Raw genomic sequence first — 53,233 nt, forward strand, 5'->3', positions numbered from 1 at the left:
AAAGCAGTTATATTAATTTAAAGGGTGTTTAGCGGCATCGTAAAATATTTTCTAGATCTGACTTGTTTTGTTGCTTTTGCTCAGTTCACCCACTACATTTCATCCATATTTGTGTTGTCTATTTCCTTCAAGTATAATTTTAGGTAGCAGAGCCATCAGTGTAAAAAGTAGGATTTTTAGTATGTTTTTATTGGGTGTCAATGGGGGTTCACTACTGTTAAGTAGCACTACTGTTAATGCAGCATGTTAAACCAATTTATATTTTTAGGTTGTTTAGAGCCCTTGAGATCCGTTTTGAAAATATTTAAAAATTTGGCACTTGGAAACAGTCCTTAATGTAATCAGGGAAGGAACTGAATGTTTTACAGCCTTGGGGATTTATTCATTTCAACTTCTACTTTTGTCAGTACTTGGCACGAAGACCTAGGATGTGAATGCTGAATGAGAAGTATTTCATTAATTGGTGGTAATATCCTTTGCTACTGCTCTCCCTTCCAGTCTCTAAGGAACAATGAATTCTAATTAAAGTATGCATGGGGCTAATCTTGATCAAGCACATACACAATCACTTTTCTGCAGTGCCAAGTGTGTGTGAGTGCACTAGCTGGGAAAGGGAGAGCAAGCCATCTTAACATAATCTATCCAGTGTGGGAAAATGTAATTACAGTGCAACTTAGGAACATGGGTTCAGCACTCCAATTTTTAGCATTTAAGACACAACATTTATTTTTCACTGTTTCCATGAAGAGCTCCAAAATGTGCACTGGTGTGTTGTTTATATAATTGGGGCCAGTATAATATTAGGGCATCACTCAGTTGACTTTCGACACAGGGGTCTCCGACTGGATTGACCACCCCTGGTGTCTGTAGTAGCCCCTGCATCTCGCCACTGCTGCATGTCTCAACCCTAGAGGGAAGTAACTACTTTTCTACTATACTGTAGTCAGTACAGTGTGTGCACAGTGGATTCCTATAGAGGTATACAACCCTTGAATCAGTGGTAATGTAATTTAATTGTGTGTACTTACATCTAAATGGCTAGGATACAGCAACTAAAAGATTCAAAGTTCAATACTGACCCACAGATATTTTGTAGATCTACTTTTGAGGGCCATTCCCAATTATATTATAACCATATCTTAAATGGTTCAGTCTATTTATATATCAAAACTACTGACCTATGCCATTCTAAAGCTCTTTTCTTTTTCTCAAATTTAATATTAGGTTTTTATTCAGTTCAGTATTTGGCCAAATTATTGGTAGAGGATTTGGTATTCACACAAACTAGTGTAATTATACCAGTAATTTATGTTGGAGCTATTTAAACCTTAGGTGACTTACGTTAGAAAGCCTTACTTTATTTGTGTATTTACTTGTGCAACTGCTCTAATGACTTTTGCTTTTGTAGGGTTTATCACTATGACCCCACAGCTGTTTATTAACTACAAGATGAAGTCTGTGGCGCACCTCCCATGGAGGATGTTGACTTACAAAGCCCTGAATACCTTCATAGATGACCTGTTTGCTTTTGTAATCAAAATGCCCATGATGTACAGGATTGGCTGTCTGCGAGACGGTAAGACTCTACGTTCACATAGTGAAGTTTGTAAGGGAAAAGTATTGCAAAGTGAGCAAAAATTGACAAGAAAATGTGGGGTGATTATTCACCCCATCACAGGAATGTTAGGGAATGAGTATAAAGGATGAGGAGATATTTCATTTAATTGACATGTAATTAATTCCTATTAACCTGATATCCTTTAGGGTAATGGCTGATGGGGAGATTTTGTTCCCAAAAATGCTTCTCCACTGGCAATAATTGAAATCGCTGGTGGTAAAAGCTACACATCTCAAAGTTACCTGAAGTTTCCTCGCAAGGCAACAGGTTTAGCCACTGAGGATTTTCGATTTATTGCCAGTGGAGAAGTATTTTTGGGAGATTTGTCACTCGCTGTAACGCTAATTCGCCACATGCGACAAAATCTTCCCATCAGCTATTACCCTTAAATCCCGAACCTGACTGTTGCAGAATGAAAAATGTAAATAATAAAGAAAAACAAAATGTAGACAGACTACAAATTGTTCTAGAATTCTGCAGTCTACACTGGGTTTATTTATGGATTTATTTTAAGGAATGTTTCTCTAGGGTGTTATGTTATTTTGCTGTGTTTCTTAAAAAAAATTATCCTTTTTGTTCTTCCTCTTACCGTACTGAAACTGAATATGCCTTCTTGTTGTCAAGCTCACTGACCCTAGCATTCATAACATATACTGATGCAAGACTTTTTTTATTAAAAATGTCATTGCTATTCTTTTTTTTTTTTTAATTCAGACCATAGGGAAACGCAAGATCAATGTCAGGGTAGAGGTATATAACTGTAGGATGGCTTGTGTAGGTTCTGTATTTTTCCTTTAACTTTGCACTTCCTCGGCTTTTGTTCTGGAGTAACTTTTCTCAGCTTATCTGAATGCCTGAGTTTGACCGGAGGGCTACCTAAGTATACCTTTCCCCCATCAGTTCCCATAGTGGGAAATAGTCCATATTTCAAGCAGGCAGGAAGACACTTGTCCCTTCTTCCAATGCATTATTCTGCTGCTGCTGGAGATCATGTAAAGGTAAAGGCCAATTGAGGCTACCTGTCATTTAGCTCCCTTATTGCCATCATTTGGCATATCACTCTTACGGGGACTTTCATGTTCCCTATTTTGGGCCTCCTCAGTTCCAGAGCTGTTGTTGCTGAAGTACATCTGTGGCCGCCGCCATCTTAGTACCCCTTTATGCAGTGTGTTGTCATTTAGTGGCTTTCTTTGTCAAACACGTAGGTACAAGATATGCCAACTGGATTCCCCCCCTATATCTTGCCCTTTAAAGAGGACCAATAATCCTCTCTCAGAGATGCTGCCCTTCAAAGACCCAACCAATGGAAGATTGAAGCATCCTGTCTGCTCCATTTGAAAGAGCTTGCAACCACAATCTTAGTTCCTACCACCGTTTCCCTCTGGGCTTAGGTCAAGTGCCTGAGTTGTATAAGAAATAGTGATTCTGAAAAAATCCAGAGATTGCATGTGTTGGCCCTGAGCTTGGGGGGCTGGGCACACCTACAGGAAATTCTATGAATGTCAACCAAGGTGAAGAGAAAAAAAAAAAAAAGAAATAGTTCTATAAACAAACTGAAACAAATACAATGATGAGTGTGCCAGACGCAATCAGAGACACTATTATTTAATGGTCACTACCTGCTTTGTGTGCATTATTGTCACCTCTAATGAATTTTTTTTTTTTTAATATATACAGATGTGGTATTCTTTATATATTTGTACCAGCGTTGGATTTATAGGGTGGACCCTACACGGTTAAATGAGTTTGGAACCAGTGGAGAAGCACCAACTGATCTTCCTGCCCAGGATGGGCCAGCATCTCTTACAAATGGCCAAGAAGTCAGCGGCCCACCCAAACCAGAAGAAGATAAAAAGAAGGACTGATTTGTTTCCCAAATTCCCATATGAACTGTTCTGCCCCCTTTTGGGGGGTATATTGGCTGCTGTTTTATATATAAAACCCCTCCAGACCCTACTCCTTTGTTGAGATGGCGTATCCCTTTTTTGTTAATATGTATATGAAACTGGTGAAGTTTTGTCTTTTCTCTGCCCCACTCTTTGCCTTCTGTCAACTCAGTCTGTTTCTCTGTCCTCTTCTCTTTCTCCTTTCTGTCTAGCACTCTTCGTTTCCACTTCTCCATGATTCAGCTGTGCCGTGTCTCCATGCTCCTTTTCTTTCCCCCCCCCCACTGCTCTAGTGCAGGATCAAAATGCGCAAATTAGGTTTAATAAATACGGCCTCTCTCTAACCTTTTGCTGCTGCTGTTTGTGCAGCAGTCTCAGTCTTGAGATTTCAAACTTCCTGAACAAATGCCCCAGGTGCTGTCTCACCACCTCCCACTTGATCAGTGTGCCTGGTTGTGCTTCTAGCCCTCATAGGGTTTTACTTAAAATCTGTCAACGTCGAAAGTGGGTTGTGTTCTCTGTATTGTCAGTTTCATCTCTGTAAACAGCACTGCCTTCTGTCTTTGTGTCATGTGTCTCAGGTTTTTCTCATCTATGTGTACAATAATTTATACTGTAACTGCAGAATATTCTGATAGGAATACGTGTTCTAAAACATGTTGCTAGAAGCCAGAGATAATTCAAGGGGGGGGATATTTTTCAGTTTGGACACTTAACCATGCCAATGTCCATTTTAAATTTCCAGCCATAGCATTAACAAACTATATATCTATGTATTGTTAGTCAGTTTTAAACTGACGGGGAAGAAATATAGGCATTGCTGGATTGCTTGTGGGACCATTTATGACCCCCCTACTCTGGCAAGTGTCTTTTTTTTTTTTTTTTTTTTTTTTTTGGTACAAAGGAATCAGGGAATAAGAAATTGCAAATAAAGCTGTTTCTTTCCCTTGAAGGTTCTTTGTGTTTATGAAGGGCGACTCCCATAACTTATCCATGGCAGTTTATATGAAGGCCTTATGGTATTTTATATTCCTACCTTCTATTATTTAAGTGGGAGCCATCATAAATTATGCCTATCAATATGCATAATCCTCCTTGAACCAGTGGTTTTCACACATACTTTATTTGCAGCTGATTTCTGGCCTTTTTGTGCTCTTTCAATTCGGAAGATACCCCCCCCATCTCCTTTTTTCAGGACAACTCATGGTTTCTATATATGCTTGACTTTTTGTGTCATTCCACTTCAACAAAATGTAGGATTCTCCATAAAGTTTGAAGGGGAAAAAATCCAGTTTATAATATAGAGAAATATATCAGAAATCTGTTTTATTATAAAAGCCAAATACAGCTGATGAAATTCCCATGTCTCCTATGTTAACCAAATTCGAATCTATAATTTTATGGTAATAACAATCTTGAATCTTCAAACCTTCACTAGCAGAAAGTGCCCTATATATATAGGACTCAAATGTTTAAGATAAAAACAAATAATTAAGATTGTAATCATTAGTTACAGTAAAATCACAAGCAATAAGGAAAATGGCGTGATGAGATTAGTAAAAATCCGAGTTTCACTAGCCACGCTGTGCAATATGTTGGCGCTTTAAAAATACATTTTAATGATACTCATTTATTTATAGAAAGCAGTCAAGTAACACAATTTTAAAATAATCTATTAAAAAAAAAAGCATCAATGTGGAAGGGAAAAATCAATAAAATGACTAAAAGTACTATAAAATCAGTGCAAATGCAACAAAATTACTGAAATAAATTAATGACGTGATTCGTGCTAATGCAAGTTGCAGTATATAGCATTTTTTAGAGCAAAAAAAAAAAAAAAAAAGTAAAAAGGTCATTGTTGGATGTGTCGTTGTCAACTTGTGTACTGCGAGTCTGCAAAAGCCCTACCTAAACCCTCAAAAAAATTAGTGTTAATGTAAAATGTGCATATTGCCATAAAATGCAGAAAGAGTGGAAGGCCACCGTTGTGGCTTCTTATAGCGGAGAAGTGAGGGAGAACTTAGGAAGCAAGGACAAAAACAGAAATTTCTTCTTGTGTGCTGATGTCCTGGACTGCTGGCTCATTTGTCTCCCAGGGATCATCAAAGTTAGTCCTTTGCTTCAGAGACGTATCCATTGTATGCATGGTAGATGAAACAAAAGGGAATATTAACTTTAATTAATTTTAGCTAAATAACTCAAAACCCACAAATAAAAAATGAAAACCAATTGCAAATTGTCTCAGAATATCACTCTATATCATACTAAAAGTTAATTTAATGGGGTAGTTCACATATGCGATATCTTTTAGTATAATGTAGAGAGGTAGATATTGTAAAACAATTTGCAATTGGTTTTTGTTTTTAATTTAAGGATTTTGAGTTATTTAGCTTTTTATTCAGCAGCTCTTCAATTTGCATTTTAAGCTATCTGGTTGCTAGGGTGTAAATTCTCCTAGCAACCATGCACTGATTTTAATAAGAGACTGAAATATGAATAGGAGAGGGGCTGAATAGGAAGATGAGGAATACCGAGTAGCAATAACTACATTAGTAGCCTTGCAGAGCATTTGCTTTTTAGAAAGGTTAGCTGCAAAGAGTCAGAAAAAAGGGCAAATAACTATAAAATGCTAAAAATAAATAATGAAAACCAATCAAAAAGTTGCTTACAATTTGCCATTCTATAATATACTAAAAGTTACCTTAAGGGTGGTGGCACACACTGCTACTTGGGGAGATTAGTCACCCAGCGAAAAATCGCCTCTTCTTCGGGCGACTAATCTCCTCGAACTGCCTCCCCGCTGGCTAGAATGTAAATCGCTACAGTTTCATGGCAACACATACATTTTACATTAAGACACACGAGGCAACTTCATCCCGCTGGCAATTTACGTTCTTCGAAGGTAGTTCAGGCATTTAATCCTCCAGAAAAAGAGATTTGTTGCTGGGAGACTAATCTTCCCGAGTAGCCATGTGAACCACCCCTTTAAAGGAAAACAAACCATTCTTATTTATCAGCATTCATTGAGGTCTGGCGTGATGCAGAGAGACTGGGGAAATGCTGGTGCGGTGCAGCTATTCAAAAAGTACTGGCTGGGCCTCGATCAGAAAGACCAGGGCCCCTGAGCGCAATGGGGGTGGGGGGTGCGGTTGCCCATACAACACAATTCCCATGCACACCGCTTGAGTGGGGATTATGCTGTGGCCTCTTCCCTATTAACCCGCTATTGGGGTCTCAGTCGAGTGGAGCAGCACAGCAGGCAAGGAAGGCTGGATCACAGACTCCACTTTCACCTGCTGTGCACTGCAGCACCACAAGTGGCCAAGTTCCCCATATGTTTTATACAAGTAGGCCTGGCTTTGCATTGGGCCCATTCTGCCCCCTGGGGAATTCCTGAGAGACTTCACCTGGCTGTGATGGAGAGGCTGGACTGCTGCCTTCTCTCCCCAAGCCTCCTGGGACTATGCCCTGAGCTCATGTTCCCAGTTCTTTCCCCTGGGGGTTTTTGGAGAGGGCATTACCTAGCTGTGATAGGCTATGCTGCCGACTTTTCTCGACAAGCCTTTTGGCAGTTTGCCCTGGGGCTGGTCCCTGGCCCTGGGGTCCCCCGGAGCGTTTCATCTCCTCAGCTGCTGCCCCTTGAATGTGGTTTGTAAGAGCAGACTGCTTTGCTGCTGGACCCAGCCCTAAGGCCTGTGCAGTGAGGCAGGGAGCCTGTGCGATTGTAATGGTTCCTCGGTTCCTCAGGCCCACACATGCCTGAAAGCAGTAGCATGGGAGTACTGTGCAGGGGGGCATAGACCCAGGCTTGTCTCTAATCTCTCCCGAGCTCCTGGGACTGCTTCTGGGGCTGGTTATGCAAATCCGTTCTCTTTGGGACTTCCAGGGAGGGGCATCCCTCACCCTGCCAGCTGAGTTTCCCAAGTGTGAGAATGTAGGAGAGGTGGGATTCCTGTTCCGCAGAGGAGGATAGGTGGACCTGGTGGTGCCGTACAAACTCAGAAGGGCTGAGATTGTTTGACAGTAAAAGGGTTATATTATTTTAAATGTAAATAATCAGACTTCATTCCTGCACCCAAAATGATCTAAGCATGAAGCCAAAGGGCAACTAAGTTTTATACGTTTTAATATGCGCAACATATTAGAATGCTCAAATTATGCAAATTAATTTATATAATATTGCATGTAAAGATTTATTCATTAAAACAATATGAGAATAAAACAAAAACAATGCAGACTTACAACTGATGCAGTGCCACTACAATAAACACTTAAAGGTACTTTGGTTACACTCAGGGCAGCCATCAGGGGGGAGAGTTGTAGGGGGCCCCGAGGGTAAGGGGGGCCCGGCCACGCCAAACTTACTTGATTAGCTGGGCCCCCCATCTTTCTGAGAGCTGCTGACTTCGGGAAAGCATGGACGTTTAAGGGGCCCTGGCCACCAATTTTCTTATAATGTGGGGGGCCTTGGCCACCAATTTTTTTTTCTCGTGTGGGGTCCAAGCCACCAATATTTTTAAATGGGGGGGCCCTGGCCACCAATATCTTTTTATTTTTTATTAACATGTGGGAACCCTAGCCACCAATATTTATTTTATTTTTTTAACTGTGTGGTGGGGAGGATGGACCTGTAGGTGGGGCTTGCGGTGGGCGCAGCCCAGGGGGCCCAGGAAATTTTGCCGTATGGGGCCCTGCGATTTCTGATGGCGGTCCTGGTTACACTGCAGCAGTTATAAGTATGCATCCTTTTTGTTCTAGTGTCTGGAGTCACGTGACTTGAACGGGATTGATTCCGATTCTTTTATCACATTAAAGCCACCTGTCTGACCAATATCATCAGATGAAAACCTAACCAAACAGCAAGTCATCATATTCATAAAGCCTATTGTAGAAATGTGAGGAATTCAATTATTGTATTCTATCTCCTTTTATGGAACTAAAAAAACTCAGTGACTGATCAGTGGAAAAATAAAACCGTTATGACTGTTATTGACATCATAATAGCCGTCATCCAAGATCAGCGAAGCAGATATACCTATAGGCAGGTTTTTGTGGGCTAAGGTGAAAACGGTACAAAGAGTACAAGTATTAGATCAGGGCAGATGAACTGAACTGAAAGAACCTCTAAAATATGTGGTTACTGTAATTAGCTTCTAATAAATCTTCTCTTCTAAAAACTATAATGAGGACTATAAATAGTAACTTGTTTTTTGAAGCAGATGTAATATGAAGGCATAGACTCTTTAGTGTTCTTATAACTCTATATACGCCCGCACATGCAATACTGGAGTAGATCAAATAGTGTGATCATTTTAAAAGGTTCGTTTTAAATCAAAGTATAAAAAAAAAAAGGTTTTATTTATAGTATTTCTCAGAAGTTTCATATGAGATGTGTCTATTTCTCCATTCTAGCAAATATTTCTGTATGATTCAAACAAAATATGGTCCTTGATGATATCTACAGTCTCACCCAGTTATTTTGTTAAAGTCATCTTTTGAAATTGTCTTGAGGTTTGAGAATGAATACACCAGCCTCTCAGATTGCTGCCTGGCCTAAGGGGTAATGTCATGGGCACACGTTTTTCTTTCTAAATGCATTAGTTAACAGCTGTTCTAACTTAGAAGCTTGTGCTGAAATTAACTTTTTAATAATTAAAGGCAGCAGCGATCCTGGGACTGCTGCCGCCTGAGGCATCAACCCAGATGACTCCTCCCCTCTCCAACTCCGTGCATAAAAATCAGCGTTGGAGCGGATCAAAGGGGGGAAGCATCAGTAGTGCTTTGAGCGCAATAGCGATCTCTGCACTAACGGAGCTGAATTTCCGGTTTAAAACCCGGAAGTTCAGCTCTTAAAGTTACAAGAGTCGGCTTCTTGCCGTCCCTAGTAACAGGTCGCTCGCTGCCGCCCTGAGGCAAGTTTCTCACCTTGCCTCATGGCAGGAGCAGCCCTGATTAAAAGGGACCTGTCACTGAAACATATATAATAAGTCTTTTTCAAAATGAGAAAAAAACATAAAATAACACCCTCATTCATAGAGGCAGGGCAGGCAATTCCTTTCACTTTCCATTCTGCGCTTCCTCTATGTCACTGCTCTCCTCACATTCCCCCTCCCTCCTCACCATCTAATTGTGTAGCCAGCCAATCATGGGCATATGCATCAGATTTTGCCATGATGCAAAGCTTTCCTTAACAATGTTAACAAAATGGCTGCTGCCTGCTTGATGTGGTTGTGTAATTCCAAGACGGAAGGGAACAGGGTTTAAAGAATTGATATAGTGTAAGTAAAGTTTATTTTGCTTGACTTACCCAAAATAAAATAATTTGGAATTATGATTAGGATGACAGGTCCCCTGAAATTTGATTATGGGGCAAAACCATTCCCTCACATTTCCATGTTACCCTCATGCATTGTTCTTTGATAAACCACAGCCTCTCTTTATGGCTGCACTGCATGCAGATGTCAAAACTAAAGAGTTGCTGCAAACAGAGCCTTAAAGGGATGACAAGATAGCATCTCTCTTTTACCCCTCCTGGGTTATTTAAGCTGCCTGAACTGATAGGAGCTTCTCTGTACCTGCTGCTTCCAGTACTTTGCATTAGAGCAGCAGAATCTCAGAACTGGTGGGAGCTATAGGACTCATGGTAGTAGTAACACAAGAGCTGTCTGAATACAAACTTGCAATTTTTCATTTACATTAGTGGTCAATTAATCAAAATCAAATATAACACTCTGGATTCAAGCTTACTCAGTGTTTTCAATTGCAAATAAATTTCCAAATACCTTTAAAACAAATGAAAATGATTAGTGAATGTATATCAGAATGTTAAAGTTTTTCATTATGCATTTAACTGTTTTGGGTTGGAAGACCCCTTTAAAGGACCAGTAACACAATTATTTTAAGTATAAAAAGCATTGTAGCCCCTTCAGTAATACCTCCATCCTGCACAATGTCAACTATTTGTTGTTGTTTATTCAAAAAACACCATGATAAATATCTGCTTTCAGTTGTGCAGTGTCTTCTGAAATAGGGCGATATGACGACATGCACTCAGCTACATTCTATGTGCGCACAGCTCCTATCTTATGTCACTGGAACAGAAGTCAATTGCTGCAGTGCTAAAGAGGATTTTTCAGCCTGCCTGTTATTCATCCGTGTGATTTATTTCTGCGAATCCTGCGAGCAGTGAAGGCAGCACCCAGGCCAGCTATAAATATTGTAAGAATCACAGAACACCACTATTGTTATGCAAAATTAGGGCTAAATATGCACAACTTCTTTCTTTTTTGTGATTGCTTCTAACTCCAGAATCTACATGACATAGCCTACATAGCATGCAGGGGGCTGCAGCAGCAAACTACTTCAGGCAGTGGAGGGGTTGGGATCGCTCCCTGCTACTGTCAACGGTAGGACTGATAGCCAGTGGATTTCGGGCCCCATGTGGCCCTAGCCTTAGGCTATGACTTGGAGGCAAGTTTTGGTTGCATAAAAAACAGGTGTACTTCCAAACAGAGCCCCCTGTAGGCTGCCAGTCCACATAGTTTCATTAAGGTTAGTGGCAGAAGGGGAGATTAGTCGCCAAGCGACAAATCTCCCCTTCTTTGGACAACTAATCTCCCCAAATGCCTTCCCGCTGGCAAGAATACGAAGTGCAGGTGGGATGGCATACATTTCCGATGTCAGCGAAGTTGCCTTATGAGGAAACTTCGGGCGACTCGTATGCTATCCTGCAGGCGATTCATATTCTTGCGGGCGGGAAGGCATTTCGGAGAAATTAGTTGCCTGAAGAAGAGAAGATTTGTTTGTTTTCTCCCCATCTGCCACTACCCTAAAGGCAGCTGTTATAATTGATACAATAGTTGCTAAGATTCCACAGATGCTTCTGGTAAAAGTATCAACTAATGTAGCAAATTGTACATTTCAAAATCTCCTCTCTAGTGGGCGATGAAGCTCAATGCAAAGTTTAAACAATAAAAAGGATATTAAAGGTTCCAGTAGTCCACTTCCTCTGCCGGTTAAAAATTGTTCTCCCTCAGACTCGTAGCAAAATCCAAAAACCAGCTTTTACTAGCACGAGGTTAGACAAATAAGGGAACAAAAGAGATAATTCCAATATAGTACAGTATTTTTCAGTATTATTGGTGCTCCACTTACAGGGGCGTAACTACAGAGGAAGAAGACCCTGCGGCTGCAGGGGGGCCCAAGAGGCATAGGGGGCCCCATAATTCTCTAATTAATTAGGAATTTTAATATATATTGTTAATACAGGGCAACCACTGGATATTTTGGGAGCCCTAAAATTATTTTGCTGTGGGGCCCAGTAACATCTCGTTACGCCACTGTCCACTTAGTGAGATTACGATATTATTAGAATAAATGCCCTTTATAATTCTGTTTATTTCTTCTGTGTGACACTTATTACACTACTTCGATCCGTGCAGTGTGGTGAATTATATGGTGGGGTACTCACAAATGTTTAGGAAGGAATGAGCGTTAAGGGAAATGTTTAGCAGTGGCCTCTCCGTGCAGCTCCAAACTCCACAGCTCTATAAAGATGCACTGAAATAGTGTAAAACCGTTATCATTTTAATCACCAGAAAAGTTAAAATTACACTCTCAATGTAACTGTTAAATGTAACAGGTTCTCCAAGCAATATTGCAATTGCCGGCATCTCGACTTAAGTCGAAACGCGTCGGGCAGTGATGTCATCCACAGGCGCCCAGGGTTACACGTGGCAGTCGAGACGCCAGCAATTACATCTGCACCGATTGCTTGGAGAACACGAAAATCGGCGAAGTGGTGACTCTAAGAATTTTAATGTGAATTTTAACAGTTACATTGTGAGTGTAATTTTAACTTTTCTGGTGCAGGTGCACTTCAATACATTTGTAAGAATTTAAGAAAAGCAAAGAAAAAATTATAACAATTTAATATAAGCAGGTCTCTTGGGAAACTGACTTGCAGCTTAAAGGTCAATTCACCTTAATTAGCAAAATGGTAATGACACGTAAAAACCACAGAAATGTGTTCAAAGTTTCATAAACTGCCAAATTTTGTAAAATGAACATGGTAATTAGGGGGTGTGGCCACAAAATGGGCATGGTCAAGAAATTGCCATGCTCCACTTGGCAAATCTTTTTGTCCCTCTTTCTATTTCCAAAATGTTGGGAGGTATGCTGTAAAGGGATTCTGTTATAATTTTTATCATGTTTTTATTTCTTAATTACACAACACTGTTTACCTTCCCATTGTTCTGCTGGGGGGGGATGATATCACGCCAACTTGCAGTGCAGCAGTAAAGAGTGACTGAACAGGCCCTGATTTGTGGCGAAGCCTAGGTCGGCAAATTATTAGGGGGCGGCATGCTGGCCGGCCTCCTGCTGAGGAGCACTGCTCATGTGTTTGCGCTTGTGGGAGGCAGGCGCTAGGACGACGCTGCCTAGGGACACACATGAATCAAATCTGGCCCTGTGACTGAAGTTTATCAGAGTACAAGTCATATTACTAGGGGCAGCTGGGAAACTGAAAATATGTCTAGCCCCATGTCAGATTTCAAAATCAAATATAAAAAAATCTGTTTGCTTTCAGTAAAGAAGTCTGTTGGAGCTTCACTATTAACTGATGTGTTTTGAAAAAAAACCGAAACATTTTCCCCATGACAGTATCCTTTTAAGACTGACGCTATTTTACTGGTTGGGACCCTTTGCCATGGTTTAGGTCCCTTCCCCACGCCTTGACGCTATTAACATAGACGTTTTGCCGAAGTTTCGTGTCGCAGCCCTCCAACATCCATACATAGGAAACAGCTATGAGGTCCTTTCACTGAACTTGATCGCCATAACAACCATCTTTCTGGGCGTGTCGTCACTGTAATGGGGGAAGTCACGTGTGATTACAGGCAGTGACAAGGGGATTTCCTTCGGCCCAGTAGACGTGACGTTGTAGGAGACTTGTAACCAATCGGAAGAGCGGAGCGGGGGAATTCCAGACTGGAAAGCGAGCTCCGGGATAGTGGCTGGCTGGGTAGTTGGAGTACTTTCGTGGTTCAGGGTGTGTGTGTAAGAGCTGCCAAGCCACTCGGATGTTTAGGCTTCACATACAAATGTTACATTTCGCAGCTTTTAATTACGGCTTTGGATATAGCAGACACAATGAGAGAACAGGGGCGGGAAGGTAAGTGCGCGATTGTGCTGCTAAACTTCCTCAAGTTCTGTCCTGGCTGGGAAGAGGCAGTTTGTTGATGGTCCAGATGATGCAGAACTACAACTATCAAATTTCACTTTGCGCTGCTCACTGTCAGATTCCTATCAATCGCCTGCCCGTGCTCTATCTTATGCTTTACCCAAGCTTTATAGAAGTCATTGTTATAAACGTGCCTGGCTGTGGGGTGGCTTTCATGTCAATTGCAGCAGGTTTATTTCAGATGTCTGGAATGCTGGGAGTTGTAGTGCAACACTAGCAGCGGGGCCACACAATGTAAGCTCCATTTCTCTATATATAATAAACTGCTTCCTCCTTTAGTGCAGGCGACTTCTGTAAAAGACCAGTGGAGAGAGTATAGTTCCAGGGCACCCCCCTGATATATGTTCTGCAAATATGTTCTGTATGTTTTCTGCCTCCATGGTGCGAATATCCAAACAGCAGGCTTTCCATGTTTAGAAAAGTGAGGAGCGTGTGAAGCAGTATAGCAGGCTTTCTATGTGCATGTAAAACAAAAAGAATATACTGATACATTTCTATAGACTTGCCAGGGTTGAGTCTTATATTTATTATGATCCTAAACGTCTCAGAGTAGCTGCTGCACCAGTGCTACAGTGTGTCTGCCCCTGGGTCTAGGAGTTACAGAATTTCAGGTAGGGATTTTCACTGACACTTGCAAACACTTATGAAAAAGTGTTCATTTTTGTTAGTATTTTCCCTCAGGCCCAGTGATTTATATCTATTCCACATTTTTCAGTTTCTTTTCTGCTGTCATGGTCAATGGATTTGTATTTCTATTTAAGCATATGAAAATACACAGACAATACATTTAATTTTAGCCACATTGGTGCTGATTAGGGGCACTGGAGCATGGGGATAGGATTGCTAGTGCTGAGATAGCAGTTGCCCTCTGTACCCTAAACAAGCTGAATTTCTGGTTAAAAAAACTACTTTTTGGTAAAGACTTTTGTCTTACTTCTATTCCTGTCCCATATACTATAAAATGGTTGATGATTTTATAGTGAATAATGTACCCCTACTGTAAAATATCAGGATATTATAACAGGGCTTTCAACCTTGGCCATAGGGCCCATGCTGCACCCACTGCCAGAATTTTATACCATGACCCGAAAGTGATGTCACACGCATTCGCTCATAGCTGAAAGTGACATCATGCACAAATGCTGTCCTGAAGCGGCTGATTGCCTCCAGCAGATGCATTATTTTCTATGCATGACATCATTTAATTAAAGGGAAACTTGTAGAAAATCAGGAGAATGCAGTAGGATGGTGGGAGACCCGGGGGGATGCCAAAATCAGGTAACTCCTGACCATGTAAAGCACAAGGCTCTTGTGTACCATGTAATATGTTTTAAAATGTGTATATATAAATAGTGAATAATAATAGTGAATTTACAACAAGGGGTACATTATTTATTATAATACACAAGTTTCACTGAGCCATGTGGCAGAAATGACATCACTGAGCACAGCTTAAAATTAATGACATCACAAGCACTGTTTATAAGGATATCATTTATAAAAATATAAATCATAATTACAAGTGTCTCTTTATTTTAGGGTCTCCTTTTTTGTCTCAGCAACTTGGAACAACAATTGGTGAGTGACCAGTGTTTCTGTATATGTGGCAGTGATTGTGTGCACTTGTTTTATACAACTCTATGTGGTTGCTTGTTTGTAAGTCTTTGTTAATATGTGTTTCAGTAAGGGTATGCTTGCTTCTTATAAAGTGCCATTATACTGAACAAATTGGGACATTCCAACCAGTATATATTGGCAATTATTTCACTGCGAGGGTTTCACTGAATGATCAATAACTCAGGAGACTCTCACAAATGCTGCTGCAGCCAGGGTTGAATGGAGGACAGTAGCATACAGCTATAATGTTTAATACAGCTATGCTTTACTGATTGTCTTGCTTGTTTTTATAGCAGCATTTTAAAGGGTGCATTCACCTTTAAGTTATCTTTTAGAATGGCTAATTCTAAGCTACTTTTCAATTTACCTTCATTTTATATTATTTTTAGTTTTTGAATTATTTGCTTTCTTCTTCTTACTCTTTCCAGCTTTCAAATAGGGGCCACTGTCCCCATCTGAAGAGCAAATGCTCTGTAAGGCTACAGATGTATTATTATTGCTACTTTATATTTAAATCAATGCATGGTTACTAGGGTAATTTGAACCCTAGCAATCAGATTGATGAAATTGCAAACTGAAGAGTTGCTGACTTAAAAGCTAAATAACTCAAAAACAAACCATAAAAAATTACAAACCTATTGCAAATTGTTTCAGAATATCATACTAAAAGTTGCTCTAGATTAATTTAATCAGATTTACCATGACCTGGATGATTGAAAACCTTCATAGACATCATACTAAAAGTTACATTAAAGTTGTAAATTTGGCCCTTACCTTCTAACAACTTTACATATATGTTTATGAAACCATTGTTGTATAAAACACCCTACTAAACAGGCTAATCGGGGAAAAATAAAAACGGTCCTGTCTGTATTCCCTTAGTGCATTGCCCTCTTAAGTCTAGGGCCACAGTGGGGCCAAAATCAGCTAGCTGAAATACGTTGGCTGAATTCAGCCCTACCACGGGCAATAACCTTCTCTCTTTTCCGCATTCAGAAGAAAAGACTGACAGAACTCGTCAAAATCTGCAGAGTCTGTTCACGTCAAAGCAGATTCAACACTTACGAATGTGGAAAAGAGAGGAGGCTGCTGCCCGCAGTAATGTTGAAATCAGCCAGCGTATTTCAGCAAACTGATTTTGGCCCCCATGTAACCCAAGCCTTAACATCAATGACAGCTTACAGTCTTTACTAACAGTTGTGAATAAGCCCCTTTATTTTATTATGCAGTAAAGACTCTCATTCGCCTTGGCAAAAAGCCTCCGGTTCCTGTGAATTCTTTGACTGTCTAGCGTGAAAAGCGTGTCTGAGATCTTCCAAAATTAACTCAATATTTTTAAATCAGAAGACAGTGATGGCCACTCCAGGACCTTTTTTTGCTGCAGAGGAAGGGTTGACTTGGCCGTGTGTTTGAGATTATTTTCATGTTGGAAAGCCCAAGGGGCAAATTTACTAAAGGCTAAAGTGGCTAACGGCGGGGAAAATTCACCAGCGTGACAGAATTTTATCACTTCGCAACCGGCGGCGAAATTTCGCACTTAGTCAATTAGCGTTGCCTGAGTGAAGTTTTGCCTGGCGAAGTGTGGCAATGGCGGCGAAGCCGTCGCTGGCGAATTTTCCCCCGGTTAGTGAATTTGCCCCCAAGTGAGCACCCCATGTACAGCCTCTGAGCTGATGAACGCAAATTTTCTCTGATATTCTGCATTCATCTTGCCATCAATTTTGGCTAAATTCTTTGTGCCACTGTTGCTCACACCCCTTCAAAACACAGAGATTCACCTCCATGCTACATTACATTGATGGCACACTTATCTTCATAGGCTTTGTTGACTTCTCTAAAAATATAGTTTTGTGTTTGTGATCATTAAATTGAATTTTGATCTCATCATTCCAAACTATTTTGTTTCAAAAGTGACGAGGCTTCTCTAGGTGTTATTTGGCATATCACAAGCAGGATTTTTTTGTGGAGTTGATGCAGCAATGGCAATTCTACCCTGCAGCCTAGTTCAAGTATCTCTTTGTTGTACATGCTGAAACAGCCACACCACTTGGTTTCAGAGAAGCCTGTATTTCAATAGAAGTTGCTTGTGAGTTTTACTTTGCACCCCGACAAAGTTTCCTTCCTCTAATGTCATGTCTTTTTTGGTCTACCTGACAGAAGCCCCAATTTTCTAATTCTTGATTTAGAAAATCCAAGAACAGTACTGATTTTTGAACAGTCTTGATTGACATTTTTAAATCTCTATTATGTCCTTTTTCTGTTGTATAAAACTTGAGCCACTTTTCTCTCAGATTGTTTGACATTTGTTTTCTTTCCCCATTCCTTGGTAACCAGCAAAGTTAGTGTAGCCTGACAACCACATTGTTTTTAATTTTGCTGACTGGATATAGGCAGAAAAGGAATGCTAATAAGTGAAAAATAACTTTACAAAATAAACAATGAAAACCAATGGGAACGTTGCGTATAATAGGTCCATCTATAACATGCTAAAAGTGTGAAGTTACCCCACCCCTTTAAGTGTAATTTAGGGTGTGGAAGGGGTCAAAGTCCTCAGATTTCATAATGTGGAAATGCTGCATAGTGCCGTCATTACTTATATAGCCATTGGCACAAGTATATACATGTATGGGATCCTTTGTCCAGAAACCCATTATATAGAAAGTTCTGAATTACGAGAAGGCCATCTCCCGTAGGCTCCATTATAATTTTTAGAAATGATTTCCTTTTTCTCTCTAATAATAAAACAGTTCCTTGTACTTGATCCCAGATAAGATATAATTTATCCTTATTGGAGGCAAAACAATCCTACTGGTTTTAAAGGGGACCTGTCACTCGGACATAAAAAGCTTTATAATAAAAGCAGTTTTCAAATTAAACATGAAATCCATTTTTTTATTAAAACATCCATACCTGTTATACTTGTTTAAAAGTTTCAGCTGTCAATCATTTATTGCCTTAGGCATAGAGGTTGGGCAGGCAATTACTTTCATTTTCCATCCTGCACTTACTAGATATCACTGCTCTCTTTACATTCCCCCTCCCTCCCCACCATGTAATTGTGCAGCCAGTGCATGGGCATCAGGTCCTCATTCTGGCACATAAACAAGATATAGGCATGATGCAAAGCTTGCCTTAAAGGAGAACTAAACCCCCGCAATGTTAAGTCCCCATTGGCCCCCCTCCTCCGTTGGCCCCCTCCCCCGCTCCCCCCTGCACAGTCTTACCCCTGAATTCTGTCCCCTCTTGAAATAGTGACCGCACATGCAGAGTGAGCACGGCGGAGCACAAGGGCACCATCTTCTTCTCTTCGGTAAACTTCGTGTCTTCTTTCTCCGCTTAGGCAATTTCCTTCTCTTTTGGCTCACGAGCAGCTGTTGCGAACCGGAAGATTGCTCCAACGGCACAGGCGCCATTACGCCGATCACTTCACAAAGATTACTGAATCAGCCTTGTAACATTAGCTTATATTACAGGCCAGACTCATTTTCTGCTTAATGATTTGGATGACCCCTAAGCTTAGCTTCTCAACAGCTGTTCAAAGCCCACTGAGCATGTGAGTATCGCAGACACTTTCCAAGATGGTGACCCCCTGTGACAAGATGGTGAAGTCCTGGATCAATGCTGCTATTGAGAAGCTGAAACGTTAGGCTGGTGCAATAAGTTCAGTATATAAATATGGCATTTTTATGGTTTAGTTCTCCTTTAAGGAACTGCATTAATTACTTCCACATTAAAACAATAATATGTTAATTTTTTATGGTTTAGTTCTCCTTTAAGGAACTGCATTAATTACTTCCACATTAAAACAAAAATATGTTCATTTTTGATTCAATATGTGTCCCTTGGGCACATGGGTTTTGATAAGTAATCGTTGTACAATCCTTCATCCTACAAAAACAGACAGTTTTATAGTATTCCATAGCATTCTAAAAAACATAAGGCTAATATATTCAACATAAACCAATCACAATGGTTTGTGGAGCCTTTTCAGACTGAAATATAGGGAAAATTCCATGTCACTGAATTTCTTCGAGTCATCTCCAATATCAGTTCAAATAAAATGTGCATCTGGACACACAAGCAGCAGTTCAAGTGCTCTTAAAGCTTAAAAAAAATTTTTGTAGGTCCTGTAAAACATTGCCTAAAATTTTAAGCAATCAAATAAAAGTTATATTTTAATTGAACAAATGGGTAAAATTATTAACTGGGTGAGACAGTTGAGAAGAGCAAGATGTTCCCATTATGAGGTTTCTTTTATTCTCTGTTAGTACAGTAAATTATTGGCAGATCATTTCACTAATGTGCCCAAATATTACTGCTACGCGATTCCTGTTTTAAATGAGTTAAATGGTGTTAATGGTTCAAAGAATGTCGGGCTGAATGGTCGGCCCCCACACATTTTCACCTCACCAAATCTGGCCCTCGTTGCAAAAAGTTTGGACACCCCTGCAGTAGATTATTAATTCTTATAATACTATATTGATCATGTATAAGTCTCTCCTAAGCCTGCTGCCACCTGAGGCAGCAGATCTAATGGCAATTCATCTATCACCCCCCCCCACACACACACACACACACACACACATACTCTAATGCTCACAATTTGTGTACAAAAAGAGCAAAAGCTCTATTAATAAAAACAATTCAAAATGTATTGGGGGTTAGTAAGATTCCACCTTCTCTATGTCCCTCATGGCAGAAACAGCACTGGACAAGTTACTGGTTCACTTGTTATATTGATTATAAATTGTATTTATAATGATAAGACAAGTGTATGTTGCCTTCCTATGATCTTTTAATCATAGAACAGCGGTCCCCAACCAGTGGCTCACAAGCAACATGTTGCTCACCGACCCCTTGGGTGTTGCTCCCAGTGGCCTTAAAGCAGGTGCTTATTATTTAATTCCTGACCAGGTGTTCTGCCAATCAGAGCCTTCTGTAGGCTGCTAGTCCACATAGGGGCTACCAAATACCCAATCACAGCCCTTATTTGGCACGCCCAATGAATTTTTCATGCTTGTGTTGCTCCCAAACTCTTCTTGTATTTGAATGTAGCTCACGGGTAACAAAAGGTTGGGGATGCCTGATCTAGAACATGAAAAGGAACTTGGGGATAGGACTTTTTTTCTTATATTACTATGCAAAGTTGTAATATAGCAGTGTAATATGTAGCACTCATTTTGAAAACTTACTCAGTTGCATGTTTCAACAAGTTAATTGGGTAAAATTGCACCAGAACAGTATGTGCTCCAAAATGTCCAAGTTATATTCCTCACCAGTATTGTTTCTTTCTAACCTATTGTACCCTTTTTTTAATTAGAAGATGTGATGGATCTTATTAATTCTGACCCGGATGTAAATTCTTCGTCTTCCGTGTTTGTGTGTGAGGAAACCCCTTCTGATATCCTCAGTACTGTAACGGTTTCACATTATGTGCCCCATGAGCAATGCCCATCCACATCCTGGGCCCCTCAGCGAGAAGGTCCAAATCCAGAATTAAAAATCACTGAGCAACCAAAACAGAGAGGTATGCGCTTCCGTTACCAGTGTGAGGGGAGATCTGCTGGAAGTATACTTGGGGAGAAAAGCACAGAGCACAATAAGACCCTTCCTGAGATTGAGGTAAGGACATATTACAGACTTTTCACGCAGTTGATTAAGTTGTTGAATGACAAAAAATAGCGTTGGCAGTACAAGGACATCAGGATGTAGTGAGAGCATGGGATAAAGTATATCAGACAGCAGGGGGAGCAAAGGATAACCAAATGCATATTGCTGTATAGGAAGAAATGGATCAAGGATATCAGGCAACAGGGGATTATTATTATCAACAGGTATTTATAAAGTGCATTGAACATACATATTGACATACAAAGCAACCAATACAAAAAGTGAATAGGGTACAGCCAAGAACATCAGACAACAGGGGATAAAGGTGTATGAAAAGCAGCACTTATGGACCATTTAATTATGGTCACTAGTGTAGCTACAAAACCTGTGGCTTCGCCATGAATACTGTTTTGCCTTCTTTTGGCATTGTTGTATTTATGAGGGGTGGGCAGAGGTAGGTATATAGGCATTGCTTTTCCAGCCCCATATCTTTCACATCTGAACGACATATGCCTGTGAGCACTGTTTGCAGAAAGTAGTCTTGGCCTATGTGGTCTTTCCACAGGCCTCTGGATAATAGTTATTAAAATCATACTTCTTGCTACCTGGGGAAATTCAGATGTGAGTTAAGCTCAGAATCCCTCCTCTGGCGACAGACTAGCAGTGTAAACAAGTTACAAATCTTAATTCACTACTGGTTTTAGCTTAACCACATACAGCCTGCAAGTAGGGATGTAGCGAACGTCGGAAAAAAAGTTCGCGAACATATTCGCGAACTTGCGCAAAAACGCGAGCGGTTCGCGAACGGTTCGCGAACCCCATAGACTTCAATGGGAAGGCGAACTTTAACATCTAGAAAAGACATTTCTGGCCAGAAAAATGATTTTAAAGTTGTTTAAAGGGTGCAACGACCTGGACAGTGGCATGCCAGAGGGGGATCAAGGGCAAAAATGTATCTGAAAAATCTGCCTGTGTGTGCTTGGAAGAGATAGTGTAGGGGGAGAGCTGTTAGTGATTTCAGGGACAGATGATAGTAAGTTTGCTGGCTAGTAATCTGCTTGATACTGCTCTGTATTGGAGGGACAGAAGTCTGCAGGGATTTGAGGGACATTTTAGCTTAGGTAGCTTTGCTGGCTAGTAATCTACTGTTCTCTTTAAACAACTGCCATACGTTGACCTTGTAGGCATTGTTTGCCCAGTTTTTTTGGACGCAGCCACTGAAGCACAGTTGCCACAAAAAATATGCCATATAAATGCTGAAAATAGTCATTTTTCGCCATACGTTGACCTTGTAGACATTGTTTGCCCAGTTTTTTTGGTTGCAGCCACTGAAGCACAGTTGCCAGAAAAAATATGCCATATAAATGCTGAAAATAGTCATTTTTTGCCATATACGTTGAGTCAACGTATGGCAAAAAATGACTATTTTCAGCATTTATATGGCATATTTTTTCTGGCCTCTGTGCTTCAGTGGCTGCGGCCAAAAAAACTGGGCAAACAATGCCTACAAGGTCAACGTATACACTACTACAGCGGTGGATACGGATTACGTAAAATATATTATGGCTGCTTGAAAAAAGTCACTCCGGTGTTTTTTCTGGAGACGGTAATATTATGGATATTTAGACAGAATGTGAACAAGGTCACACAGCTAGATGGCGGGTTGAAGAAAACAGTGTGCAAATAATGCCTACAGGGCAAATAATGCCTAAAAGGTCAACTTATACACTACTACAGCGGTAGTAAAATAAAAAAAAGTAAAATAAAAAAAAAATGAATATTAAAAAAAAAAATTAAAGTTGGTGCTGCTGAACTACTAGGAGCAGCAGATTAGCACACCAGTCCCACTCCCCAACACTGCTAGACTAATAGCACTGGGCTCTTATAGTAGTAGTAGTAGTAGTAGTAGTAGTAAAACAACAAAAAAATAAATAAAAGCAGTCCTTACAAGGACTACTGTTATTGCAGCAGTCAGCAGATGAGATCAGAAGCAGGACAGCTGCCCACTGCAGCTACATACAGAGCACTGCAGTAGAAGGTAGATTACTAGCCAGCAAAGCTACCTAAGCTTAAATGTCCCTCAAACCCCTGCAGACTTCTGTCCCTCCAATAACAGAGCAGTATCAAAACGATTACTAGCCAGCAAACTTTCAACTGTCCCTGAAATCACTAACAGGCAGCAGCTCTCTCCCTACACTATCTCTTCAGCACACACAGGCAGAGTGAAAAAACGCTGCAGGGCTTCGGTTTTTATAGGGAAGGGGAGTGGTCCAGGGGAGAGCTTCCTGATTGGCTGCCATGTACCTGCTGGTCTGGGGTGAGAGGGCAAAAAAAAGCGCCAACAATGGCGAACCCAAAATGGCGAACGTCGCGCGACGTTCGCGAACTTCCGGCGAGCGCGAACACCCGATGTTCGCGCGAACAAGTTCGCCGGCGAACAGTTCGCGACATCTCTACCTGCAAGAAATGAGAAAAAAAATTGGCATGGGATAAAGAACAGCAGCACACTCTCCTCTAGGAGCTGCCTCCCCACGGCCTAGAGGAAAGGTAGGAGAATTAGTCCTGCTTGTTCCATTCAGCACAAAACTTTTATTTATAATTATTTTCCTCATACAGCAGAAAGATTGCACAGTACTTACAAGTTACATTATTTACCAGAATGATTAGTAGCTAGGGTTGCCACCTTTTCTGGAAAAAAATACCGGCCTTCCTATATATTTATCTTTTTTTCCTATTAATAACATTGGGATCAACCATCATTTTTAAAATAAAATACCGGGCAGGTGGCAACCCTAGTAGCACAGACAGTGTAGCAACACAACACACCATTTTCTTTAACCACAACTAAATGGTTTCTACAAGTCTTCGGTGCATGGAGATTTTTCACATGATTTTTTGTCCCCTACAGTGCATCGTTCTGTATGAGGCTTTGTGCAGATGGTGGTGGAGTGCATTTTATTTTATAGTTATAGCAACAAAAAAAGTTGTTTATACATATATAGTTTGAAGTATAGAGGAAGATGTATAATATAGCTATTTTGTTGTCAGGGCCAAATTTATAATATAGCCACATAGGGCGGTCCTTGGTTGCCTATATGGTAAATATAAAATTGTGTGCAAAAACAATCTTCCCTGCCAGATACTTCAGCTAAATCTGGGGTCTGCAATGTGCACATGCACAGTTCAGCAGGACCATCCATGCTAATTGTGGGCTAAAGGGGCAAGCTGAATTCATATTCCTAAAGCAGCACCTGACCTAAATACAACCAGTTTGAACTGATTTGATGCAGTAGCTTTATCAGACTTTCCTATGCCTCTTGTTTTATCAGACACTTATATTTATATTTAGTTGTGATGATTGTAATAATTTGTAGGGAAATAATACCTAATGCTTGAATAATACATTTTAAAAAAGATCTTTTATCCAGGTGTTGCATTAAGGTGTTGCATTAATCCTTAAAAGTTGGCATAAAAGTAACATTGTTTCATCATGTGGATTCTACAGTTACCGGTCTTTCTGCATTCTGTTTTGCCTATAAACTCATGGAAAGTTACATGGTACAATGACAATGTCTATAAGTGTTTGTGGACCACAGATGTTTGGGGAGAGGACATTGCTCCTCTTATTAATTTCTATGTTGGCCTAATTAAGAAAAACACTGCTAGTATCATACACATGCAATGCACTGTGGCTTGGAAGGTAACATTTCTGTTACAAAACTGTGGTGTGCAGGAGTGTGATATAACAAAGGTTGCCACCTGGCCGGTAAAAATGATGGCTGATCCCAATGTTATTATTAGGGAAAAAAGATAAATATATAGGAAGGCCAGTATTTTTTTCCATAAGAGGTGGCAACCCTAGGTGTAACCAAAAAATCTCCTAGCCACCACTCTTAGCAATTCAGTATGGTAGAGTTCCGATTGCCAATGTAGTCAGGTAATAAAAAATTAACTTGTGACATTATAACAAAATCAGTAAGCAAACTCTGCTTTTTCTTATGGGTATTGTTATCCTGTTTGTAGTTTTCTTCTATACCTTTCCAACTCCCATGGGGTAAAACCCCTTTGGAAAGTACCAGATATTCCCAGGCCCCACGCCCTCCTATTACCTGTAAACAAGCATTCCTTCTCAGTGTGTGTTGTCTTGTGCTATTTTCTTTGTTGGTTAGATCATCAACTGTGATGGACTTGAAGAAATCGTTGTCATTGTGTGTCTTGTCTGGAGAGATTCTCCTCATCGCGTGCACCCCCATGGCCTTGTAGGTAAAGACTGTCATAATGGCATCTGTCAGGTCACCCTGAATCCTCAGAATGGAGTAGCAAAGCACAGGTATGTTGTATATATATGGTATATAAGACTGCATAATAGTACAGCCAAACGGTACACAAGACAATCTAAGTAAATTATCATACCTCCCAAATGGCCCTTTTTCTGCCGGACAGTCCCGATTCTGACAGCTCGGCCCACAGTCCTGGCTTCTTACTGAAATGTCCCGGATTTCTGTTTGATCTCCTACCCTGACTCCAGAAAAACATACAACGTTTCTAAAACGTAATTAATAATAAGAGGCTTTTTGGTAGAGAGCCCAGAACACTCAACACATGCAATTAGATACATTTGTAACAATTTAAGAATTGTAACTATTTAAGATAAGCAGGTCTCTTTTGGAGACTTACATTTTAAAGGTCAATTCACCTGCATTAGCAAAACTGAAATAACAAATAAAACATGACCCTAAAACTCCCATAAATGTGTTCAAACTTTCCACAACCTGGCAAATTTTGTAACATGTAACTCACAAAAAGGATTCCTGATTCCCCAGCCTCTCCAGTCAAATAGCGAGGTCGGCACCTCTCCAATATACATAGAGACGAAAAAAATTCACAAGACACTCAACAGCAAGTGAAGCGGGGCGGACCCCTGCGTGTTTATTCAAGTCTTGTGATGTAACGTTTCGGGGGTGGGCCCCTTCGTCAGACATGCAAAGTAGCGTGCACTCACACCATAAATACCCTCATGATTACATATACTTATCACCTGATGGTAAATTCAATTCCCCATACAAAACATAACATATTTGTCAAAAACATTGCTTTACTGGATACCCCTTTATAAATTATGCCATATAAACCCACTTATACCTAAAACTCGTTCATACAAACATTGTAAATAAATACATTTATAAAAAAAAAATTTTAAAAAAAAATTGTGAATAAAAGTTCTGTGATCCGCACAAATGTGAAAAATGTCCAGTGTTATTCTTCTTGTCTTTTAATGCTTAGATAAACCTGTTAATGCAAGATGCATATTTACTAAAAACCAGTGATACTAAAGTTAAAAACATTTGCACATATCAAAACGAGTACAAAATTTACCAGCAGCAAAAACTACTGAAGAAAAAAGACTACTTTACTCTAGGTGAAAGCTTTCCTTGGTCTTAATCACGTTCACTGAAACAATCTAGAGGCGATAAAAGAGACATAGTAACTACAAAGAATTAAGCATAGGAACAAAAATTGATACAAACTGACATTACAAGTTGAACTCCTCATTTAACCCTCGTGGCTGTTTTGTCTGTAGCAGCCATATCCAGAAGCACTCCCTCTGTAATAACCTCTTTTTTACTTCCTTAGTAGTAGTCTTTTTTTCTTCAGTAGTTTTTGCTGCTGGTAAATTTTGTACTCGTTTTGATATGTGCAAATGTTTTTAACTTTAGTATCACTGGTTTTTAGGAAATATGTATCTTGCATTAACAGGTTTATCTAAGCATTAAAAGACAAGAAGAATAACACTGGACACATTTGTGTGGATCACAGAACTTTTATTCACAATTTCTTCAAAAAAAATGTTTTTATAAATGTATTTATTTACAATGTTTGTATCAACGAGTTTTAGGTATAATGTGGGTTTATATGGCATAATTTATAAAGGGGTATTAGTAAAGCAATGTTTTTGAGAAATATGTTATGTTTTGTATGGGGAATTGAATTTACCAGCAGGTGATAAGTATATGCAGGGCCGCCATCAGGGGGGGACAGGGGGGACAAGCGTACCGGGCCCGGGCATGAAGGGGGGCCCGGCAGCGCTGCATTTTTTGAAGATCCGGGCCCCCCTTACGAGCGCCCGAGCCGTACGTCCTCCCTCTAAGTTGCCGAATGCGGAAGTGCCGAAAAGCCGAAGCCGATCCGCCGAAAAGACCCGAAGTCACGGAAAGACCCGAAGTCACGAAGCGCTGAAAAGACCCGAAGTCACGAAGCGCCGAAAAGACCCGAAGTCACGAAAACAGCCGAAGCCGAAGTCCTGAAGCGGCGCAAAGACCCGAAGTCACGAAAGGAGGCGAAGTTGAAGTAGTGAAGCCATGAGTTCAATTCTACTGAACACCAGTTTGTGTATTTTTTTTTTTTTATCCCCTGGCCACCAATGTATTATTTTAATATTCTATAGGCCCCTGCCACCAATCTTTTTGTAAAAAAAATTTTTTGGGGCCCCAATTTTTTTTAACTTGTAAGGGGGCCCCTGACACCAATGTTTTTTTAAAAAAACCTTTTTTTTTTTTTTTTTTTAATTTTTGGGGCCCCAATTTGTTTTTAACTTATAAGGGGACCCCTGCCACCAATGTTTTTTTTAAAAAAAAAAATTTTTTTTAAAAAAAACATTTTTTTTAATTTTTTTTTTAAATTTTTTGGGGCCCCAATTTTTTTCAACTTTAAGGGGGCCCCTGCCACTTTTTTTTTTCAAAAAAATTTTTAAAAAAAAATTTTTTTTTGGGGCCCCAATTTGTTTTTAACTTATAAGGGGGCCCCTGCCACCAATGTTTTTTTTAAAAAAACATTTTTTTTTACATTTTTTTTTTGGGGCCCCAATCTTTTATAAGGGGGCCCTGACCATCAATAGCTTTTTATAACTTGTGTGGGGGGGTTACTTTTTTAGCGATGATGTCTGTGTGGTCTTTTAACTGCGATGTGGAGTGGGCGGCATATGGGGTGGAGCTTGGTCGTTAGTGTGGGCGGGGCCCAGGGGGCCCCAAAAATTTTGTTGTACGGGGCCCCGTGATTTCTAATGGCGGCCCTGAGTATATGTAATCATGAGGGTATTTATGGTGTGAGTGCACGCTACTTTGCATGTCTGACAAAGGGGCCCGTCCCCGAAACGTTACATCACAAGACTTGAATAAACACGCAGGGGTCCGCCCCACTTCACTTGCTGTTGAGTGTCTGGTGAATTTTTCGTCTCTAAATTTTGTAACATGAACACAGCATTTAGGGGGTGGGGCCAAATAGGGGTGGTCCAAAGAATTTTGCCACGCTACATGTGGCAGATTTTCTTCCCCCTCTTTCCATTTTTCTAATGTTGGGAGGTATGAATTATGACAACCCAAATCCCTTCATTATACAGTGTTAATGTTACCTGACACACAAAAATAAAAGAGTCATTTAAAAAGTACAAACTGATGCAATTCACTATGTTTTTGTATACTTGCACTTGCACGTTTCCCTTCACTTTTATAAAGTTTGGCATTGCTGTATTCCTGAGAGTCTGGCATTAGAAAGACATAGGCGTACCCCTTCCTCTGCCTGGCTGTAAGATAAATAGCAGAGTCCCTTAACAGAAAGATAAGTAATACAGAGTAACCATAACAAAAAAATAGTAGCCTCACAGAGAAATAGCGCCTCCTGGGTGAGTGACAATGTGAACTTCCTCTTTAAAGGGGACCTCCACACAAAGACTGATTTTATGCTATTTACTGTAAATGTTATTTGTAAATGTAATTGTTGTTGTGTTGATAGTCCAAACAAGTATGCGAGGAAAAAAGAAAAGAGAATGAAAATAAATGGGCCATAAAGTATACATTTAATGATAGTTTCATTACTTCTTTCCCTCATTTTCTTTCTCTTTAGTTTTTTCTTAAATTAGTGGGATATTTTATACTGAAGCATCATCAGTAATCCTGAGGCTCTGTTCAAGTTATTTGTCTGGGACCCCCACATGAGCACAAGCACATACACAAAAGTGGCCTGCACTTTGCACTACACAAAAACTTAACTAACTAGAACAAAACTTTGTACATGTATGGGACCTGTTATCCAGAATGCTAGGACCTGGTGTTTTCCAGATAATGCATCTTTCCGTAATTTGTATCTTCGTACTTAAATCTACTAGATTATCATGTAAACATTAAATAAACCCAGCAGACTAGTTTTGCCTCCAATAAGCATTCATTGTATCTTAGTTTGGATCAAGTACAAGGTCCTGTTTTTACTGAAATGAAGGCATGAAACTATGAAGCAAACAGTAACTGCAACTGCTGGGGGCCCAGGCCGCCCAGGAACTATAGGAGTCCAGTGGAACTAATAAGATGCTGCAATATATGTTTATGGAAAGAGTCTTCTTCCCCCAATAACTAGTCATTTTGCTGCTGGAAAGTTAATGCTCATATAATTAAGATAAATAGATAAATAGGTAAATATAAGATATGCTCACATAATTCGATAAATAGATCCCAATATAAGCAGCTGATGTTACTCTATAATAAGTAGTTCATATAAATAGTTTACAAGTTTTCACTAGTTCTAATTCATTGGGGTGGGGGGGGGGGTCAATGGAATGTGCTCTAAGTTTAAACCCTACACACATGCCTGCCCCTGTTACATAGATCTGCCTTGTGATTACTTGCTACAAAAGTTCATTGTTATGTAAGTTTTAAAAAAACATTGTTGTGTAAGTTCCGTATCTGTCTACAAGAGCTCCTTAAATTTCTACAAAACATAATATGCGAGATACATAAAAAACATAGTTTATATATTTGTTACATTTTGACGGGGGACCCGATGAAGATTAACTACTGGGACTAAATAGTCTGTTGACCTGACACGTTCATTTTGGAATTGTTTTTATAAAACGTAGATGAACATTGTTGTGTTTGTAAAAATAAAACATAAAAAAATTATATTTTGTTATGCTTTTTAATTAGTTTCAGTAATCTTGGCATTCAGTGTGTGCGAAAAAAGGAAATTGACTCGGCAGTAAATGAACGGCTGAAATTAAATATAGATCCTTTTAAAGGTGAGCACTTTTAGATCTGCATAAAGCACATTACAATGTCGGCATTGTTTGGCAGCTCTTTGGAAACAAAATGCTGATCATTAGCTGATCTAGGAATCTTTCACACAGCTATCTCTATATTGAGAGAGATGGGAGTTGTAGTTTAGCAAAATTAAATAGCTGTTTTTATTTGATAGGCAACATTTGGGACATTCTATTTTGTGGCTCAGAGTAAACAACTCCCTGAGACATTTAGGCTCATTGCATGATTGATATTTAATTGCTGTAGCTTGTTTCTTTGGTAATAAACAGTGATAAACGATTACCTGGGCCAAAAACCTTACATTGTTCAAATTATGTGGCCCCTACTAATTCTCTCAGAACGACCATGGACAGTTTTGACAGACTGTCATGTGGTTACCATCAGTTCCTGTCAGAAGTGATGGGTCCCTCTTCTCCTTTTTCCTGGCTAATGTGATCACCCAGCCACTGACCTATCAGAGAAATATGTTACTAAATAAAATGCAATCAGATTTTTCAGCTCAAGGGGTAAGTAATGAGATCCTGGAGATATTGGCCTGTGCCTGGGGTCAAATTTACAGTGGAATTATCAACAATATTTCTGGATTGCACCTCCTCATTTTTTCAGCTGGCCCAGGCTGAGCTTTATTAAAGGACAAGGAAAGGCAAACAAATAAAATCCCATTTTTACTTTCTTTAATGAAAAAGAACCCTATCTCCAATATACTTTAATTAAAAAATGTGTACCATTTTTATAAAAAACCTGACTGTATGCAGTGAAATTCTCCCTTCATTTACTGCTGTGGATAGGAATTGTCAGATGATCCCTAACTGCTGAATAGGGAAACAATCATACTTATGAACAGCAGGGGGAGCCCCCGCCTTACTTACAAGCCATGCAGAATTCAAACAGCTTTGTTTATGCCGATCCCTAAGCAGCCCAGACCACACTGAGCATGTGCAGGGTCAGGGTCAGACAAAGATGTATAACAAAGTTACAAGATGACAGCCCCCTGTGGCCAACTTTGAAAGCATAAATCATTTGTTTGATTAGGCATGTGGTGCAGTAAGTTCATGTTTATGTTTAGTATACAAAATACAGCATTTCTAGCCTTATTTTATTTTAGACTTTCCTTGTCCTTTAAAACTATGTAAAGTGCATGTGTGCAGCTTCCAGCTCTGGAGATTCTGGAAGGTGTAGGCAACAATAACGCTTGCAATATAACACTTCCAAGCTTACACTACAGATGAAAATGATGTTTATGTTTACCAGTAATGTATTTAAGAGTAATTCTCATGATCAGACTTTGTGTACAAAGCTAAATGCTTTCAGGACATGTCAAGTGTGCATTTCCACAGATACAAAGATGGCTGAAGTTAGTGCAGTTAATTGGCCTGGCAAATTAAACGTTTTCCCATTGTTTTCCATTCAGAACTTTTAGGGTTGAGACACTAACACCTTCTTCATCATTAACAGCTGGGAAATGGCGCCTCCATGAAGAAGTAGATTTAAACGTGGTCAGGCTCTGCTTCCAGGCCTCCTGTACTGGGCCACGGTTTCGCTTTGACATTCCCCCTGTGCTTTCTGAACCAATATATGACAAGAGTATGTATATATTTTGCTTTTATTCTCTCTTGCTGTGACCATGACTCATTGTGATTCACTTCTCAACACTGAGCAATTTTGCACCTAAGAAGTTATCCATGGTGACTTTATATGTCTGTTCACTAAAATGCAGCAGCCTCTACAAAGCGCTTGCTAGTGTATAAATGAGCCTTTCGGCATTTTGTTTCTGATAGTGTTTCTGCATAGAGCACTGCATTCACTGTATTTTTCAATCCTGAATTATTTATTCCACGCTGTCTTTTCCATAATGTGCTGTACTGATTTATGTACATTACCTTGTCTTGCAGTACTTCCTGCATGACTTTTAGCAGTTATGCCAATGCCCCATACAGTGTATTTTCTAATTTCACTGCATGCTGTGATGCATTCCAGCTTTTTCTATGAATTCATTACACACCACATTTCCTATACTCTCAGGATGCTTAGAATCCAGTCAGATATTTGCTTTCAAACAGCAGCCCAGTTAATGCTACCTGCTGGTTGGTTGCTAAGGGTTACAAAAACATGAAGGGATTTTGTGCCTGTTATTATATTGGCCCCATAGTTAATCCTGTGTTTTATTTTACTGACAGCTTTCAAAACAGCAATATTGCTATTCCTTTCTTCACCTAATATTACACTGCATTACTAGTTATTCTGTTATGCAGGACCTCTCCCTTCATCCTCACCTATATTTCCATTTCTAAATCCTAGTATACTTTTTTGTATTATATCCTACAATGGCCTTCCTATTCTCTGCCCAATGTTTCCATGCACTTATCCATGCTTTGTAGTGTTTCCTTACCCTTGTCTCTCATTGTTACTAATATTTGTGTTGTATTATTTGCTAGAATCTACAAATACATCAGAGCTGAAGATTTCTCGCATTAACAAAGAATATGGATGGTGTGAAGGGGGCGAGGAGGTCTATATCCTGTGTGATAAGGTTCAGAAAGGTAAGAACATGGTTACTGAGTGTCAGGGGTGATCCTGGCCCCTCCGCCACCTGAGGCAGCAGCAGTTGCTGCTGCCCCCCCTTCCCTGGAAATTCGCTCTTAAAGGAATTGTTCATTGAAAAATTAAAAACTGGGTAAATAGATAGGCTGTGCAATATAAAAAATGTTTCTAATATAGTCAGTTAGCCAAAAATGTAATGTATAAAGGCTGGAGTGATTTGATGTATAACAAGTCAGTCAGAGCACTACTTCCTGCTTTTCAGCTCTCTTGGTTTAACTGACTGGTTGCCCTGGCTACCAGGCAGTAACCAATCAGAGACTTGAGGGGGGGCCACATGGGTCATTTCTATTGCTTTTAAATCTGAGCTGAATGCTGAATATCAATTACAAACTCACTGAACAGAAATGTACCATGTGGCCCCCCTAAAAGTCGCTGACTAACTCAGAGTTATAGAGCTGAAAAGCAGGAAGTTGGATTCTGGCTGATTTATTAGACATCCAGTCACTCCAGCCTTTATATATTACATTTTTGGCTAACTAACTATATTGGAAACATTTTTTATTTTGCACAGCTTCTCTATTTACCCAGTTTTTATTTTCACACTGAACTATTCCTTTAAAGTACCAGGAGGCGACAGCCTCAACTCGCCTCATTGGCGAAGCACCCCTGCTGAGTGTGCTGTTCAGCATAAGGATCAGAACTTCAGAACTAGCAGTTAGTTATGGGTAATAAGGATAGAACATTTTCAGAGAAACAGAGGAATAGCATCAAATTGTCTCAATAGACACCTTAAATAATACTTGCTCATTAGATGCTGTTTATGAATATCAGAAGGTTATTTTGGTACAGATTACATGCAGAACCCAAAGAAAGCAGTGAGACACAAACTCTTTTTACTGTCATTAGTGGCAGTATTAAAATTATGCTTTATATCTTAAATAATGTATCCAAATTCCTCAGTGACATGGCTAGTGTTTTGTGTTCTGGATCACACCTACTGTATATGTTATAGCAAAACAAATTGGCATATCTTTTTCCAGCCTCCCACTTGACACATATTTCACATGTATTTCCTAGAGGATATCCAGGTAATATTTGGAGAAGATAATTGGGAGGCTCAAGCTGATTTCTCACAGGCAGATGTGCACAGGCAAATAGCAATTGTGCTAAAGACACCGCGGTATCATGATCTGCATATCACAGAACCAGCTTGTGTGAGTGTGTTCCTGCAGAGAAGTACAGATGGCATACGCAGTGAAGGGATGCCATTTGTCTACATGCCAAGAGTTAAAGGTGAGGAGGAAATATTTGGGCAATAATGTATGTTGATTGTTGAGTTCAAACAGTCAATTTTGCTCTCTTATTTTGAATTAATTTGTTATTGAGTGAGCTAAGGCTGAGGGCACATGGAGCTTTCATGTTTTGGGCCAGACTCCGCTCTACTCTGTGTGCCTGCATGCAAGCAGAAGCTGCAGTTTTCGGTGCAGATCAACGGAGCTGGGGAAGGGATCCGCTACTCTCAGTCTTGCAAAAAAAAAAAAAAACACAGGCTGAGAACAGCAGAGCCAGCACTCTATGTGCACTAATTCTCCTTCATTCCAGGTGTGCAAGGAACTATAGTGGGTGGAATATAGCTTATATGTTGTCCATTCTCCCTGCTTGGACATCAGGCTAGATTTATGGGTCTTGGAGCAGTGCTTCGGTAGTGCTACTCAGCTTTTTGTTATTCTCATATACTATTCAAGATTATACAGTTTTGCAGATCCCCATCTAGTCCCTAGCACTGAGTATGATATTATTTGCTAATGAATGCTTAGATGGTCCATATGCTGGCATTTCAGGTACACAGAGGCCCAAACAGGCCACACAGCAGCCTAAACAGCCTCCCACCAGCCCAATATATAGTGATTGTCTATGGCAAATTACAGCAGCCCCTCTGGCATATGCCAAAACCCACAGATTGCCAGTCCGGGCCTGGAGGGTAGATTCGCAAACTACAGCATTCATCTTTAAGACTATCAGAAACATTAAAGAGTGTCTTGTCTATTACAGAATAAGGAAAAATACAAGGCAGTGCTTCCTCACTGTGACTAAATCAACACAATCTGAATAAATTCAGACAGAAACATCCAGTTTAATAAGTGAATACATCTATATGCTGTGTACAAACCATTTTTATAAGATGTGTTTAAAGTGATTATATTAAGAAAGTTTCTTATTTCAGTATGATGGAGCTTTATTACTTCTTTTCAGTTTTGCAGTAGCCCCCATTTAAGCAAGTAAAAGGTCTGAATTTCATTAAGTGTGGAATTGGCATCTGGAAATTGTTGCTGTGAACAAGTGCAAGTAAAGCAGGTGATCATTAGGCTGAGGAAACTAAACAAATCCATCAGTGAGAATGCAGAAACTTTAGGAGTGAGCTTATCAATGGTCCAGTACATTTAGAAAAATAAGGAATGCCCTTTTGCTAAACAGCTCATACAATGTGCATATCTATATCTATCAATCTATTTAATGTTATATTATATATTTTTTACCTTCCAGATCCCAACGGTGTGCACTCTAAGAGGAAACATCGGGACTGTTCACTCAGTGATATAGGAAATCCTGGTAAGTATTATGCAGTACATTTTAATTTGCAGTAAGCCACAATGAAAGGAGAAAAATAGGAAGGGGTGAGGGAAGACAGATACATTAGTACAACTGGTTGGTTAAAGTAGCTGGAGTGAAGATGAGCTGCACTTTAGCATCAATAAACTGAAAATAAGAATTTGAGTTAGTGTTTATCACTCAGGAACCTTGCAAGCATTCGTCCACATTGTAATTATTGATTCATGTGATGATTTACCCTCAGATCCACATGGGATTGAAATGAAGAGAAGAAAAGTAAGACCCAGTTATGCAGATCATTTAATCCCCTCTTACTCAGGTGAGCATTGTTTGATCACACACACACACACACACACTCCTCTCTCTCTCTCTCTCTCTCTCTCAACATTGAATCTCATTTGCCACTTAGCTGCCCAGATTGCCAGTTTGTCAAGATCCTGTTGCAAGGATGCCGCATCCTGGATGGAATTAATTGGGCTGGATAATTTTGTGTCATCTGCAAACACTGATACATTACTTACAATAAGTCATTAATGAACAAGTTAAATAAAAGTGGACCCAATACCGAGCCCTGAGGGACCCCACTAAGAACCTTACTCCAAGTAGAGAATGGCATGACCTATGCTTCAAAAAGCCATGCTGATTACTGCTCATAAGTCATAATGCTATTCTCCATTTGTCCATATCATTTTATTTCAGATTGAAAAGGTTATGTTAAATTCTGAATGGAATCACAGAAGTCTGTATTCTGTAATTGTGAAAACCTGGCTTTTGTCAGCTACCCTCTTAGTTTGTTGTAGATCATTATATTTTGAAAATTGTGAATTATTTGTGGAAAGTGGAACTATTGTTAACCATAATTAAGATGAGATTATTGTGAATGGAGCATGGAAGAGTGCCAACACAATGAATATGATGCAGTTATGTTTTCACATACATTTTTTTCCAAATAAGAATATATTTTAATACCCCGAAACATACCAGTATTGTGTTAATTTTTTGAACATCCTATTTATGTACCCAGAACATGATTATAACAACTGGTGGTTGTGGTAAGATATACATGTGTATACTTTCAGGACAGCTCCTGCATTAACACAAGGTAAAAGCCTTGCCTTAGGTGGCAGCGTGTGGCAGGTTACCAGAGCTGGCAAAAAATTGGGTAAAGGGGAGGTGTCATCAGGGCTGGAGCCTCAATATCAGTTGCCACACTGCAGCACTTGGACCCTAATTTTCAGCACCCAGTGACAAGGATTGACAATTGGTGGGATGCTGGAAGTTGTAGTCAACAGCAGCTGAGCGCTCACATGTTTAACATACCTGAAATGAATGAAAATACACAACACAACATAATATTATATATAAAGTCAAAGAAATTATCTTAATAGCTTTTTCTGTTACTCTTCTCAGATTTTACTGTACCGCTCATTGATTCCATGAACTGTAATGAAGGTTACCATGGGCTTCCTCTGATGGGTACCGATGAAGGTGAAGAAAACTTTCTCAGTGAGGACACTGCAAATTTTTCAGAACTCCTGGCACATGAGCCTTACACCAACAACTTTTTGAATGTTTATTCTGATCAATTTCTGACAGATCAGGTGAATGGAGTCACAGCTCATCTTGTGGGTTCCAGCCTTGCTTTAACCGATGAAGAACAACATTTACCAGACTGTGCTTTTAATGATACTGGTTGCCGGAGATAACAGTATATTTAGATAGGTCCTCTGTGATGGACTCCAATATTTTAATCTGCTTTCAGCACTTGAAGTACAAGCTCACTTCAATTTGTGTGTGTATATATATATATATATATATATATATATATATATATATATATATATATATATATATATATATATATATATATATATATATATTAGAATGTAAGAAAGCTTTCTGTGCTGGGAAACATAAGTAATTTTTGGTGTTAGAGGGAGGATAAAACACAGTGATCTAAAGATTTCTAGCATTAAGTCTTAAAATTCCATTGCTGACAACCTGGCAAAATGATCACAACCGAAGAGGTCCATGTCTCAGCAACATGGAATGAAGTTCAGAAACTAGAGACACTGAAGAAACCACTATATACTTGGAATTCTAAAAAACAAATACCACTTTTTGTATGAAAAACAATAATGGACCAAAAAATGTTCTAGGTTGTAAAGAATATTTGAGAGGCTCTTTTAATGGACGAGAGGAGTTTAGGAAGCAGTAGCACTGGTTTGTCAGGCACCAGCACCCACCAAAAAAGATAGAAGAAAACGCTTGACGTGTGATATAGTGGGCAGTATAGGTGGTTGTTTCAACCTGTCCTTTTTACAAACCTAATGTTAAGACATCCCAAGGCACTAGATCTGTATGTACAGAGATATATATATATATATAATAAAGACAGTTTGGTGTGTATAGGTGAACATATGGTATAGAACAGAGAGGGTGTAGTTATTGCACTAGCTTATGATGTCAAAATTTAATATTTGCAGTTAAAAGGATTTATTACATTCTATACACTAAAACACATTATAAACTCTATAATCTTATCACTATTTTATTAATTGAGACGGTCGCTAAAAACAAAATCCCTCCTGCTTTGATACTTTTAAAATAAGTGGAATAGTTAAACTGATGCCTGTTGTCAATAGCTAATGAGCAGCTTGATGGGTTCTTCTTGCAGTATAGGGAATCTGATCAAGGGCAGGGGTTTGTTGGCACCAGAACTTTTGCTTTCAGCACCTGAGACTCACAACAGAGGTGCTGGGTGCAGGAGAGACCACAGGCTAACCTGCAAGGGCCATGTGCCCCAAACTCAGGTTGCACTGTAATCAGGCTTATCCCATGACGCTTAAATAGTAGTTGGGCCTGTTCCAGGAAGACTTGGTATGCTTCTGGCCCTGAACAGTTAATGTGTAGTGAAGCAACTCCATTCCCAGGGGCTAGGGCCCATACATGAAGCTCATGGTGACCTTCAGGGCCACAAAGTATCTCTAGGTCTTTCTTGAGTCCACATAGATCAAAGCAAGGTGGCACAGCCTGAAGTAAAATGCATGCATTCTCCACCATGCTGGAGTATACTGAAGTAATAAGGATAGCAACAGAAACCAAGCAAAGGGCAGGGTCCATGTAGTGCAGAACAGGACTGTCCTTGTCTGTGAGGTGGAGAGAGAGGCTGCTTGCCAGAAGGAGAGATGAAGGTGTTAAAAAAGACAGAAGGCGCAAGATCAACAGCCATCTTCTTTTTGTCCCTCCTGTTAGTTTTGAGCCAGTTTCTGTGTGAAGACATAGAGCAATATGTATTTGTACTGGTTAATGACATATAAAAGTTTGCTTGCATATACATAGCAGCCGTGTTCATTTCTCCATTCCTGGATTTATTGGAAATGGAGTGTAATTAATGAATTGATTACTCAAAACCATTTCTAACAATGGTCTTTATTGTAGGTAGAGTTTACAGATAAATAATACTATAGTTGAGATAGTAAGCCTGGTATTGTCTAAAATAACCATGTCAATCTATGAAAACTATTAAGCCCGTTGAGCTGTGACAATGGCTAGCCATGATTATAGGTTTCTGTGTATATTTGCTGCATTTACACTGCATTGGTATGTGTATATAAAACAGATGGAATGGTGAAATTAAGTTTCCTTAACCAAATCTAAGTTGGAGAATTTCAGGCTTGACATTGAAAGCTGAAATTGAAAGCTTAATAGTATAGTAGAACTGGGCTGTAAACAAGTGAACTTGCATAAAGGCACTTGGTATGGTATGAGAGCTAAGTACTGCCATACAATTAGTTTATTTATAATGCAGTAGGCATATTCAGCACTTTTTTTGTACAACATTTGGAGGATAGAGTAAAAAAGGATATATAAATTCTACTACATTTTATGACAAGACTGATAGTATCTCTTTCAGGGGTGTCCAACCTGAGACCCACTATCTAATTTTCCAGCATCCCATTCCCCTTTAAAAGGTCATCCCTGATTTAGAACATGCAGTTAAAGGAACACTTCACCATGTTATTCTCCATGACCCATGTAATTCATAATAAATATAAAAAGAATCAAAACATGTTTTAAAAATCATTTTACATGCAGACATTTTGGAAACTTAAACTAGATAAATGGGAACCAAATCATTGAATTTTTCCACAAAATGCTTTATTTAGGGAATAACAGGAGGTACTTTGGACACTTGGGAGTGTATATGTGATATCTTACCTTGCCATGTCCCAGTGGCTGCTATAAAGATAGCATTGAAGCCCAATCCCAGCACCCCTGCTGCAAAGATGAGAACTGGGCGATGTGGGTGATGGGGATGGACGAAGCGTCCCATGGATCCTAAGGCAAGTGAGAAACTAAGGGAAGAGAGTAAGAGAGGAGAAAGTAAAGAAAAAAGAGTTGGGAGGCGGAGGCAGGCATAGTGGGGAAGGGATTTGGAATGGGAGAGAATGAAGGGGGGGCAGAGGACAAGTAGGAGAGAAAAGGTATGGGCACTATCAGTGAGGCTGAGCAGGGAATCAGAGAAACGACTCAGGATGAGCTGGGCAAGGAGAACAAAGAGGGCAACGGGCAAAAGGAGTGTTGTAGAAATCATGCTGAGAAGTAAAAGAAGAAGGTTGTTTGGTAGAGGAGAAAAGAAAGAAGGTGTAGATAATAAGTTACAGTGAATATATATGTTGATTTTAATCCATAGCAACTGAGCCTAGCCTGTAGCCCCCCAACTGTTGTTGCACAATAATACCCATAGTAACTGTAGTTAAGCTTGAAGGCTCCAGGCTGGACATTGCTGGTCTGCACAGCTTATCATTCCCCTCTCTTTCATACACCACTCACGTCCTCACTCCAGTTACATGCTTGTTCCACGCTCCCCCTCCCCACTTTTTCTCTTTGACTTGATTTCCACACTCACCTTTGTCCTTCCCTCTCCTGTTGAGCTTTCATCCTCCCTTCTCCAAGTTCCTTTCCTTCTCTCCTTAGTGTTTCTTTCAACTGCTCTGCTCGCTCTCCTCCCTCCATCATGTGCTAGTCACACCCCCCCCCCTTCATCTTAAGTCCCAGGGTCAATGACAGCTATTCACCCACACCCATTTCTTTTAACGTCTATGTTTCACTCTCCTCCTACTTATATTTTTACATTTCTCTTTGCTTTTTTCTGTGTTTCTGAACTGTCTCTTCTGATCTTTCCCCTGGAACTTTTACAGCTGACTAAAGTACAACAAAGTCCCATTTATGTGTAACTGCTTAACCCCTTGCAGGAGGATGGCTGATGATGCGTTTCAGTGTTGGAAAAATAAGAACCCAGGTTTTTAACTTCTGAACTACATTCCAGACACAGATACTACATCTCTGGGCACAGAGCTCTGCTGTAAGCCTTATACATTGGTTACCATTTCGGTTATCAGAGGGGTGACACATTTACTACCTCAAAATCCGTCTTTATTTTCATGGTTCAATGAAATGAACAGTTGTTATTTACTATCCAGAATTAGCATATCTTAATATTTGTAAGTGAGTATACCCATGTGTTATAGCAGGAATGGCAGACCAGAGTCCTCCAGATGTTATTAAGCTACAACGCCTGGCATCCTGCTGAAAGTCAAATGGAGAACACAGAAGACTTAAAGAAGAATATATGGTAACCTGCCATCTACCAGATATTTTAAACAGAGGATTTATTTCCCTAATTTACCCATATATATGCAAAAATGTGGGGGGAATATTGTTTATGTGTAAAGACCATTCCTTCTTGCATATTTGTAGCTATGTTCATCCCTTGGCAAATACACATAAAAACCTATATTCTATTTGCATCTCAGCCTAATGCTTGTCCTGTTGGTACCCCAAGCCAAAGTTATATGCTCAGGGCCACCAATGGCGGTGCAGAGGGGGTACTGTTGTCCCAGGCCCAGAGAAATCTTCCGGAGTGGGTCCCTCAGCAACATCATTGGGCCCTAACAGATACACAATTTATGTAATTTATGCAAAAACTTACATTACTTTCAAATAAATCTACGAAACGTGCGCATCATGCAATGACAACAGAGAGCAGGGTTTTAACCTTTTGGTGATTTCCACTGACCCTCAATTCATATAACACTGGAACTACTAATATGAACTACTTATAATAGAGTAACATCAGCTATTTCTATTTGTATCTACTTAATAAATTGCATCAGCATCTCCTACATGAACTTTTCAGCAGGGGAATGACTGGTTATTTGGCCCAACAGTAATGTCATAGGGCCCCTAACATTTTGGAACAAGACATTTTTTATTAACAGATATTGTAGCTGCTTATCAGCCCCAACAGAGCCCCCTATAGTTCCTAGTGCCCCCAGCGGTTGCAGGGCCTGTTTCCTTACACCAGTAAAAGTATTGGTGAGTTTGTAGTATAGTAGCTGAGTTTGCAAACTTACCTACTTACGTGCTTGTTGATAATTTGTCTTGTGTTCATGGGGGGGGGGCGTTCCTGATCTAGCCTTGTATATTCGTGTTAAACACAGGGCCCCATTACTTCAATGAGTAATGCCGCTGGTAGTCAAGGACAGATTTATTCTCTTCACTCATAGGTATATGAGGTTCAGCAGAAATAGGGGCCGTGTTTGCCCAGGTCCAATAACCAATAGCAGCTGCCAGTGGCATAATAACACTGCACCAGGGTCACCCACCTTACAGCTATAGAGAAAGCAGACTTTTTTCAAGTGATCTGGTATTTTATGAGCAGCTGCTAGTGGTGTAACCAGTGCTATAGAAGAAGCAGATTCCATGGTCGCGGTGGGGGTTCCTGGGGGACACAAGGCTGGGACCTCAGATTCAGCTTCCTCTAAAGTTACGCCACTGGCTGCAGTTCTGGGATAACAGATCATCTGCAAAATTGGGGATACTTATAGATAATTCAGCAACCAGGGCTGAATTTGAATCCAATAAGTGCATCCCAGCATATTTCTTTCTTTCTTTTTTTTTTTTTTTAAATGTTCGGCTGTAACCAATAAGATGTTTACTTGTTATCTGTGCCTGCAATAAGTTCTAACTTTTGTTTGTTAAGATTTATTAGCCCCTGTAAATCCATTGCAAATGCATTGTCCCCATAATGCTGTCTGCTTCCCAAATATTAGCATGTACACTGGCTAAGGTTCCAAGACAAATTTAATTCCAGGTTTCCATGTAGGGCTACTGTACATGAGGCCTCCCTCTGCCTGTCATTGCTCCTGATTCCATAAGGCAGTCACTTACAAAACACCTCATGTGCAATAGCCCCTAAATCAGTGATCCCGAACAGGTAGCTTGTGAGCAACATGTTGCTCATCAACTCCTTAGATGTTGCTCCCAGTGGCCTCAAAGCAGGTGCTTATTTTTCAATTCCTGGCTTGGAGGCAAGTTTTAGTTGCATAAAAACCACGTGTACTTCCAAACAGAGCCTCTTGTAGGCTAACAATACATATAGAGGCTACCAAACAGCCAATCACAGACCTTATTTGACATCCCCATGGACTTTTTCATGCCTGTGTTTCTCTCCAACTCTTTTTACATTTAAATGGGGCTCACAATTAAAAAAGGTTGGGGACCCCTGCCCTAGGGGTACAGCTTTGTGTAAAAATAAATAGGCTGTGCACGATCTGCACCATCCAGGCTGACAGTTGACCCCAAGCTACTCACCATTGCTCCAGTGGCCAGAGCGCGGTATCCGCTGTCTTATAAGCCGAATTTCGGCTCTCTGCTGCCAGATAAATTAGGGCATGGAACGGGGCCTACTCAAGAGGTGGAAGCCTGGGGCTCACGTGAGAGTGCTACCCAGGGAGGTGGGCCGACCGAAACTAAGGAGCAACAGCAAGCACCCTGCACTACTAGCAGCCTTTAGGAACCCAACAGGGGGTAAGTGCCTGCTACTCATATACCCCTCATACCCCAGCTGCACTGACAAGCCACTCTCTGCAATCATAGGCCCAAGTACAAACAGGCTGGGAAGGGACTGTTAGGCCCTAGAATGACCCATTGACTGCAAAGGTTCTGTGTGTAGAGTTCCACGATGCAGATCTCTCTAGACGGTCGGCACTCATCAGTACAGTGTAGAAGATTTAAGAGAATAGCACAAAACCATGTATGTTGCAGGTTGACGAAAGGAGGGTTAATCCCCCCCCCCCGAAACGTTGATGCACAGGTGGGCACTTAAAATAAAAGGGGTAAGCTCCCCATCTGCAACATACATGGTGTTGTGCTATTCTCTTAAATCTTCTACAATCAACTGCAAAGCCAAGAAGACTGGTAGGGCAACAGAGGACACATTGCTACCTGCCTGTATCTGTATTGCCTGGAACGCAGTCTCATTACAGGAGTCAAGCAGTTTACTCCCTATACACTGTCTGGATTTCCTGCACTGTTTAAACAAGACAGTATAACATATAGACTTTGCTCTAGGGGCACTGAGCAATAAGACGGTGTCAGTTCAAATCTTGCATCAGCCACATGTTCATGCTAACTAGCATGAACAAGTAAAGCTCTGCTATACGTGTGAACTCTATCCTCAGTGCCCATGATAAACTGGCAGTGATTATTGGATACAAGCGCGTTGGTTGGTTAAACAGGGAATATATTGTTATAGTAACCAACCATATCCATTCGTCTCACTATGGGGAAACTTACACAAAAACTCAAATCTGATGCGGTGGCCCGATTGGAGCAGTATGCCCGCAACAGTGCTCATAAAAATACAAGCTCTGCATCTCCCACCCTGCGAGCGTCTCCCCCACTCTCTGCCACAGCTGAAAGAGAACTGGTACCAGATACACCCACCGATCCCACTCCAGTGGACCTGATGTCTGCCATTATGCAATGTCAAACTACTTTAACCTCAATGTTCACCTCTAAGATTGAGGAACTTAAAGTTGACTTTTCACTGATCAAGCAGGACATCCAGAACACTAGGGAGCGAACGGGTGAGCTGGAAGAGAGAGTGGGAGGAGTGGAGGACCGCACTGCGCCTCTGCCTCAAGAAGTATATCACATCAAGATATGGCAGACCGCATGGATGATATGGAAAACCGCCAACGCCGCTCTAATGTTCGGATCCTAGGTCTCCCTGAAAGAAGTGAAGGCTCCAACCCTGAGATTTTTGCTGAAAGCTGGCTAAAAGAAGTGTTGGGGCAGAATATATTTTTGCCACAATTTGTGGTACAACGTGCACACCAGGTTCCGATGCGACCCCTTCCTCCAGGCGCACCACCACGAGCATTTCTGATTAAATTGCTCAATTACAGAGATAGAGATATTGCGCACAAGGAGGCCAGGAAGAAAGGGAACATCCAATATGCTGGATTTCGGATTTCCTTTTACCCTGATTATTCATCGATAGGGTAAAAGAAACGCAGTTCATACATAGGAGTCAAGCGTAAACTTCGAGACCTAGGCTTGGAATATGCCATGTTGTATTCAGCGAAACTTAAAGTGATGGATGGAGGAAAAGCGCATTTTTTTGAAGGACCGGAATTAGCACTTGAGTGGCTGGAGCATAGACCCGCCAATGGCAGGAGCCCTTCAAGGGAACAAAGCTAAAGTGCAAGATCTGGATCAACACTGATTAATCCTGTGGATGTACAAATTGTATGGCTTTCAAGGAGTTGCACCGCCACTTCTCTTGGTGGTAAATATGCTTCACTTGTGGGAGAACCTATTAACTCCATATTGCTAGGAACCAGCAATCTACCATTTCCCTCTGCAATAAGTACAATTTGTTTAGTGCAACCAGAGCTGGTACAATGTTGATAGTACAGCATCCTTACGTGATCATCATTCTTTTTGGCTAGTTAGCCCCATTTCTATTTTTTGCCACACCCCCGTTTGGGTATATTCTGTTTTGGGAAAATGTATCTCCTGGTTGGGGGGAGGAAACCGGGTGGGGGGGTCTAATGTGCTCTTTTTTCTCCCCTTCTCCTACTTTCTACGCTCTCTCTCTTCTTTGTGGGCTTCCCCTTCTGAGAAATGTTTTGTATGTATCTGGTGCCAGCCTGGGAGTCAATTCATGTATTCTGTGGAAGGTATTATGGCAGGAGGTAGGCTGAAAATAATATTGTGGAATGTTAGGGGTCTAAATGATAAGGTCAAAAGGTCATTAGTGTTAGACCATGTCAAAAAACAAGGGGCTGATATAATGCTACTTCAGGAGATGCATCTTGTGGGGCAAAGGGTGCGGGCTCTTAAAAAGCAATGGTTGAGTCGTACACTACATGCTGAGTACTCAATGTATTCACGAGGGATAGCTATTTTGTTCAAGAAAACAATTAATCCTAATATTGAGAAAGTGATGTCTGACAGATATGGTAGATTCCTCATTCTAAAGATAACAATTCAGACATATACAATGATGATCATTAATGGATACTCTCCTCCCCCTGGGGATTTAAGTCTATTGTGAACAATACTTAACAAAATAGCAACAGAAGTCAACTACCCAACATATTGGTTGGGAGACTTTAACGCTGTCCCTGACCCTATGGTGGACAGGTTGCGACCGCTTAGGGGAGAATCGGGAGCCTTGGGTGACTGACTACAGATGTCTGGAGATGGTTTCATCCATCTGAGAAACAATACCCGTGCTATACGACATCCACCTCTGCCCTATCCCGAATTGACTTAGTGTTGGCCTCTCCCTCAGCCCTGCAGAAGGTGACTTTTGTCTCCTTCATTAATTGAATCTGTTCAGATCATGCCCCGCTACTAGTGGAATTACAACTGGGAGGAGGTATGGGGACACGACAATGGAGACTGCCCCCAAAATGGATTGCTCATGAATTGGTTAGAGATGCAGCTAGAGAGCAATATGAGGAATATTGGGAAATTAATCAGGACACGGCCCAGGAACAGGTTGTTTGGGATGCGAGTAAGGCCTTTACTAGGGGGTCATATATATCACTAATAAAAGGGGCTAGAGTTAGGCAGGATGCAGAACTGGAACTCCTTAGGGGGAAGTTACTAGAAGCGGAAACAGCATTTGCAAATATTCCAGCCGAACCATTGGGATTGGCCTTGGCAACGGCTCAGAGGGCTGTTAACCTGGTTTATACACATAAATACTCCCAGTGGGAGCTTCAGAGAGCTGCCTTTTGGTATGACAAAGGGGATAAACGTGGCAAGCTTCTTGCTATCCTTACTAGAGACCCCAGACAACTAACCTCTATTCCTAGGCTGTCCTCTGAAGCAGGTCAAGAAATCTGCACACAGGAACAGATCCTCTCAGAATTTGTTACATTCTATTCTAGCCTCTATAGCTCCAAAGTGCAGTGTTCTGTAGACTCATTGGACCAGTACCGAAATGAAATCCGAATACCTAAACTTTCTCAGGATTATGCAGAACCTCTAAATTCTTGCATTACTGTTGATGAGATTTCGGATGCTATCGAGGCTTTCCCCAATGGGAGGTCCCCGGTCCAGATGGACTTCCCATTGAATGGTACAAGGCTCATAAAGATATCGTGGTGCCCAACCTTAGTTCACTATTTAATGCTATACCACAGGGAACACGTCTCCCAGATAGTACCACACTAGCCACTATTACTCGGATTCTTAAATCTGGCAAACCATCTGATAGATGCGGGTCTTATAGGCCTATCTCGCTCCTCGGACATTAAGATACTGGCTAAAGTCCTAGCGAACAGATTCAAAAAAGTAATTGAGCATCTCATACACCCTGATCAAACCGAATTTATGCCAACCAGAACCACCGATATTAACATTAGGTGTCTCTTTACAAACATTTCGGCTAAACACACTACCACAGGGGAAAGAGTAGTGGTATCGTTAGATACGGAGAAGGCCTTTGACACTGTAGAGTGGCCCTATCTTTGGACCCTTCTGGAGGGTTATGGGCTTGGTGAACAATACATACTGTGGGTGAAAGCACTGTATGATTCTCTGAGAGCTAGACTATTGGTAAATACAGAACTATCTCAGGAATTCCCACTGGCCAGGGGTACCAGACAGGGGTGCCCGTTATCCCCTTTTCTTTTTGCACTAGCTATTTAACCACTGGCCAACAAAATACGTAATAACTCACAAATAGAGGGTCTTAGAATCCAGAGACTGTAGGAAAAAATATCACTCTATGCAGACGATATGTTGGTCTATCTTGCTAGCGCCTGGCTTTCTCTCTCTGAGCTCCTTGCTGAGGTCACGAAATTTGGGGACTTTTCAGGTCTCCGGGTCAATTGGGCTAAATCGGTAGTTTTCCCCATTGACCCTTGTAATGTCAGAGACCCACTGCATGGACCCCAACTGCAATGGGTGTCATCTTTTACCTACCTGGAACTTGAGATTCATAGGGATTCTAGGCAATATTCTGAGTTGAACCTGGCCCCAATAATACGTTCTCTGAAAATGAAAATGCAACACAGGTCAAGTCTGCCACTAACCCTTCCGGGTCGAATTAGTATCCTGAAAATGATCTTCTTACCTAAATTCTTATACGCCTTCCATAATGCACCATGTATACTCCCTAGGGTGTGGTTCAAGCAGCTGGATGCCTGTGTCAAGGGGTTTATTTGGCGGGCAAGCCCAAAGAATTAATATGCAGATGCTACAAGCACCGGTTAAGAAAGGGGGACTGGCTTTTCCCAACTTTACACTTTACTATTATGACAGTCAATTGGTATACGCCTGGTGGTGGCTAAATCCTGATCCTAACAATCAAGATACAGTACTGGAAGCGGCGGTGGCTACATCCTTTGAGGTCTTAGCCAATCAGATGCATAGAGTTCTCCCTTCTATATATGCCCTAACACCTCCCATGAAAACTGTAACCCTAATTTTTCACAAAACGGTAATCTCCACCTACAAGGCGTCAGGCAACCGATCAAAATGGGCCCCACTTTGGGGCAACAAATTTATGTCACAATTTCAATCCCTTCCAAATGCCAGTGTATGGGCCACGGCCGGAATAAAAAAATCTTGGTGACCTGGTAAGTGCAGGGGAGCTTAAACAGTTAGCACAGCTGAAAGAGGAGTATGGGTTACAAAACCATATGCTTTTCAGATTCCTCCAACTGCGACATGCATTTTCTGCCCAATTCCTGGAGGGCACACCATCTATTACCCAATCAACCCTAGAAGGCTACTTACGGAAATCAGACCTCTCCAAACCCCTGAGTTGGTTATATACCATTCTGCTACAGGTATACCATTAAGTGTATTTGCCGTAAATAGGCCCAAGACTTTTCTTCGTTGGAGGTAGAAACCTGGAAGGATATTCTTGAGCAAATACCAGAAACCTACATTTAAGTTAGGGACCATTACATACACACCAAGTTTCTAAATAGAGTGTACCTGACCCCACACAGGCTGGCACAAATATACCAAGGCAACCCTGACCTGTGTTTCAAATGTAACGCTGATAGTGGTACTTATATGCATTTATCAATGCCTCTTTGGGGCTCCCAGCTGTAGAGACGCCTGCATTTTGCCTGTTGGGACATTTTGATGAATTCCAAAAACACCCGCACACCCTCGTCCTTCGATAGTGACTCCCTGGTGCACAGCAAAGGAAGGAGACGGCCACCTTCCAAGTAACAACAGTACAAAAATTTCACCGGCACACAGGATAATGCAAGCAGGCTCGGCCTTGCTATGTGATTTATTGCAGCATGCAACGTTTCGGGGTTACCCCCTTGATATGCTTGATAAAGGGGGTAACCCCGAAACGTTGCATGCTGCAATAAATCACATAGCAAGGCCGAGCCTGCTTGCATTATCCTGTGTGCCGGTGAAATTTTTGTACTGACATTTTGAGGAACTAACTCTTCATCCAGTGACAGATTGTGTCTCAAGCTACTTTTACATTATGTAAAGAAAGCTATTTTGCTTACATGGAAGGCCCTGGAACCTCCTACCTTGGCTTTCTGGATAAAAATTATCAATGACATTCTTCCCAGCCACAAATTAACATATATAATGCGTGGATGCCCAGACAAGTTCAAAAAAATCTCGGATAGGTGGCTAACAGAAACACAAGCAGATACTACTGCCATTTGACTCAATGGAAGCGACAAGCTCCTAACCTGGTTCTTCACCATATGATATACTCTATAGTATAATGGGAATGCCCACCGTTCTATCGCTCTCTCTCTTTTACTTCACTCTCTTCTTTCCTACTTGTTTAATGTTTATAAAATCAATAAAGATAATCTTTCAAAAAAAAAAAAAAAAAAAAAAATGTAATAAAGGCTGGAGTGACTGGATGTCTAACATAACAAACAGAACCCAACTTCCTGCTGCAGCTCTTTTGGTTTCCACTAATTGGTTATCAGGCAGCAAGCAATCAGTGACTTTAGGGGGGGGCACATGGGTCATAACTGTTCAGTTAGTTTGCTATTGATCCTTAGCATGCAGGTCAGATTAAAAAACAAACGAACTGAACAGTTATATCTCATGTGATCCCCCCTCAAGTCACTGATTTATTACTGCCAGGTAACCAATAACACAGCTGCAACGCAGGGAGTTGGATTGAAGTCTAATAATTATTTTAAATAAATGTCATTAGTGGCCCGCGAAATTGGCAATAAATTTGCGAAACGGCCGGCACCCATTAAAGTCAATGGGCGTCCATTTATTGTTGCCGGCGGCTAAATTGGCGCTGGCACCGAAACTGTCGCCGGCATAAAAAAAAAAAACCTTTTCACTGCAAATTTGCGAATTTATTCCCTGGCGGCGAAAAGGGCAAATTCGCCGTGAATTTGCACCTGCCGAATAAATTCGCCCATCACTAGTCACAGGGTATATAGTAGTCTCTCTGCCATCTGCAAACAATCTTTATAGGACCACTAATGACATTTATTTAAAATAATTATTAGACTTCAATCCAACTCCCTGCGTTGCAGCTGTGTTATATATAAATATACTCAGAGCGAAACAGGACAAATTCACCCATCACTACACGTGACAGAAATCTGATTAGTTCCTAAGTAATCCACATAGAGAATAAACATTTATTTATGTGCTGATTTTAAGCAACAGACGATTAGCCCATGTATTTGTCTGTCGGATCTCACATCACTGTTGCAAGTTTAAAATCGTATTTACTCAGTACAGCACGAGATCTAAAAACAAGAAAATGGCAGCCTCTAGTGGCAGGAACATCTAAACACAATTAACATACCAGAACCAGTGTTGGACGGGGGTGCTGCGGGCCCACCTGAAACCCATAGATCATCAAAACCATATTTACTTCTTCACTCATCTTTATTATGTTGCATGTCTCTTCTCTTTACATATTATCATCAATTTTCTTCTTTTTTTCCTCATATAGAAATGGAGAATGGTTTTGGGACAGCGATACAAGGTCAGTATGGTTGGTTAAGCAACAGGGCCCACTGACACCAGGGAGCTTTCCTCCTGATGGGCCAGTCCAACACTGTCTATTCTTGTTCTTGTATGTATAACAAAACGTCATACTGTATATAGGCTCTAAACACAGTGTTGCACATTTTTTCAGTAGAGTGTAATAATAATTGCAATTAAATAAATACAATAACAAAGTTTAAGTGGCACGTTGAGAGACACAGGAGAAGGGGTGCCTCCCTAATAGAGCTTACAAGTGGGTGGGGTTCTTACAGGTACAAATAAAGGAGCTTTCCTTGTATTGTTAGCATTATTTTCATTGTTGTTAAGGTTAATAAGTGTCTATCAGTGCCAACATAATCCAGCAGAGAATTCCCAGAATGCATTGCTGCAGCTTAGTTTAGGGTCGTCAAAGCAACCCACTACCACAAACCCAAATATGCAGTTTTCCATTTTCTGCTCTGCAGCTATACCTAGTAGGCCTATGAATTTGCTTCAGTTAAATTCCTACTACTCATGTACTTACTTCTGTTACAGGATATTCATGAAAAAAGACTCTTGAAACACAAGCCAAACCCCATACTGACCTAGGCTCATGGTTATCTTGCCTCTGAATTTAGCCTGGAAGAGAGCAGTTGCCCTTTAAATTCCAGATTCCAAATTGTAAAAATAAGTGCTGAATTTACTGTGGGGGAAAAGTCCATACTATATTGTTATAATGAAATGGTTATAAATCCAGGTTGTTTACAAAAGTCCCAAAGAGGAGCAGTAAGGGCTTCACTGCCAATAATTTATCATTAACAAGGCTTGGCTCAACCATATCTGCTAGCCATGTATTGATTGTATGTTATAAACATGCATTTAATCCAAGACTTACTAGGGGTTATTTACAAGCCTGAACAGTGTACAAACTGCAAACTTTATTTTGCCATTTATTTGCACTTTGCAAACTGTGTTCTGCACTCCAGGAACCTTTTCATGCTTTTGTTGCCCCACGACTCTTTTTATATTTGAGTGTGGTTCACAGCTAAAAAAAGGTTGGGCCCCTCTACTATAAAGGAAGCTCAAGTTGCTTTGTAATTCTGCTTTGTATTCTGTACTGGTTCTATGTGCATGTTTGTCAAAGCGTAAACAGACAGTTCCACACTGTTAACTTAAGAAGAATTCCAACAGCTCATTCAATTGGACAGGTTTAGGATTTATAACCCAGAATGCTTGGGACTTGGGGTTTTCCAGATGATTTGAATCACAATACCATTAGTCTAAAAAAATCCTTTAAACATTAAAGGGCTTGTCCACCTTCATGCAAGTTAAATTGTATAGAAGAAAAATGCCATTATAAACATATCCATAATATACATTAATTAAAAAAATTTGAAAGGGTTAAAAAAATATACTTTTACTCTTCGGATGTGGAAAGTCAGTGTAGAGAGCAGTCTGTCAGCCTTTGATATATATGCCCAGCTGTGTATCAGTTACTGACTTCCTTACAGGAAAAAAATATCAACGCATTCAACAGAAATAAGGTATGTGAATGTATTGTCGGATGGTGTCGCTGTATTGATCCGACGTGACCCGACTGTCGCATGCAGATGCTGCGTCTGCACCCAACAGTCGTGTCACGTAGGATCAACGCTGCAACTTAATCCGACATTTCCATTACTTACCTTATTTCTGTCGCTTGCGATTTGACGCTGGCATTTTGTTGCAGCTCGTCGGATCACGCCAAAAATGTCCATGTAGTCCTACCCTTAAATCTAAACTGAAAGGCACAAAACATAGTTCCAAAGTTTTATAGAGAACCAGCTGTGCAACATGATCACAATGCTGCACATTCTATCAAATTGCAGCAAATACTATTTAATATTCTCCTGCAGGGATTACTATGTGGGGTGCCACTCCTATGATGGATCTGGACTGATGATGAAATCCAAGTCTACATGCAGATAAGAATCTTGCAGAAATAATACCAGTTGATACCAATTACACCGTTACTTGCCTGCGCCACTGCTTCTGTCCTGCTTAGAAGCCAATAAACTGCAATTTCTGTAAAGGTTGTGGACAAAACAGGCTCAAAACCGCAGAAGCTTCTGCAGTTTTGAGCCTGTTTTGTCCACAACCTTTACAGAAATTGCAGATAAGAATCTTGGACAAGATAAGCAGCAAATATTTTTAGCTATATAAAATATACTTACTGATCAAATCCATCCTTTTTTAATCAGACCATGTAACATTCATCCCTTTTTTCCCCTCACTGAGTTGGTCTCAGCTTTATGGCAATTAGATTCCAGTAGGATTGTCACATTCCTTTTTTTCTACATATTTTAGAAACACAAGGCATAGGGGCTCTTCCCTTGTACCCCCCTCCCCCAAGGTATCATTCTGTAAAATTAGATCGAAACATGTTAATTGCAAGTTCAAGAAAGCTGAATGTCAGGCTAAAACCAATTTATAGCTTCTACTGCACACGCTTTTGTTCAGTGATCACTGCCAAAGACTATTTACAACCCACCCTAATTCATTGCATTATCTCTACCATTGATCTCTATCTATCTGTAACTTCCTAATTTATTGCCCATGAATAATACCCTTCACTGATCTAACAGTATATATGCTGTGCCTTTCTAGCTTTCATATGTATTATAAGAAAGCTTGCAATGTATTTTTATTGTTAGCCAATATAGGTATCACTTCTACA

The 53,233-nt window shown here is 40.4% G+C and overlaps 3 protein-coding genes and 1 long non-coding RNA gene across 7 annotated transcripts in view; 2 read left to right on the plus strand and 2 right to left on the minus strand.

Annotated features, from left to right (window-relative positions):
- clptm1.L (cleft lip and palate associated transmembrane protein 1 L homeolog) overlaps positions 1 to 4,064 on the plus strand; it is a 12,884-nt gene extending 8,820 nt beyond the window's left edge. For all 3 annotated transcript variants that reach the window (XM_018230072.2, XM_018230073.2, XM_018230071.2), the window contains exons 13-14: positions 1,409 to 1,576; positions 3,296 to 4,064. In XM_018230072.2, coding sequence (XP_018085561.1) covers positions 1,409 to 1,576; positions 3,296 to 3,483 — 356 coding nt within the window. In that variant the 3' untranslated portion in view covers positions 3,484 to 4,064. The remainder of the gene's footprint in view (positions 1 to 1,408; positions 1,577 to 3,295) is intronic.
- Positions 4,065 to 13,218: 9,154 nt separating this feature from the next.
- relb.L (v-rel avian reticuloendotheliosis viral oncogene homolog B L homeolog) lies at positions 13,219 to 39,281 on the plus strand. Its single transcript, XM_018230074.2, has 11 exons — positions 13,219 to 13,678; positions 15,287 to 15,325; positions 20,685 to 20,986; positions 25,144 to 25,304; positions 29,947 to 30,038; positions 31,516 to 31,644; positions 32,496 to 32,600; positions 33,679 to 33,894; positions 35,146 to 35,211; positions 35,456 to 35,530; positions 36,622 to 39,281. Exons 1-11 carry the CDS (start codon positions 13,657 to 13,659, stop codon positions 36,915 to 36,917), a joined length of 1,503 nt encoding a protein of 500 aa, XP_018085563.1. The 5' UTR covers positions 13,219 to 13,656; the 3' UTR covers positions 36,918 to 39,281.
- On the minus strand, positions 21,166 to 25,058 carry LOC121397043. Its single transcript, XR_005963380.1, has 2 exons — positions 23,432 to 25,058; positions 21,166 to 21,694 (listed from the first exon to the last, which is right to left on the minus strand). It is a non-coding gene; the product is annotated as an uncharacterized LOC121397043 (long non-coding RNA).
- LOC108698528 (zinc transporter 1) lies at positions 37,670 to 40,583 on the minus strand. Of its 2 annotated transcripts, none has more exons than XM_041572828.1 (3): positions 40,124 to 40,583; positions 39,433 to 39,569; positions 37,670 to 38,480 (listed from the first exon to the last, which is right to left on the minus strand). In XM_041572828.1, exons 1-3 carry the CDS (start codon positions 40,231 to 40,233, stop codon positions 37,903 to 37,905), a joined length of 825 nt encoding a protein of 274 aa, XP_041428762.1. In that variant the 5' UTR covers positions 40,234 to 40,583; the 3' UTR covers positions 37,670 to 37,902. The 2 variants fall into 2 exon arrangements, with proteins under 2 accessions (XP_041428762.1, XP_041428761.1); XM_041572827.1 differs by having other exon boundaries at positions 39,433 to 39,809.
- Between the last annotated feature and the right edge of the window lie 12,650 nt (positions 40,584 to 53,233).

Source organism: Xenopus laevis, chromosome 8L (genome assembly GCF_017654675.1).
Source record: "Xenopus laevis strain J_2021 chromosome 8L, Xenopus_laevis_v10.1, whole genome shotgun sequence".
Taxonomy (NCBI): Eukaryota; Metazoa; Chordata; class Amphibia; order Anura; family Pipidae; genus Xenopus; species Xenopus laevis.

What these genes read in the sequence shown, in the direction of transcription:
- LOC108698528 (XM_041572827.1), bottom strand. Translation starts at nt 40,233, where the DNA reads ATGATGGAGGGAGGAGAGCGAGCAGAGCAGTTGAAAGAAACACTAAGG. An exon ending in CAGGAGAGGGAAGGACAAAG is followed by an intron (nt 39,810 to 40,123) that starts GTGAGTGTGGAA and finishes TTTACTTCTCAG; the next exon opens with CATGATTTCTACAACACTCC. An exon ending in AGCCACTGGGACATGGCAAG is followed by an intron (nt 38,481 to 39,432) that starts GTAAGATATCAC and finishes GTCTTCACACAG; the next exon opens with AAACTGGCTCAAAACTAACA.
- relb.L (XM_018230074.2), top strand. Translation starts at nt 13,657, where the DNA reads ATGAGAGAACAGGGGCGGGAAG. An exon ending in AGACCCTTCCTGAGATTGAG is followed by an intron (nt 20,987 to 25,143) that starts GTAAGGACATAT and finishes TTTGTTGGTTAG; the next exon opens with ATCATCAACTGTGATGGACT. An exon ending in CTACATGCCAAGAGTTAAAG is followed by an intron (nt 33,895 to 35,145) that starts GTGAGGAGGAAA and finishes TTTACCTTCCAG; the next exon opens with ATCCCAACGGTGTGCACTCT.